Source organism: Cryptomeria japonica, chromosome 6 (assembly GCF_030272615.1).
Source record: "Cryptomeria japonica chromosome 6, Sugi_1.0, whole genome shotgun sequence".
Taxonomy (NCBI): Eukaryota; Viridiplantae; Streptophyta; class Pinopsida; order Cupressales; family Cupressaceae; genus Cryptomeria; species Cryptomeria japonica.
In genome coordinates, this window is record NC_081410.1 from 586403431 (window position 1) to 586475519 (window position 72089).

The 72089-nt window shown below is 37.3% G+C and overlaps 1 protein-coding gene and 1 long non-coding RNA gene across 2 annotated transcripts; both read right to left on the minus strand.

Annotated features, from left to right (window-relative positions):
* Positions 1 to 24626: 24626 nt before the first annotated feature.
* On the minus strand, positions 24627 to 25427 carry LOC131035703 (uncharacterized). The gene is made up of 2 exons (XR_009103996.1): positions 25255 to 25427; positions 24627 to 25173 (listed from the first exon to the last, which is right to left on the minus strand). It is a non-coding gene; the product is annotated as an uncharacterized LOC131035703 (long non-coding RNA).
* A 5950-nt stretch (positions 25428 to 31377) lies between these two features.
* Positions 31378 to 32964, minus strand: LOC131035681 (uncharacterized). The gene is made up of 2 exons (XM_057967412.2): positions 32209 to 32964; positions 31378 to 32102 (listed from the first exon to the last, which is right to left on the minus strand). Exons 1-2 carry the CDS (start codon positions 32246 to 32248, stop codon positions 31666 to 31668), a joined length of 477 nt encoding a protein of 158 aa, XP_057823395.2. The 5' UTR covers positions 32249 to 32964; the 3' UTR covers positions 31378 to 31665.
* Between the last annotated feature and the right edge of the window lie 39125 nt (positions 32965 to 72089).

A 72089-nucleotide genomic window follows, 5' to 3' on the forward strand; every position in this document is an offset into this window, starting at 1 on the left:
TTAACAAATAAGTTGATATAAACGCATTAGCTAATATTGTTGATCTATATCTACATTAACACTAACACATGTCTTGATTCCGGTGATTTTGAGAATGAATACGATTTTTTTGGACATTTGCACCAAAAAATTAAAAGCCACTTCACGCACGTGCAAAATCCAAGGGTTAAGCTGCATGCATAAGAGACATCACTCATGGCTAGGAGCCTAAGGGTATAAAATATTAGTATAACAATATTAACGCATTAGTTGATATTGTTGATCTGTATTTGCATTAGTCAAATCAAATAATCAGTCAACACAACTATAATATTGCGAAAGTGTAAATTGGGAACAACGTGTCACATAGCAAAGAATAAAGCAGTCATATCAAATAACACTATAGTCACATCACTAATTTGATTGAAATATGATCTGTGTAACATAGTTGCCAGTTGGCTTAAGGTTTTGAAATTAATACCACTTACTCATACGTCATAATTTAATAAATAGAAAATATTTTTCTTTAGATTACTCGCATGCTAACTTAATTGTTGTTATCTTGTTTCCTCTAAAACCTTTTGGATTTCAATTGCCAAATCAAGTAAAAATAGATAGTTATAGTGGTGATTGTTGTTGTAAGAAAAATGTTCGCCAACTTCTCCCTTCGCAGTTTTGTACAAATGGATCTGTTTTGGGGGAAGGTCAAAAATGACAGATTGAATAACATTTTATTCTTTAAGGATGACGACTTCATCCATAATTTTCCAATCGTCCTGGGTCATGACGATCTTGCAGCGAAGGGTTGTTATAGATTAAATGTGGAGATTTCAAAACTCTTCTTAGCATGGTGTCTATAATTAGGGACGGTGTTAGAGGCGAGGTAGGTCATAACTTCTTGTGTTCATGAAGAATGGAGAGGTGGTCTGGAAGATATCCTGGTCAGGGCACGGATGGGGATGGGTTTGCTGGCTCATGATGAGGATTGGTTCCAAATTTGTGAAGGCCAAGGGGACCCCTATGGCTCTATTCATCCTTTTATTCTTTGGAGTGTACATGACAATCCAGAAGTGTGCAGGGCGGCTGCAAGTAAAGGCTTCAGTGCCATTGAGGATTACCTCTGCAAAAAAAAGGCTAAATGTGGATGAGGTCGTCCGAAGGGAAGCAGAAAGGTGGTATAATGTAAAATAATGTAATGTAATATTTTTTCTTTTGGCTACAAAGGATGGTGGAGTGGTGGATTAAGGGAAGCAGTGGCATTTCCAAGCAAGGTGTGTCACGTGGTGGCAATTTTTTGGCGAAGGTGATCGATCGAGGTGATGTAACTTCTTGGTCTCCCCTTTTGTCTTGGACATGGGAGGTTTTGCTCTACGTTTTTCCATGTAGACCTCTGTATTTACGATTGGCGTATGTAATGGAGAAATGGATTAGTGGGATGGGGTCTAGTTCTGTTGCAGAGAAAGGCTCGACTTTGCATGTTGTGTACGGGTGGTTTTGTGGTATAGGACTATGGGAATTTTTGGAGGCCCCAATTTTGGCCAAAACTATGATAATTATGTAAACTTTATTGATATCAATAATAAAATACCCATTTACAAATAAAATAAAATATCGCTACTAAATGACATGCATTGGTTTTGTGTCGTAGTGTAAATTGCCAATAAAAACAACCTTTCGCATTAAAACATGTCTGAATTCGCCAGTAAAAAAAACCTTTCACATTAAAACATGTTTGAATTTGCCAGTAAAAATAACCTTTCGCATTAAAACATGTCTAAATTTGCCAATATATTTATTACATAAATTGAATTACAAGGCAAAATCGCCAGCACTAATACGTTTCTCTAACACATGGGAAAAAATGCTTCGCCAACAATTTTCCCCTAATTTTGGGTGATTGCCAACAATTCGCCAATAATAATTATATTTGATTTCCATGAGTGCCAAAAAATTAGCCAATAATCATTATATTTGATTTCTAGGGGTACCGAAAAATTCGTCGATATTTTGCTACTATTCCCGAGGGGGGCTCTCAAAGTTATTGTTGGCACCAACCTTTAGGAGACACCAATCCCCCAGATTTTATGAACACCAATCCAAAGGAGCACCAACCCCTACAGTTTAGTTCAAAATCTGGGACACCAATCCCTTTACAATCACTTGATTTGAAGGCACTAACCTTCAGGAGACACCAATCCCCTACACTAACATGCAAGACTACAATCTTGATGTAATACAATAAATTAATATGAACCTATTGTTGTATTGCTCTGCTTCTTCAAATATTTGGTTCACTCACTTTCAACTTTGCAACTCCCTCTCCTCAGTCTAGCATTCATCAACAACTTCTATACTTTGTCAACTTACATTCTCTTTATTTGTTCTGCATCCACCTTCATAAGGTCAGCCAAATTATAGTTCATCATAAATCAAACAAAAAAAATAGTTTGCATCATTGTCATGCAACATGATTTGCACATTTTTTTATGTTGCATTAGGATCGTTCATTCATTCGGTTTTGCAATTTGTTCTTATCATCTCATCATAGAGAATCTATCCCATGATGTAATAGTTCAATCACATTCACCAAATAGCTTTTTAAGTCAACTTATGCAATTTCCTAGAATGCTCTATTATCGCACCAAAATGAGTTCTTCAATATCTTTAAATGTGGATCCTTGATCTGCTTGATTTGACCAAAAAGACTTGGTCAATGTTGTCATCTTGGCGAATCAACATGCCACATCACCAAACAAGTCAACCATTCACCATTTCTTCTTTTATGTCAATATCATAGAGTGTTTGGTGGTCTTCATGGTCAAACATGCAAAATTGCGATGTCATTCACCTTTTATCACTATATCACAACTTTCTTTTGGTGGTCTATCCTAACCACTGCGATTCTACACTAAACATTTTTGTTAGTTCTCACGATATTTTCGCAATTTTGCAAAAGACTTGGCATCCTTTGACCTTGATTGGAAAAACTACGATGGTATTTTCTTCCTTTCAATGTATCTCAAGTGACCTAGCTGTGGTGGGGTCCATGCTTGCGAAATGGAAACAAACCCCTTTTCTTTTCTTCTCTTTCACAGTTTCGCAAGAACTTTGGTCAATGTATTCTATTGACCCATGAAATAGTGATGACACTCTTTGTGCATTATGTGCTTCTCTTCTCTTATCATGGTTTCACAATGACCTTAGTCAACGCAGTCTGTTGAGTCATGAAATAGAGAAAATGCTAAACACAATGTATTATGCATGCGACTAACATAGTGTATTATGTTGTACTCCAACAATACAATTTTTGAGTCAATCTTGTTCAACTTTCATACATACAATCAAATTTGCTCAACATGCCAACATGGGATGACACCATCTCTATCAATCTAACCTTGATTTGGGATACTCATCATCCAACAACTTTGTCCAATTTGATCTTCACAACTATTGACATCAGTGACAATCTAATGCCAACACATTGCACCTTCACAGTGTATGATTGGTTATGTTTTGAATAATTAAGAAAAATAGATTTTCAGGACCCGAAACCTTTAACAAAGGAGATTAAGATAAGACATAAAAAGGTCCAGAGCATAAAGCCCGCTTACAGAATGACTGGTAGAAAAGCCAACAAACCAAAAAGATAGCAAAAAAAGAAACAACACAGAAACTAGGAAAGCACTACACAACTATAGTCTTCAGAAGGTCCTCCGCCTTTTTCACCAACTGGTCATAGGTAGCCCCAACAGCTTTGAGATCATCCAAGTCCTTGTTAGGTTTCTTTTCTTTCTTTTTGCCTCTGGTTCTAGTCCTAGGACCTTGAGCATCTCCTGTGCCTTCAGTGTCAGGGTCAATATCCAGGGTCTCCTTCTCTTCATCCAGTTTGTTGATGAGAGTATTAGTGTTGCTAGCAGAAATATTCAGGATACTTAAACTCTATTCTGCAATACTCTTGAGGCAATCCTTAATTTTAAAGACTTTACTGGCAGTTCCCGAGATAGTTTGATCCATAGCATCAGCAAGAGTTTTCCTTTCTAGCGGGTCTTTCTCAATTTTCACAAATCTGGGGTTGAAGGAATCTCTTATATTTTCAACTTTTGCAATGGTATTTTTTTGGTCCTCAATGTAATCAGCCATAGTCTTCCCTTCCCCAGTGTTGATATTTTCTAGGATCTGAATTTTGTTGCTAAGCTTTTTGTTGTCATCCACAACTTTATTGTAACCAGTTATAAGCCACTCCATAGTGTTCAAAAAACCTTGCATACCCTCTGGAGGAGGGTTAGGGGGAAGATCAATCTTACTGGAGATGTCATGTTCCTTTTTAAGAGTGTCGCGAACTGTTGTTGTGTCGTCAACCCTAAAAGCCTTGCCAGTTGTGACCTGCTCCAGGTTCTGTTCGGCTTCTGAAGTCCTTTCCTACTTATGTGCCTCCAGCTCCTTCACATTCTCCTCCTTCCTCTTATGCTTGTTTCTAGTCTGTGTGTGGACTTTAATTTTCTTTTTCAGAGAACCCTAGGGTTTCTCCTTCTTTGAGTCTTCAGAGACCTCCTCCTCCAAGGAAGAGCTAATTTGGAGGATTCTGCCTTTAGGATTTTTACCCTTTGAGGTAGAAGCTCTTGTTTTCATATGTTTCCTCTTCTTACCAATTTCAAAATCTGAAACATCCAAGCTATTCTCAGAATCACTCGTTGGGTCACTGTCAAAACCCTCATCCACTGAAAAGATAGAGTCAAACCCATCCTCCTCAGACTCAATAGAGGGCTACAGGTGGGCTATTTGATTGGCCTTGAGATGGTCATAAATAAGGACCACTAAGCCTTGATGCATGGAAATGTCCCCCATAGGGTTCTCTTTGTAGGCCTTAATGGTGGCATTCATCGAGCATAACAGAAAATAAGGAAGGTTAACCTTCTCATCATGCCTAAAATGATTCAACAAAACAAAATGGTAGTCGTATACTTTAGTAAATCTACCATCCAATGTAATGTAGCACATTAAAATAAAGAGGACCTCCCACCATGGTTTAACAAAAGCCCTAGGGGTATAGTAAGTTTTACTTAACTTCACCAGGCATTTTTTTTTCTCCTTTTTGGTTTCAGGATATCTGTCAATGGCCTCCTTACTGACTTTTATGTCTCTATAGAAGTTGCATCCTTCCCTTCTAAGACTTGTAGCTTGGGCAATAAGGTCTTCATCAATAACAACAGTCTGGTCTCCCATTTTTAACACTCCCTTTCTCCATTTTTTGCAGAAAAAATTGGTAACCGTGTCATCCCGTCCATGGAGTCTCTCCATGAATTTCAAAAATCCACCCTTCTGCAAAATACTCCAGACCGCCTCCTTTTGTTTCCATTCCTTGCATCTGCTAGGTTCGTATCATCGTTTGTTCCCACCCATATTTTCGTTGTTCAAGGCTGGATTTTGAAACTTGCTGAGAGTTTTAGATAGAAAGTTTCTCGAAACTATCAATTTAACCCAAAAAATGTGGGAAGTGGTAGAATAGGTATTATAATAAATGAGGCTGACATTATTATAATAACTCAAAGTACTCCAATTACTCCTTTTCATTATTATTTTGTTCATCAAAAATCTTTGGAGTGCTACTATATCGGTCCTTGAAAATGATTAGTCTGACATCCTCAAGGAGTCATTGTTCTCCCGTCCATGTTATCATTTCATCTTTATTAACCACCGCATTGGCTGCCCAGTCAGCAGACCCATTGGCTTCATGGTAGATATGGGATATGTGACTTTTTTCAAAAGTGTCGATAAGGTCTGTGGCGGCTTTTATGATGTTGTTGATAGACCATGAGGGCTTAGAGGTCCCCTTGAGACATTTGATGATGTTGTTTGAATCCCCTTCAATCCATATGTTGGGGCAATTCCATTTTTTAGCGAGGAGAATACCTTGGAGAGCTGCCATTGCTTTTGTTTTGTGGTTTGTTTGACTCCCTATTGGGACAACAACCATTTCCTTGCAAATACCTTTATCATCTCTAAGAATAGCTCCACAACTTGCAGGGCCCGGGTTACCTTTTGCTGCACCATCAAAATTGACTTTGAACCAACCATGAGGGGGGGTTTGCCACCTTTCTTCAAGTCTTTTGTTTTGATTGGGGTCAAAACTACCATCAATCTTAAAATTCCAGGAGTTTAAAATGTTGGATTCCGGGGAGTTGGTCGAAAAACAAAGCCCCTCAATGATCCCAATATTCTCTACAATCGCCCATTGTATTTTCTGGAACATAATATCCTAGTTGAGGGATGTGTCCTTGAAGATACGATTGTTTCTTTCTTTCCATAATCCCCACAGGATGTGAGGAAGTGATAACTACCACAAAGATCTCAAAAAGGAGTTAGTACAATGAAAATTCCAAGAGGAGAACAGATCACTGATAGTGTTAGGAAACACCCAATCAATGCTAAAACTTTTAAGAAATATTTCCCAGATTGAGGTAGAATAGGAACAGTGGATGGCCAGGTGGTCCACTAACTCTTCCTCCTAAAGACACAAGGCACATCTATTAGGGAAGGCAAAACCTCTACTCTTGAGGTTTTCTAGGGTCAAGATCTTATTTTGAAGGATGGTCCAAAAGAAAAAGTTGATTTTGGGGGTCAGGCCCTTAATCCAGGCTTTAGACCAGAAAGGATTAATAGGAGGGGTGGAGGAGAGAACACCATATATTGAAGAAACAGTTATATTACCTTTGGGTTCATGTTTCCAAATAAGGGAATCTTCCTCTTTGTTCAACTAGACCGAAGACAGATGGGTCTTGAGCTTAATGAGGCTAGGGTGGATTCTTTCAATGTTCTACCATTTATTACTAGACCAATACTCAACAACTAGAAGGCCGAATATTCTAATTTGGGAGGGACCGGGCCCATTCAAGGATTTCAATCAAAGGTTTGTCAAAAAGCCAGGGGTCTTCCCAGAATTTAATTTTCTGGCCATTTCCTACTTTCCAAATTACTCCTTTAGTAATGCTTTCTCTGCACTTAGAGGCATGATTCCATATAAGAATAGGAATATATGAAATTAATGACAATCGTGATTCAAAAGTGGTGGAAATTGTTAGAAATTGGTGGAAGTTGGAAATTCTTAGAATAACATCTAATTACCATTCATGCACACACATTTATCCATAAATCAAAACAACATAAGATAATTTTTAAATAGTCTCATACAATTTATTGCATTATTAATGCAAGCAAAAGGTTGAGATGTGATAGAAACAACAATTTCCACCACTTTTGGATCACGATTGTCATTAATTTCATATTCCTACACATCCAACATAACTACCAGAATCATGCCAACCTTTCTATGGCATGATTTTCCTGCCATTTCCTACTTTCCAAATTAATGACAATCGTGATCCAAAAGTGGTGGAAATTGTTGTTTCTATCACATCTCAACCTTTTGCTTGCATTAATAATGTAATAAATTGTATGAGACTATTTAAAAATTATCTTATGTTGTTTTGATTTATGGATAAATGTGTGTGCATGAATGGTAATTAGATGTTATTTCTAAAATGCATAAATTTGAGATTAAATGATGATGAATTATTATGTTGCAAATACTCTCAATACTAATTATGATTTTATGGACTAACACATTGATGGAAAATTAAGTGCAATCAGTATAGGAATAAGTTGAAGGCAATAATATGGTTGAGGTAGAGATGACTTAGGTGCCCAACAATGTTTGGCATGATAGAAATCCTACACATACATAGTTGCATTCATCTTGTATTTTGAATGGTTATGATATGAATTTTGTCTTATAGAGATTAAAATGTGCCTCATTTCTTATGAATGGTTTAAATGATGATTATGTTGTATGGTTCTCTAAAATATTAAATTAGCATATGGATATGTAATCTTTCTTACAATATGTTTAGTTCAAAAAAAAGAAACAAAAAAAAAATCATTTCTTTTTATATATTAATGTTACGGTTTTCATGTGGCGCTGACGTATTTAATTTAATTAAAAATTGTTTCACAATTTTTTTTATTAGGGTAAATGAGGGGACCCAAAACCCCATACAATAGGTTTTAAAGGGACCCAAAACCCTCAGATTTTACCAAGATCCGAAACCCAAAATAGACAACTGCAAAGAATACATCAAAGATAATCAGCAGCCTAAAACCATCCTAGCAGCAAAGAGATATCAATGAAACCTAGCCAAAAAGGTATAATACCAAAGCCTTTCACTAGCACAAGGGTTTTATCAAGGCTCCCTTAACCTTCAACAAATACCAAGGGTTTTTCCAAGCACCCAAAACTTGATTAATGGGTTTTACAAGGCTCCCACAACCTAGGAACAAGGGGTTTTTCAGGCACCCTCGGCCAACAAGAAGGGTTTTCCCAGGCTCCCTCAACCTATAACAAAGACTTCAGGCCACATAAAGCCACATAACCCAACCCTAACCAAAAACCAATGGCCAAACAGGGCCCTTGAAAATTGCTAGCATACAGCTTGTTCCTGCAAGAGACAGAAAACATGGGGTTTTTTCGGGCTCCCCCAACCACCATGGGTTTTATCATGGCTCCCATAACCATAAGAAGACCATAAGAAACAAGGTTTTTCCATGCTCCCTCAACCTTTAGGGTGGGTTTGACAAGGAACTCACAACTCACAATAATGGGTTTTTGAAAGGCTCCCATAACCTTAACCTTGAGAGAAAACAGAGCTGCACAAAATATTCCCTCCAAAATCACCACCTCAATAGGTGAAAAAGAAGGAAGGTCAAGATAAAGATTGCCTTATGGTTAAATTCAGATACCTTTTAATGTTAATACCTTTTAGATAGATAGATAGATAGAGAGGTTTGAAAAATAAAATATGGTTAAATTTATTGCAAAAACCTATCAAATTGTTCATGCGCCCATGTTAGGGTCGATAGTGTGTAAAAGAGAACTTTCATTTTGTTGGGATTAGCAAGAATCTGAAAGCAAATGCTAAAACACAAACCATTAGAAAACAAAGCCAAATGAATAATATCAAAGAGTTAACTAAAATGTAAATAAGAAAATTACATATATACTTGGAGCAAGTGAAGTGCGAAGGTAGGGAAAAATTAGTGACTACCCCTAAATAGGTGTGGCACTTGTGAGAAAAGTTACATGTACTCATGAAAGTGGCAAGAAGATGCGATAGGTGTCTCCAAAAATGGAGTACACATGTCTCAACTAGATTAAGTGATATATAAGACCAAAATGCTTAAGTAAACTTAAGCTTATGTGTGAATTGATCAATCTAGAAAGTGCTAACAACTAATGAGTTAGGTGATGACACTATTTACACTAACACCCCACTTAAGTGCAACTTAGGGAGTAATGTATGCATAATGATGAGTTCCATCTACTAGGCCATGTTAGATGCTCATGTACAAGTTTTTCATAAAGAAATAAAAGATAAAATCTTATGCAAATAAAACACCTCTCCAAAAAGATAAATGATACAATATGTTTAACGCACGTGAGAGAGAGAAGAGAGACTATATAGCCCACCATAAGATGAAGCTAAAATGCTCCATTGTTTGCTTTGATAGAAATAACTTCTAGGTTCTCTCTGTGAAGTACCTTTGAATCGTGATGCAACAGATGATGATGAAGAAGATGATTATCCTTGCTAAATGTAGTTGCAATTTATAGATTTTTGTTTTTTGAAATTTCTACAAACTTTTTGAGTTGCAATCTTGATGATTTATTTTTCACGTTTTGACTTCTTAGATGTTCAACCTTCCCATAAAATTTTGCAAATGCTTGAATGGGTTTTTTTCAAGGTCGGACCTTCCCAATAGGTTTTTTTGAGGCCTAATTAGAAGCATTGGGAATAAATACATACACGTTGTGAATGTTGGTGTGTGATTGCAAACTTTGGAAGATAGAAGGAAATGATAAGCATTGATAACCCCTTTTATTGTAATATTTGGTGATCTCCCATTTTTTGGAACCTTATATCTTAGTGCTTTTTACAATGCATCAAGGTCCATTGCATAGAAAATATCAAAACATTAACTTATGCAAAAACAATGCTTAATTTCTAGCTATCATTTAAAAGTTATTTGATAATCAATTTTTTGCTAAATTACCTATTTTAAATTACATTTGCACTAAATGATTAAAAATTATCTAAAGTGAGATCAAACCTATATATCCAATTACTTGTTGGAATCAACAAGGAAAATGCTTTCAAATGATTGCATTTGTCAAATTTTACCTCTATGAGTGAAAACGATGACAAAAATGAAAAAAAATCCCCCTTTCCAAGATTTTTATGACTAAAAAGTATTAATTTTTTTAATTTGACACTTTCAAATGATCAATTGTAGTGATCTATTCGAATGGTTTGATGCCAAATAATGACATGAACTGATTGCCTTGCTTGTTTATTGGAGGAGATTTGAAAGTGAATTTTAACACTTGAATTTGACCAAGTCTTTTGTTTTTGTTGTTGACTGCAGATTTGGAGACGCTAATGTGGTGAAGACTCCTTGTTGCACAAGTACTTCTTTCATATCACCTCTTCATTTTCTTGTCAATTGATTTGGGGAAATAGCTATCCAGCCTCTAGAATACACCAAGACATCATTATGACTTATACTTTATAAATACATTCTAAAAATGGAATAACCATTTTTCCTAATTTGGAGCCATATTGGAGAGAATACAAAAGCCACATTGCAATCTTTGGACAGGATATTGTGCCTTAGCACAAGGAGTTGTATCTTTACATAGAATTGTGCCTTATATCAACCATATAGAGTGTCTTAAAACATGGAAAAATTTCTACAAAGAGCAAACCCACATTTGCTAGTAGCTTCACCACACCTCTGCTAAGGTTTTGAGAGCCAATCATGGGATGTAGCATCAATAACGGAAAAATTTTGTTTGTAGTACAGTTAGGTGTCTCTCTCTTACTAGAAATATGGGTAGTCTCATATTGTTGTGAGTCATATGTAGACCCATATACAAACTACTGACATCGTAGATTATAAAAGATTCTTATTGAAATTGTGCTACTGCTAAGAAATTAAGATGCCATGTTTGACTAGATCTATGTGCAGGTTATTAAAACGCCTCCTCTAAGTCTTGCTAGAGATGTTGATTACATGCACGTGAAACTACCAGGTGGTAAATTATATGTTGGATGGAGGGCTGATTTGATTTGACCTCTCCATTGGTTTGTAATGATAATTACAACCTAAAATGAGACACTGACCTTCCCTACAAATCTTTGAAGAAGAGACAACCGCATGACCATACAAATAATTCACAAGTCTATCAAACAAATGGATATAGATCATCCAAGTAAATAGCCAGAATGTGGGAAGTAAACCGCCAAAAAGAAGATTTTGACCTCTTTTTTTAAAACAATGTTGCTGTTGAAAACAAATCGGCCTCTCCACCTACAAAGAATGAGGCTCTAATTTGCCAAAAAAAAAAACTTTCGCTTGGCACAATACCAACATCTAAGATCGTGCATTGAAACAGAGATTAATATCAGTCACACAAGGACCTCACATATTATGCATGCAAGTAGCGTATATGAAAAACCATTCATAGAAAAATCCAACTAACATCCACATGCAAAAATGGCACTGTGAGGAACTCTTGATGGGCTAGGTGCAGGTTGGGAGGGTTTTGCTAGTATGGTTCTAATATCATTTCATTAGCCAGTATCTAAAAGCAAATATCAAACTACAAACCATTAACAAAAAAAGATAAATGAATAATATCAAAGAGTTAACTAAAATATACATTAGAGGCTTGCATATATGGGCAAGCAAGTGAAGTGAGAAGGTAGGTCCGAACAACTACTAACTACCCTTATATTGGTATGACACTTTTGATAAAAATTACATGTGCTCATGCAAATGACAAGACAAGATGTAATAGGTGTCTCCAAAAAGGAAATGTACATGTCTCAACTAGATTAAATGAGACAAAAAACTAAAATTCCTAAATAAACTTAAGCTAATGTGTAAATTGATCCATCTATAAAGTGCTAACAACTACACATTTGGACCCAAAAAAAAGAACAAATCAAGGAGTTGTCTTAGCCCAAAATCATGCAAGGCATTGCATGTCCAAAATAGAGCACAAAGAGACAAGAGAGACTTTTATTAAACCAAAGCAGTATCTAGGATAGATACAAAATTATTTCTAGGCAAAAGATCTGGTTCATGTTTCACAACGTTTTGAGGTGGATTGCTAGGGAGAGAGAACAACATATTCATTTGACAATTTGGACACTTAGTTGGGTGCCATTATAGTAGATACATAACATTTATTGGGCAACTCCTTCGCTAGTTACAATATATACAATTGTTTTGAGCATTTTTTTGCTAAAACTTCCATAAGGATATGACTCTATATACATGCATACATAAAAAGAGAGAAAAGTCCATCTCTGTTGTTACACCAAAATTATGGAATTGTTGTTACACTAAAATTATGGAATTGTGGCACATTTTTGTACCTCCATTTTGCTGATATAAACAATTTGTATGTGTGTGCACACACATATGTAAATATGTGTACAAGTATATTATTGATTGCCATGAATGATCTTGTTCAAATTTTAACTCAAATTTTATTGCAACTGCCACATGAAATTTGATTCTGTATAAAGTCATTAAATCGATTTAATTGACTTTCTTATTGATCAATTGCACATGTAAAATGACAATACACACATGTATATTCCAATATATATGTGCATGTATGTATGTATATACATTAGTAGATGCTTGTATCATTTTCTAAGTGACTGAAATCTCCATAGAGAGAAAAGAGAAAAATTGCATGGAAGATATAAGAAAACCACCCAAGTTCTTTAGGAATAAAATTAGAATAAAAAGGAACAAAAATAAATGACAAAGTTCATTAGTTTTGTGTCCATAAATAATAATCAATAAGATGATCAATTGTCTCTTCTCAACATATAAACAAATAAGAAAGTGATTGTATATTAAACATATGAATAACATACAATCAACATGTCCGACTCTGGGAAGCAGCACAAGGAGATGGAGAATAGTGAAGCGGAGGAAGAAATGGAAATGGAAGACTGGCTGAAGAAAGACTTGATAAAAGGAAACCTGAAACATCTGGAGGACGTCATCAAAATACTAAAGGAACAGGTGGAGGAGGATAAGGACAATGTCAATGCTCGGATGGCTAGAAATGAGAAAGCCTTGAAAAGCCTTATGGACCATAGCCTCCAGGTTCTAAAAGTCTCCTCCCAGAACATGAACGCGCTGGTGAATCATCTGGAAAAGAAAAACCAGGAGAAGAACTTGGTTGTTATTGAAGATGCTCCTACTTCCAGCCTAAGCCACCAGACCCCTAGGCACAGAACCAGGCAAACTGTGGTGGAGAAGGATATGAAGATGAAAGAAAGCCAGACTGCTCAAGAAAATACCGACTTGAGGGAAGCGGCCAAAGCAATGATGCTTTTGGTGCAAGATGTAGAAGAAACAATGAAGAATTTCTAATTTTATGTTTTTGCTGGGCTTGGGGCCAATTTCTTGCTGGCCTCTTGCTGTCCTTTCCTTTGTTGCTGGTCTTTTTGCTGGTTTTTTGCCGCTGTTGTATTTTGTTTCTATCCTGAATATCTTTCATGTGTAACTGGGTTTCGGGTCCCTTAAAACCTGTTTTTAATTAATCAAAAACATACAATCATTTAGAACAAAAAGTTAGTTCATGTTAGTTACTTCTTCCATTTTTTCTGCAATATCCCTTCAATGCTTCAATAACATGAAAGTGAGCAAATCTCCCTTATATCTATACAAAAAATTGTGTAAGCAAAGATGACCTTTGCAATTATAGACAAACATAAGTATGTGATTTCCCTCCTCCAAAAGCTCTCTCAAGAGAAGCCAGAAAAAGATTCCCCTAACATTAAAAAATATTAAATTTATAGCCTATCCTTCTCTCATAATTGATTCTTGAAATTCAAATATAAATGGTAAAAAAAGTGCCCTTTCACTTTCATGTATATTTAACATTTAAAACACTATAAAATGCACTTTTAAAATAAATAGCATGTTGCACTTTGAAATTGACTGGTAAATGGCTTATCATAGTGTATTCCAAGACCTATAGGTGTGTGTAATGACACTTATCTTTGAGAGTATTTTGGATGAATCTAATTTTCAAAGGTGCATATCCAGAGAGGCAATATGCTACTACCTTCATTTGTTATGTTGATTTCTCCCTCTCTATAGAGATATATTGTGTTTGTGGATGTGATATGTAGCTTTACAAAACACATGTACCAGTTTTGAGCCTTTGATCCAATTACATCCACATATCTTTTTAATTGATCTATAGTTCATCGATCTCCATGCTATTTGAATCGAACCTTCCATTTTGGGTCATTGCATTTGATTAAACAAATATATTTTATGTAGACCCTAAAATCAATATGTTCTAGTGATCATTGTGCACCATGAGATGAGATATCTTTTATGACATTCTTCCAAGTATTTCACATGTCTTATGCTTCAATGTTTTGTATACTAGTTTACTGTGAGGGTATATGACCGATAATAGGGCAAAAATTCAAAAAAAACTAGGGCTTGAAAAATTGTCGACAACACAAGTTTGAAGGGATGAAAGTAAAATGAGAATTCAAGGAGATGATATCAGAAATCAACATAGGATTGAAAAAGTTTTAAGAAGTGTAGCGTCCTAAAATTGTGACACTTGCAATTTCGACTGCATTTGGGTCTTCACGATGGCGATGCAACACAAAACCTGAATGGAGACCCCAAAACTTGTTCATGACACCAAAAACTGCATTTCTCAGCACCCTGGCCTGATCCTCCTTGCACCACGTTGTCCCTGGAGGTGGGACCATGGCGCCCAGCGCCCTGGTCCCTGGCCCTATTTTGGGCCCGGTCTCTTATGGGGCTTCGGGTCTTTATGTTTGCAAATTGGAAAATAACATTTCCTGGTCGGCCTAAGGTCGGGAAAATCAGTCTATCAGCCCTAATTGACAAGTATATAAACTACATTTCCTCTCCCATTTTGGTAAGAGGGAAAAGGCGTGAAAACGATATTCAAACATTCAAGCATTCAAGCATTCAAGCATTCCTTCAAGCAATCGATCATTCTAAGTCTCCATTCAAGGCTAAGTGTTGCATTCAAGACAAGGATTCAACCATTGAAGAGGAGATCACATACTACAACATACAACATACAACATACAACAACATCTATACCTTCGCATATAAGGATACAAACATCCTTACAACAAGGTATTAGTACTTGTTTTACATTACATTTACAGCATTTCTCATTTCTTGGTTAATTCCAAAACTGGGGTTTGACCTAAAGGCAAACCCCTCATCCCTAACCCCCCAACCGTCCTCTCTTTTCTGTGTGTAGGTTGCAGGTACGCGGCTGTAATTGAAGATCTGGAATCCTTGTGCAAAGACGAATAGATCCCCCTTCGTTTCGCAGATTTTTCGGAGGACCGTGTGCACGCCGGGCGCCATCATCCCATCAAATTTCGCTCAAATTTGCAGAACAACACCGTCTCGACATTTTACTGCTAATTCCAGGTCTGCAGCTTCATATCATATTCCTATCTCTGTTTATAAGCGAATATTTCCCACTTTACATGCATTCCTAGTTCAATCATTCTTTCCACATTTCTTTACAAAAGAGGGTATCCTTGATGTCTTGACCCTTGAAACTCATATAGAATCCAATCTTGCATTGTGTGGGATTGGATCTTGTGGGTTTCAACCCCTCTTTTGAATGTAAAGTCTCCCCTAAGTGAAAACCATCAACCCTAGTGACTCTCCCTTTCTCTCTCTTTGGAGTTGGGGAGGGGAGAATGACTAGGGTTTGATTTTTCCGCTTTACAAGAAGGTTTCCTCCAATATATATATATATATGATCAATAAAGTCTAGTATTATAGTCTAGTATTATATTGATTATAATAAGAAAGTTACATAAGCAACTTGCAACATAGATCTAATATCCCACAATATGATTTTGTTTAAAAAAATAACTTCTTCCCCTTCAAAATGAGAGCCACAACTTCATACCCAATTCAAAGATAACCCTTCACCGGGCTATTACATTGCCATAAAAGTATAGATCCCAAACTTCCATTCTTCCCTCACACACTCTTGCATTACACATTTCACACCTTCCTTATTCCCCAACTCCATACACCAAGCAAAAAACATTGAGGCAACATCTGCATTCGTGCAATATCTGAATTTTGAGTTCATATAATCCTCTCCCAAGAACACATCCACTATCCTTAGAAAACGTGGGTCTTCAATCTTAAAAATATTCATCATTCTCTCTTTCGAGATCTTCCTCAGATCATCCCCACCAATGTGAGTTGTTTCTTGTCCATCAGGAGTGAAAATTTCACTTCCATGATCGGTCTAAAAGCACCTATCAATACCAAACTCTCCTTATAAATACCATCACCCTTTCAAACTGCACCACTTTTATTAAACAATTGCTTCGAATACCTTGGTTTGTGATCATCTAAACCTATTTCATCATTGCTTAGTCACCTCACACCAATTCACATGGATATGTCACCTCCATTAGTAAATGGATTTATTTCATCATCCATATTCTTCCCAGCGACAGTGTACTACATGTCGATCTATTTCAACATGATTCAATATTTCTCCCTTTGCCCTCACACACTTGAGGAAACACCCATCCCATTAGTCCTTTCTCCACTCTTACACTTCTTCATCAAGTTGCACTTCTTTAAAATATTCCCACCATTCAAGTGTATTGTCTTCTCTATTTACATAGCCCCAGTTCGATAGCTTATCTGCCACCCTGTTGCCTTATCGCTTGATATGAGAAATTTTAAAATCTTGAAAGGGATTCAATTTGGAATTAATAATCTTAATAAACTTATTTGATTTCCAAAATTGTGATTCTCCTTTCATAATTGAGTTTACTATAATCTGAGAGTCGCCCTCCAGCTGAAGTTTTGGTACTGAAAGTTGAATAGCTAGATTGATTGCAAGAAGTACTGCTTGAGTTTTCGTCTCATGTTAGTTACTTCTTCTATTTTTTGAGCACCAATTGCTAGTATGTTTCCAAATTCATCCTTGGCTACAGAACCCACATCCGAGGGGCTAGGATTTCCTTTTGATGTCCCATCAAAGTTAATTTTAATCTATCCTTCCTTTGGGCTTTGCCACACAATTTCTTTTGATTGTTGAAGTGGATCAACCCATTGAGGCCCATTAACGGGTTTGAAATTTCAAAATATTCTGCCTCCATGAAAAATGATGAATTTATTGGCTTTCTATTAATATCAAAAGAACGAACGAAAAGTAGTGAAGAATCTTTAGAACATGTATTTTCTTCTAAGGTGAAAATTAGAGGTAAAAAACATAATTTTTCTAAGGGTTACTAGAAATCTGAATATACAAGTGTCCAAAATTGACCATAGAGCTAAGTATAGTCATAACTATAGAGGTAGGGGATATGATTGTGTAATAGGTTTTAGCATTCAATGATGGAGTAACAATTATAGAGGTAGAAGCATGGATAGTAATAGATTCAAAAGACATATTCAATGTTGTTATTGTCATTAATTGGGCATTATGAGTTTGAATGTTGGCATAAACAATCTACTCATTGTACTATAGAAGATTCTCAAATTTTGTTTATTGTTTTGAATACAAGTTCTAATGAAGGGACTTTGTGGTATATTATATATAGTTGTTCCTCGCATATGACTAAAATATATTTATTAAAATTTGGCTAAGAAACATAATTTAGTAATATTGTGTTGGGGAATAATGAATCACATGGGACTTTAAAAATAAATAAAAATTGAAGTAACATACGAAAATGATGAAATTAAGCATAAATTTGATATTTAGTTAGTTATTATTTTAAAAAATCATTTTCTATCAGTTGGTCAAATGCTTGAATAGAATTATCAAGTTGCTTTTCATGGGAATTGGTTTACAATTAAAGATAAGTCACAAAGGTATGTAGTGGTTTCAAAAGCATAGATGACAAGTGATTGTATGTTTACCCTTCACTTTTCTTCAAGAAAGCAAGTCTTGGGTACATAGAGGTGCATGACAGTCCATTGTTGCATCAAAGGTATGTGCATCTAGATTTTGGTTGTTTACTTTTACTTGAGAAGATTTACATGTGGTTGAAGGATTATCATTTCTTAAGAATAAATAGGTCATTTTTTAAGAATATTTATTTGAAAAATGATGAAATAATTTTTTGATTGGTTTTTCTAGAAGGACAAGAAAACCTCTTGAAGTTATTCATATTGATTTATGTGGTCCTATATTCTTATTTTGTGTAGCTTCAGGAGAATAGAGTTCTATTTTCTTCGTTGTGTTCATCGACAATTAGTTGTAGTTTTGCGTCTTCTTCCTTTACCGTCTTTGATCTATATGTGAGCTAGCAGCAATTACTTCTTGGTGGATTTCTTTCGTTTCAAGTTCATCATTTATGTGTGTTCGAGGATTCTCTTGGTGTCGATTGTGTAACTTACAATTCATTTGATGCTTGATCTTCCATCTTCCTCCTTCGAGAGTTATATATGGACGTGCTATTCTATTTTTTGAGTTTGATAGATGTTGAAGTGTATGAAGTTTGAGACATTCAATATTCTTATGTTTTGTTGATCATTATATGTTGTTGTTATCTTCAATCAATCTGATTCTACTTTTATATTTCATAAGTTGAAAGAAGTCTCAGTAAAAGATATTGGTATTGATGGTCAGTCATGATTATCGTTAGATGATTGACTGTTCATTTTTCAGAGCTATGTATTCAATTTGAGCATTCAATAAATAATTTCTTTGTGTGGCTAGGTTTTTCACCCTCGAGTGGAGGGTTTTCCTAGGATAATTATTGTGTATCTTGTTCTTATAAGTTTTCCTAGTTGTAGTTATCTAATTTTTTAGCTTTTTGGTTCTAATTTTAACATGGTTTTAGAGTGGGTCTAAAGAAAAGATCCAGAACGAGAGTGCTTAGTTTTAAAATTTTCTTTGTTTGAAGCTCTAGTTTGTTTATTTAAAGTTTTTCCATCATGGTGAATGGAGTCAAAGTTGAAGATAGATTGGATGGTGCAGCCAATTACACTTCATGAAAAATCATGATTATTATTGTGCTAGAAGAGAATGGTCTTCTTAACTATGTGAAGTATGTTGTAGTGAACCTTCAGATGATACCGAGAAAGCTCAATGGAGGGTAAATAATATAATAGCTAGAAAGATACTGATTGATTTTATTAAGGATCATCTAGTACCTATTATATCCAACTTGGATTCAACCAAAGAGATGTCCAAGTGTGTTCAAAGTTTGTTTGAATTCAACAGAACTAGTAGAGCTCTAGCATTGATACGTCAACTCCTTCGTATCAAAATAGCTAGAGGTGAATATGGTGTTTCTTTCTTTATGAAGATTACATAAATGAAGGATCAACTCAATGCTATTGGAGATTCCATTGAGGATAAAGACCTGGTTATGATGGCCATGAATGGCCTTCCTCACTCTTGAGAATCTTTCATTCAAGATATTAGTGGAAGAAACGAGTTACCCAAGTTTGATTGAGTGAGAGACGATTGCATTCAAGAGGAATGTAGATTGGAGGCAAGAGGGATTGGTCGTAAATCTCATCATGAAGAAGATCATGTTCTTGTTGCCCATGCATCTAAAAGAAAAGGAAGGAAAGGAAACTTCAAAAGGAATAGAGAGAGAAATTTTGATTCGGCTCCTGAACTAAGAGAAGAAAGGACCTCTCTAGAGTACAATGCTTCAAATATGACAAGTTTGGTCACTTTGCTAGGGAATGTCCTTTTAGACCCAAACAACAACCTGCAACAACAAATGTTGAAAATGTTTCTCCTCATAGAGAGTCTAGTGAAAATTCAGAGGGGTTCTTATTTATTTTTGCTCTCTCTAGTAATATTCCTATTGATAGTGATACATGGCTTATTGATAATGGAGTCTCCTGCCATATTACTGGTTATCATGAACATCTCTCCAACTTGAAGGAAAAATATTTTCATCTCCAAGTTATGATTGGTGATGATGCATGTTATTATGTGAAGGGTGTTGATTCTACTTCCTTTCAGTTGGATTCTACTATTCCTCTTCTTCTAAGTGATTTTCTCCTTGTTCTTGGTATTAAGAGGAATCTGATTTCTATTTCAGTGTTGGAAGATAAGGGTTATCATGTTGCTTTTGTTGATGGAAAATTTCTTGCATGGAAGAAGAACACCAACATTCAGTCAGCTCGTGAGATTGGTGTTCATCATGGCATTCTTTACAAGCTTTCAGCATGTCCTATCCAAGTATTAGCTCATGATTCTACAAGTTCAAGTGAGTTGTGGCATAAAAGATTTGGTCGCCTAAATTTCAGAACTTTGTCTTCAATGGAGAAGGTAATTGTTGGTCTTCCAAAGTTGAATCAAAACCATGAAGGTGTCTACAAAGGATGTGCTCTAGGTAAGAATGTTAAGAGTACTTTCATAGTAGTGAAAATAGAGCAAAGGATATTCTAGAGTTAATTCGCTCTGATTTGTGTGGCCCTATATCAGTTGCTTCCCTTAGTGGTTTTTGGTATTATGTTACCTTCATTGATGACTTTTCTTGTAAGTGTTGGATTTATTTTCTTAAGTCTAAAGAATCTGATGATGTGTTGTCCAGATTTAAAGAATTTAAAGCACTTGTTGAAAATCTATCTAACAAGAAGATAAAGGTTCTAAGATCTGATAATGGAGGAGAATATGTTTCTGGTTTATTTCATAACTTTTGTGTTGAAGCTAGGATTAAGATGGAGTTATGTGTCCCTTATAATCCTCAACAAAATGGTGTAGCTGAAAGAAAGAACGGGACAATTGTTGAGGTAACAAAGGCTATGATCCATGATCAAAGTCTTCAAACATTTTAATGGGCGGAGGCTTGAAGGACAGTAGTATACATTCAGAATCATAGTCCTCATCAAATCCTAGACAACATGACTCCGGAAGAATCTTTTTTGAGTATCAAACCAAACATTAGTCACCTCAGAATTTTTGGATGTTCTGTCTATATTCATGTTCCAAAAGAGAAAAGAACTAAGTTAGAACCTTCGAGAAAGAAAAGCATCTTTGTTGGTTATAGTGAATCTTCAAAAGCATACAAAATCTACATTCCAGATCAAAAGCAAATTGAAATCAGCAGGGATGTCTCTTTTGATGAAGATGTAGCTTGCAAAAAATCCAAAGAGTCTAACATGGAATCTGACAGAGAAGACTTTGAGCCTCCTCAAGACATAGATATGGTTGATCCGGATTCACCTTTAGAGATTCTAAGGGAGAATACAGATTTAGAAGATTATGTTGATCTTGTTGATCCAAGTAATTCTATAGATACTTCTGTAGGTCCCAGTAATATTTCAGCTAATAAGAAAAGACCATTGTGGGCTTGACACACTATGGAAGAGGCTGAAAATAATGGAGCCCCTCGTGGAACCCTTGGAGAGAGTAAAAGGCCTCATAAGTTTGCAGGATATGTAGCTTTGATGAGTCACTTTATAGCATCTGAGCCTTCTAATTTTAAAGAAGCTTCAAATCAGCAAGTGTGGAATGATGCCATGATGGAGGAGTATCAATCCATTATCAAAAATGGTGTGGGATATTGTTCCTAGGCCCAAAGGTAAATCTGTTGTTTCTTCTAAGTGGTTGTTCAAAATTAAACATGTAACCAATGGGAGTGTAGAAAAATATAAAGCTAGATTTGTAGCTAGAGGTTTTTCACAAAAGGAAGGCATGGACTATAAAGAGACTTTTGCACCTATAGCACGTTATACTTCTATCGGAACTATTATTGCTATTGCAACTGTTAAAGGGTGGAAATTGCATCAGATGGATGTAAAGACAACATTCTTGAATGGTGTAATTGAAGAAGAAGTTTTTATTGAGCAGCCAGATGGATTTGTGATCCATGAGAAAGAATCACATGTATGCAGATTGAAAAAGGCCTTGTATGGTCTTAAGCAAGCTCCACGTGCTTGGTATGAAAGAATTGATCAATATTTGTTGAGCTTGGGTTTTCTCAAAAATGATGCAGATCCAAATATCTACTTCAAGGTAATTGATGATAAAGCCTTAATTTTAGTTCTATATGTTGATGATTTATTTCTTATTGGAGAGGATGATCTCATTGCAAGATGTAAGAAAGAGTTAGCTTTTGAATTTTAGATGAAAGATCTGGTTTGATGCATTATTTTCTTGGTTTAGAAGTGTGGCAAAGATCAAATGAAGTCATATTGAGTCAAGGGAAATATGTCATTGATCTTTTGAAAAGATTTGGTATGTTAGATTGCAAGTCTATGTCAACTCCCATGGAAGCAAATCTGAAAAAGTTACATGAGGTTGCAGCTGGTTTAGACTTTATTGATCCAACTATGTATAGACAATTGATTGGATCTTTGATCTATTTAGTTAATACTAGGCCTGACATATGTTATGTTGTTAACACTCTCAGTCAACTTATGAGTGAGCTTAGACAGATTCATTTTGTTGCAGCTAAACATATATTGAGATATGTGTGTGGTATAGTGGGATATGGTCTAAAATATACTTCTTGTGAAGGTCTGAAATTGCAAGGTTTTTCTAATTCAAACTGGGCAGGATGTGTACCTGACAGGAAGAGCACTTTCGGTTGTTGTTTTCACTTAGGTTCAGCTCTAATTTCCTGGTGCAGTAAGAAGCAATCATGTGTGGCCCAAAGTACAAGAGAAGTTGAATATGTGTGGCCCAAAGTTACTTCTTCATGGATTTCTTTTTTTCAAGTTCATCATTTCCATGTGTTTGAGGCTTCTCTTGGTGTCGGTTGTGTAACTAACAATTCATTTGATGCTTGATCTTCCATCTTCCTCCTTTGAGAGTTATATCTGGACGTGTTATTCTATTTTGTGAGTTTGATAGATGCCGAAGTGTGTGAAGTTAGAGACATTCAATATTCTTATGTTTTGTTGATCTTCCATGATAGAGTTGTGGATGTTGTTGATCATTATATGTTGTTGTTATCTTCAGTCAATCCGATCCTACTTTTATATTTCAGAAGTTGAACGAAGTGTCAGTAAAAGATATTAGTGTTCATGTTCAATCATGGTTATCGTTAGATGATTGACTGTTCATTTTGAAAGCTATGTATTCAATTTGAGCATTCAATAAATAATTTCTTTGTGTGGTTGGGTTTTTCACCCACAAGTAGAGGGTTTTCCCAGGATAATTATTGTGTATCTTGTTCTCATAAGTTTTCCTAGTTGTAGTTATCTGATTTTTTAGCTTTCTGGTTCTAATTTTAACATATATAAACTCTCATTAAATAAATCCAAGTGTTTTCTCATTTTTACTAATGATTTTTCTCATAAAAGTTGGATCTACTATTTGATTGATAAATCAAAAGTTTATGATAAGTTTGTTGAGTTCAAACAATTATTTGAAAAATAATGTGATAAATTTATTTAGTTCATCAAATCAATAATGGGGGAGAGCATAGGTCAAATATATCTTTAAATTTTTGTAGAGAACATGGTATTCAAAAAGAGTTTACCACTTCCTACCATCCATGACAGAATAAAATTGTTGAGAGGAAAAACTGCATATTTTTTAATAGGTCAATTAAAATAACCTAGATAAAAATAATTGGATAGAGATAGTCAATATTATAGTTTATTTGTTAAATACGAGCCCAACAAGCAATTCATGAAATTACTCTTGAATAAGCTTGGTCTAGTTTTATACCATCTATTGTTCATCTAAAGGTGTTTAGTTATGTTTCTTATGCACATATTCTCTAGGGAAAAAGAACAAGGTTGAATGAAAAGAAAAATTAAATGCATTTTTATTGGTTATGGTTCTAAAAATATAGCTTATAGATTATATGATCCTATCAATAAGAAATTAATCACAGGTAGAGATGTCATATTTGATGAAAGAGCATACTATACTCTTGATGAAAAGGCTAAAAACGTTGAAATTGATTTGAATAAATCTAACCTGCATTTGAATTATAGAGGCAAAGAGGACTCTCATCAACTTGCGTTTGGTGAATCAGAGTCATCGATAATGCAAAATCGTTATCCTCAAATGTAGAGACTTGAAGATCAAAAATTTAAAAAAAAAAACTAAAAAAAATCATCCCTTATCACTCATGTTGGATACTAATTTTAATCAAATGATTCTCATGTTATGCAAAATGACGAGCCAAAATATTTTCCAAAAGTTAGTGCAAAGGAAGAATGAGTTGCAACCATGATAAATGAAATTGTGTCAAAATCGAGTGAAATGACACTTGGGAGTTGGCCAAATTGCCCCCTTGGAAAGGATGTTACCGGTAGAAAGTAGATTTATAAAATTAAATATAAATATTATGGGACTATTGACAAATATAAGGCTAGGTCGGTTGCAAATGGATACACTCAATCATAAGCAGCCAGGAAAAAAGGCTCTATACCAAAGTGGTAACCCCTAGGGCTTACTGATCTGATTTACCAAATTCACTTGGGTTTGTAGGTCTAATTTACTTGTTTCAATCAAGTGATGTTCAAAAAAGTTCACCACATTAACAAAGTTTACCAATAAACAACACTACGCGATATACTCAAAATCTTCTAGAATGGTTCAAAATTCAAATTAGCTTAGAGTACTGGACCACACAATCAATGAGGGAACAACTATGATAATTTAGATCTGTTCAAGCCTACAAATTCAATGATGGATCGATCACACAAAGCTGGAATCTTCTATCAACCGTCTAGATGATACTGAGGCATTAAGCCCTCTGTACATCTCAATGATATCGCTCAGCTCCTATAGAATACTAACCCACGCACCTATAAACCCATTGGCCTGCATGTGGATTAAAAATCCCATGAAGATATGCCAGCATTTCTGAGATCGCTCAAAAACAAACTTAGGCCTGACATATTCACACCTTCCTGTATTGGATTCAGCTGCGACTCTCTTGGCAAATCTGGGCTAAGAATCGCCCTTGTGATGATCAATTGCAGACAACTGGGGCTTCACTCTAAAGCTGGTCCAACCAATTGGAAGCTTGCCCAACAACTGGAGGCACTCAGGAGGCGGGACTAGATGAATCACTAGCCTGGTATGGCTCGTTGCAGACGCAAGATATGGCAGCAAACCTATAGAGAGGTGTGAAATACATTAACACAGAGGAAGTAGGATTAAAAATTGATTAAAGAGAGGGTTTTCCCATCCCAAACCTTAAAGAGAAGCTGGGGGTTTCGTCTGTCTCCCAATCAAGTACACACCCAATTTCTCAATCAATCTTTCCATGTATTTTCACCTAGCCAACAAAAGAGAACATTTATACCTATTTGTTGGAAAAAAATTCAAAATATGTCAGCCAAGAGTAGAAGGAAAAAAGGGTTGACCTGAACAGAAGTTTATTTATTTATTATTAATTATTTATATTTATTTGCTTTATTTCATTTTTATATATATACATATTAAATAATTGGCACCAAAAAGCACTATTTAAATTTTTGCTAGCCAACCAGCTAAAAGAAGGATATGACAAAATGTGTACCAAGTTGGCTCATGGTGGAAATTAAATGGACAAAATAGACAAAATTATTTGAATTTTTAAATTTCATTGTCCAATTTTGCACGAAACAAGATTCATTTAAGGAAAACAAATGATAATTTTGATATGGGGAATGAATGTTTGGACGCAGGGGACTGTTAATAGGCATAATAAATGTATAATGTATGGCGAATATGTGTGGATATAGATAAGATATGGTCAGATGTATGGGAAGATTGTAAATGGAGTGGGAAATGATCCCAACTTTGCATAAGAGAGCACTATTTGTCAATGTATAATTGCATTAAGCCACTCCCTCAAAATGAGCCCAAAACAAAATAGGAACTAGAGTGGGTCTACAAATTTTACCATTACAATTATATAGCTTTGTTAGGTTCCTCATCTATTCATGTTGGGCAGTCAATACAGTATTGATATTTCAATTCAAACTTGGCAAAGTACAGTTTGAATTGGAACTCAGACTTAACAAACAAAGTCAGAACGAGTCAAGAGATTATAAAAACACGAAGAAAATGAATGTATATATCATATTATGCTGTAAAATTTAACACACATAAATTTCAAATACCTCACACAAATTTCCTTTTCCCACCAAATTAACAGAAATTTTAAATACCTACCACAACCTTCTTTTTCCCACCAAACTGAATAACCCAAAACACAAATAAACTTGAGGGGTACAAATTAATGTAATCTTCGCTAAATTTTGTAGTTATTTGAAGTCCACAAACTCGGATTTCCTTTAAATTTGCAGTGATTTCAGTTGACGTGAATAAACTTTTGAAGATAACCTAAATGCTGAAACAGTTTTGAGTTGTAGAGGGGTGGGGAACATTATCACAGAAATCAGAACTGATATGTGTGAAAAAATGTTGCCTTGTACTGAATGACACGCTACTTTTCCTATACAAAATTTGAACTCCTACAGAAATATTTCTAAGGCAAGTCGCACAAGCCCCCACAACAAAAATGGCAGTCAAGGCTGGCTCAAAGCTTTGTGGGTCTTGCAAGACACAAAATCTCAATACAATGGTGAAAAACTTGCAGTATCAATGTAATTGTGATCACGAGTAAACTTACATCATATATTTTATTACTAGATATTATTTTAATTTGATAATAACATCGATCTCATATGAAAATGTACACTTAATGACATAGATGAATCAAATCATGCCCAAGTCATGTAAACAAGGAAGTCCATACCTCATTTTTTTATTGCATAATATATTCAATTCTTTCATACTGTATTAGACATTCTAATGCTGGATTCATGTTTGGTAATGTTAGATTCAAGTGAAGGTGCAAGATTCTGATGGCACTTATTTTATCCCCCGAGTATCATCAAGCATAGATTGTTCTCGCTATGAAATCAGTAGTCTCATGCACATACTTCCACTGGCATTCTTAGACTGTCTTATGCACATTATTAAAATAGCAAAAGCGTCATTCTTCTAATATATTGGTGAATGACCAACATTGAATTGTACACTTAGTTATTTTGGGATGTTTCACTATGCTATTGGGTGAGAAATTTTTTCTTTTTCTTTTATTAGATCATTCAACATGTGTACTATTAAAGCCTCATCGACCTGCATAGCCATTATGATCACGAACATAATTTCTTCTTTCTTTTTTTAAAAAAGATATTGCATAAAATATTAAAATTTTTGACATCAACTAGCACTCTGATTTTTTTTGTTTTAGCCATTGTGACCTTTAGTAATTGGCAATTGCTTATATTTCAATGCTTGATATAGTCGATGACTGATTAACTTACAATATTATGCAGCAATTTACTGCTTCATGTATCCTGCCTACTCTTCAATATCTAAAGACGATATTGACTTCTATTATTTTTTCATATCAAATTTTAGCACCCAATAATGAAGGTACTGAAATATGGAAAGGTATTTTCATATGGACTTCTCTCCTGCCCAGAAAGATACACAGGTACTCCATATTCATATTAACAAAATCCACAAGATATCAACAAGTGACAAAGATCAGGACATATCCAGATGCATGTCATCCTAGGAGAAAAGGTATGTTGGCCATAATAAGGCAGGGAATCATAAACACTGCTAAAGTAAACCAAAAACACATCCATCAACATGATAGTGTCTATAGATGCATCGTAGCACAGTCCTTAACATTATACATTGTATATTTACATCCAAGAAAATGTGGAAAGATCTCTCTCAACAAGGATCCCTAAGATATCCACTGTGGGGGTTGCTTAATAACTAGGTTGAAAGCACCTATTATGTATATTTATTGTAACCCTACATCCTTACTGTGACGAATTGTATTCCTTCTTATATATTTATTTTACATATGGAGTTCACTTGCATTAATAAACACATGTTCCTATATATTCAATTTCAATTTATGGTTTGTCAGTAATATAACTTCAAATTCAATTTACTCGTAACAGTTGATCATTTCAGCTATCCAATGATGTTTGTTTAATTTTTATTATTTCAAAACTAAAAATCACCCATTCATCCAAATTAAATAGTATGATTTCATTGTTCGAATATCATGGAGAGAAGGTGATCATACTCATATCAACATAATCGAATGGTTGCTTCATACACTACAATGTCAAATGAAGCATGAATTCTCATTGCATTATAAATTTATAATTGAAGTCTACATAAATGCAAAATTATTGCCATAATTGAAGTCTACATAAATGCAAAATTATTGCCATACATCAGGCAGGAGAAGCCTTCCCTGCAGTGTAAGTTGCATGTGAGAGATCTGCAGCAAAGATTGTTACCGGTGCCGACAATTGAAAACATGTGTGAATTTCATCAATGTCGGAGGCTGACATCTTTTTCTCTCTCCAGTTCTCTAAAAGTATTCCTTGAGACAATGATTTCTCAATATTTTGTTATAGTAAAGTAAATCCTCCATTAGTGCAATCTTGCAAATAGCCACTGATACTTTTAAAATTTACTTTTATATAGTTGTGAAGGCGGGCTGTGATATATAATCTTGAAGCTGAGCATGCTTATAGGTTCATTCTAAGGCAGGAATTTACTTAGGGATTATATGAATTTTAGATCAATCACATTTACAGGGAGATATTTTCCAAAGCTCTGTTGATAACATGCATATGAGCAGCAGTGAACTACTACAAATTTTGTCTCTGGGTGCTGCCATCTAGAAAAAAAATTCTATTTCATATTGTTTTGCATTAATATGTCCATTTTCAAGTATAGCAATTTATTTTGTAATTGCTATTTATATAAGTCATACAACGTAACTTTGAATACACCATGCTTGCCAAAATGTAAAGAACTATTAGATAACAGAAAATGAAAAAGGACTTCACTGTTACATGCATGTGAGACTACATTAAATACTTTTACATAGGCTGGAGAGTTCGCAGAATCCAACCACGGGACATATAAAAAGTGGCAATAGATTGCATGATCAGTATAGCAATAGAGGTATAAACCATGAAAATTGTAGCATGCTTAGAAATATGTACAGCTTGGGCACATCTCTGGGGCTTGTAGTTCATTTCCCAGGATGAGCATATGGGGTGTGGTGATATGCATCATCTTGGTATGGTACAATTTCCATTGAATATGCTCAAGATAGGGATGAAGAAATATAAAGATTTGCTGTCTTCGATACAAAATGCCATACAGCAGTGCAACTCTTTTATTCATATTCTTTACATAAATGATAAATTGCAGCTTATAAAAGTTTTTTATACTTAAATTTACAAATATTAATTTTCATATTATATTTTGATTGCCATACACAAAATCTGAAAAAGAAAATTGTCCTATCTGAAATCTATCCTCCCATCCTCAAAACTCAAAGAAACACCATTAAAATACATTGAGAGACCGTCATCTGTGAAATACATTGAGAGACCGTCATCTGTGATAGACTTCCAAAGCCCTGAGCTGAGCCAGCAGCAGCAGGTTTTGCTGCCTCCACTCAGTCAAATGACATTTTTTTACAGAAACCTGGAGAGCCTTCTACATTTGTGTGTTCTAAATCAATCAATCTCGGGACCGCCTTGTTTCAAAAAGTCATAACATTATTAAAAATCTTAAAAACTAAGCTTAAAACAGTCATATTCATTTTCGTTATTCATTTGTTTAGCAGCAGCTTCTTTAAACCCTCAACAATTTGTTTAATTTATGAACGATCTCAAATTCATTGAATCATTAGCAGTTTCTCCAGTTGGGCTAGCACAGCAACTAATCCATTGAAATTTAAAAGTTTGCAGCTTGCTCCAAAATTTTGAGAGAGTTTGCAGTTTTGATCCATATGCCATTGATGTTATTGATTATTCTGAGTTGGAAATGATAAAAATCCATTGTGACGTCCCCAACTCAAGCCATGGCGCTTAACAGTGTATTGGCTGTCTTTTCCTTGGATTACCCAAGAGGAAGAGGACATAGGACATTATTGGGTAAGTGTGGAGTCTTTGGCTTGTAATCTATTCTATTCTTCAGTTGTGGGCATGTCTTTTTGTGCAACTTAAGTGACTCCTAGCCTAAACATATACTTTAAGTCATTTTAATAAGCATGTGATAAAAAAGGCCAAGGGAGCATGGGTTTTCAAAGAGCCTATTGTCTCATATTTAGGGTTTTGATGTGGAGCATTGAATTGAGTTGCTACCAAGGGCTAAGGTTGAATCATATTTTTGGGAGTTATTATGTCACATTCTAGGGTTCTTTTAGGGCCCATCATGTTACTGTCTTTTATCTATTGCTACTGCAATCTTTGGCTTAAGGTCTGAAACTCTTGAGTATCCCTGGTTTTGGAAAGACATATGGGCTCCACCTTGTCAGAAGGGTGTGTGTTGGTGGCAAGGCTTTAGTCTGTGATGCCCTACCAAATCATTTTTAGAGCTACAATTTCCTTATCAAGTTTGGAGACCATTTCCTGAAGGTGAAATTCAAGGATCAACTTCAGATTCGGGTTAACTACAGCAAGGTGTCTTCATATTACTGAATTTCATTGAAGATAGCAACAAGATGGGCAAGTGTAAACGAGTTGAACAGACCTAGCTCTGACTTTCTACGTGGTTTGGCAAATGATAGCTAGGGTTCGACAGCATTTTGAAGTATTTGTGTCTAAATCTGTATACTGTTAAGTGTTAACTACCCTCATCTCATAAAAATAAAAGTAAGTTAATGTGAATTATTTCTGAAGTTTCTAGGCAGATTTAGAATGATTTTCTGTACTTTTTCTATACTCAGAAAACTATTTGTATTAGCAGAAAAATCACTTCAATAATCTAGATGTAAATCTAAGTTTGTTGAATTATTTCTTATATGCAAATAAAGCTCCAGAATTTTTTGTGACCTATTTTTGGAAATATTATTGTCTTTCTATTATCCCTATTTGAAGATATTACCTCGATTTTATCTTCAAATAGAAGTTTTAAATTTGTCAAGCATGAGCCTGAAATGGACCTGGTGACTCAGTTCCAAAACTCAGCTTAAAACCATTTATTAATTAATTTCCAACTAAATTTTTTCTGAATTTGTGTAATTAATTGCTGATGAACTTCCACTGTAAATTGAAAAGCCTGCTGTTCTGGTTTAATGATTTCATGTATTCTTTTAAGGACCTATATGGCATCTTAACACAAACCGACTCCGGTGTTCTAAATATTACCATATCAAAAATATTATTTCATTTTCTGCAAACATTTGTGGGCTCCGAAACTTGTTTGCTGAGCATTCTGTATAATTAGTTTATTCACTTCTTGCTCTAGCATAATTCCCATTTGGAAGATGATGCAATTTCTGAGATTCTATTGAATATTCACCAATTAATTCACACTTCGTGGTTGATAGCAATTAGCTCTCTTCAAAAATTGAAAAACTACAATGCCTACCTGTTGTTGAAGAGCAACTACAAGGAGGACACAGGGAAGAGGAAATATCGTGATAGCTCCAGTTGTCGAATACCTCCAAGAATGTAAAATGCTCACAGCCAACACCCGGACGTGGAGGACTTGCCTATCTTCTACCATAGAGTAAATCAATAAGTTTGCCTGAGTCTCACTTTCTCCATCCAAATTTATGATTTTGCTGAGCTCTTTGTACGATTGGAGGCATTAGAAATGGCGTTTTCATAAATTGTCCACAGTGTTTTAGACTCAGGGTGCCCTTTCATAATCTTGCTAACAAACCTTGCCTCTGGCATCCTCAATACCGTCACAAGGGGGAGATCGATGTCATTAATGGATTTCATTTTCTGCCATACCAGACACCTGGGTCTCATGATCTTGTCCAAATTGAGATGCAACAAGCTAGCGTGCTTCACTACATAATTTGCAGGGAGCTCCATGTTATTAACGAGAAAGTTAATCTTTTCACTAACATTTTCCTTGGAGAGATTAAAGACTATAGGGGCAGCTCCAAGTACTTGCCAGGTTTCTTCAGCCGAGAGCCCGCAGAGTTTGAGATTCTCTATCTTCGCCTCTAAAGTTTTTGTGAGGTTCGTAGCAACTATACCTACAATATATTTGAACAGTTTGCTTTCTTTATCAGCACGAATCTTGTGAATGAGATTCACATGTGTGGGCGTTAGAGACGTGCGTGAGAGAACTGCCGGAAATACCTTTAAGAAGCTTGCGAGCTCCGTCCCAGAAGAAAACCATCCTTCCCAGTAAGCAAGCGAGGGCTTCAAAGTCTTCTCCAAGTTATAACATAGAAGTCTTGGTGCTTTTAACAGGGCTTTAACGAGCACATCATGGGACTGAAAAACATTCTTCAGAAACTCCATCCTGGGAAGAAGGCTGTCCTTGAGGCTAATGCGCAAAATGGATGAACTGCTCGTCAAAAGCTTGGTCAGATTTCGATCCACAAAACCGAAATCTTCCAGCAGTTTGATCTTAGGTTCCAATATTCTATCTGCAAATCCGATGAATCCGGGTTGACTCCTCATTATTTTAGCAATATGGACTTCATTGCAGCCATGCTGCTTCAACATATTAACAAACTGCTCAACCTTGTGGAGGGTTCGAAGCTTCTGCAACTGGGGGACCCTCTTGAGCATCCGAGTGATGTCGGCCTCAGACAGGTTAAGTTTGGAGGAGGCAAACTGTGAAAAGAGGTTCTGCGAATGAGCTTCCGTTGAGAAGACATTGCGAAAATGGAATGGTTGTACAACAAACAATTTGGAAAATAAATTGGAGTTCACGGAAGCTGCGGCAACAACAGATAATTTAGGGTATAACATGGCGTTCATCATCGAAGCTGCGGCAAAAGTTTCCACCAAGAAAATTTGTATGGTAAGATAAATAACGAATGGGTTAGGGTTTGTGTTGTAAAATAAATAACGAATGGGTTAGGGTTTGTGTTTTTTCAATCATGTATTAACCCTGCACAATCGGCTGGGCTTAATCAGCACGCATTAAGCTTGTGTATATGTGTGTGCTGTGGGGCCCTCCTCTTCTTGTTCAAGTTTTTGTTTTTTTGTTTTTAAAGAATCTATAATATACTAGCAGTTGCACGCTGTGTGAGCATAAGAAGAAATCGATAGGAGAGGCTGCAAAATTGGTTGAAGAAGAGATCATATGAGGACAACATTTGTAAACTGTACCATTAGCAATGGAGGCAAAGGAATGTAGCATAAAAGAAGAAACATGTTTAAGAGGAGATTGTAGATAGCTTGTTTGAAATAAAGTAGCATAGCAAAGCAATTTTAAGGCAAAATGTGTGGCATTGATTAATGGTGAAAAAATAATGAGACTGTGTGTTGTAATTTGATTCTAAATCATCGAAATGAAATGAGTGAAATTCGATCTAGTATCAAAATATTAAAGCGAGTGAATGGAATTTTTGCGACGAGAATTGTTCTGTATGATTGAAACCATGGGTTGCAACTGTGAGTTGAAGATCCTACAATCAAATTATAAGGGTGACCAAAATATTTTCCAGACATAATGACCATTTATAACGAGACAAGATTATGCAAACCTTAGAAGCAAATTATGGGTTCGGTAAAATTTTATTATCTTAAACTTCAGCAGATGATTGAGAATAATAGCTTTCCAAACAATAAAGGTGTCAAACACTAGGTTTAAATTTGCAGAACCTAGATCCTAATATTCAAGACAATGAAATTGAAAAATATGGATCAACTGCTTAAGGAGAACTAATTAGAAAATTTCATGGATTCTTCAAATAATTGACTTGATTGACTAGGTTTCTTTCTTTTGTTTGTTATGACTACCAGTCATGGCAGGAGTTTATTAAACCAAAGACATTATATTATGTTTCATGACACTTTATTATTTCCCATTACAACATTGCTAATAGTTTTGATGGAAGTGTAGAGCATACACCTCTTCATTAGGATTATTGTTTGCTTCACCAATAGGAATAATAACTATAGCTAAAGTCTCAACCTGAAGTTTGGACATTCACTCTTCGAAGTTATTATCTCCATAACTAAAGTTCATTTGTTTATCAACCCAGGGACGTATTACTTGAAATGGGTCTGCACTATATATGCAATAAGTTCCTGCGATAACTATTTTGCATTACTGCAGCAACTAAACCTATTTGAAATAAGCAAGCAAGATTTATAACAACTGAATGGCTATAAGAAAACGTTGTATTAACATAAAACCCAATTAAAGAACTGTTAACTAAGTCCAAAGCTGACAAACAGGAATTACTATGTCTGCTTTGGCTGCAGGAACAGTCACATGATCTATTTCCAGTGGTTGCAGGAACAGTCAATTGCCAAAACGACTACTGCAGCAGAAAGGGAAACTAAGTTAACAAATGCACGGGAATACTCACCAAGTGGGGCCCCTTGGATGAGTGTATCCAGGCTTCCAAAGATAACTCTAAATACATAGATAAGCATCATTTTATTCATTGTCTTTCAAAGGTCGATACAACATACAGAATGAAAGAAAGCTAAAAATACTCTAAAACTTTATTTCTAAATCTTTTGTCTCTCTTCCCCTTCTCTCTCTAACCTCTGAGAAGAGGTGCAGACTCTTATTTAAAAGAAAACTACAACAACTCCCTACAATCTAGGTCATGTTGATGAAATAAGTCGGAGAATATTTATGAAAGAGAACAAACAAAGTTAAGCCACTGAAAACGTGGATCTCTACTAAACCGCAGCCAGGAATATAGCATGGCGGTATTACAAGATTTGATGTTTACTGAAGACAGACATAAATGAGTCTTGTGTGCCCTGTTATTCCTTTGTCGCTCCTTACGCCCATTATTCTCTTTGTTGTTTTGAACTTTTAACCACCCCTTGAATAACTCTAACTGCCTTCATGACGTGACACAATAACCGCCTCTGCAGCATCTTATTTACCCTGCAATTAAAAAGATAGAACATACAAGCATACACATATATCTATTTTAATTAATCAAAACACTAATACATTTGACACATGATATCACCTATGATAATCCACATGGCAACAGGAATAATTGGTCAAGACAAAACAGGATTTAATGGGCTCAACTAACATATGGAATGCATATAATAAAACTCTAATACATCATTACTATCCCATTATACGAAATAAAACATGGTAAAAACTTATGAGTTTTAAGAATAAAAGGAGTTAATATCATAGCTCATCATGCCCCCCAACTTAGTGTCTTGTTGATACTCCAGCAAGAGGAAAAATTTGTATTCGAGCACTTACAAGTCACCAATAGTTCCCTGTCTTGTCCCTCCTATAGCCAAATTCCATTAAAATCCCTTCATTTTTTCTAGTCTGGCCCATCTCGCTTCTTCGGTGGCCTCCTCATATGGCTTATCTGCAACCGTGCATCCCATTAATGGCCACATAAGGATAGGTGGCTGAAATATCAAGAGTAGCCAATTATTGCTCTTCGCCCTACCCAAATAGATGTACTTAGGAGCTCCTTGTATAGTTGCATGGAAATTAGGCAGTGAATGAGGTTCACCCTATTTTAGGTCTTCTGGAAGATAATTCCAACGCTGAACCAGACATTCCATTGCAACTGCATTTTCATTTTTAATCAAATGTTCATATTCCTAGTATGTTTTCTCTCTTATTGGTAACACGTGGCTCCTTACATCAGGTCTTGCTAACAATTTATGCCAATCATAATAAAGAAGTTGTGGATTCTTGGCTTCAGCTCTGAGTGGTAATGGACAGTCAAATTCTAAATTTCTATATGTTTTGGCCTGAGTCCCCATACTGATTTCATTTTGCACCCATGATATTAATGTTTTTATGTGAATGTCACCAATGTATAACAAGGGATTTCACTCACTGTCAGAAGTTACAGCATAGTTATGCAAATGGAATTCACATAAAAAATTCTTAACAGTTGTTGGAGAGGTTTGATAAACACTATAAAATTCTTCTGGGGTATCTAAAGAAGGACTAAGGTCTCTAACAATGTGTTTAGCTTAAAACTTAAATACTGCTCTTTTAGATGCAAAGCATAAACCCTTGGAGGAGCCCTACATTGTATCAACTTAGGAACCATACTAGCAATTGTGTTAACAATATCTTTCAATTCCTCAATCTAATTATCCCTCTTTTCAATTTCTTTATGGTGTTTATCAATAATTCCATGTAACCTAGCCCTTTCAATCTCCCACTGCCTATAAAATGTAAGTACAATAGACAAACTAGTGAGAGATGAAGGAGGTCTATTAGTTGTTACCTGAGGGCATGAGATTTCTTCAACAGGTTCTCCAAATTGTTCTGCTACATGTGCCAGATTTGAAAGTTTGTCGGCACCATGTTCTTCCTATGATTTAATCTTTGTTTGACTCACATGCCCTTCTTCTGATGTTTCTACTGAAATGACTTCCATTGCATCCCCTGCTGCTTGAACTTTCTATTTCCTCCGTCAAGTCCTTCTTGTACGAAGTGGCTGCAAGAACAGTTTCTGCAAGAGGTATTGTTGCAGGAGAACTTTCTTTTAGCCTGCATTTTTTAGCTGCAAGAGAAGCATGCGTTGCTTGAGGCTGCACTATGGTTTCTCCGTTTGCGTCAATTGTCTCTACTTCTTTCCCTTTCCCTTTAGAATATGTCGCTCCACTTTGAAAATGAGTGGAGGGCTGCTCAATATTTGTTTCAATCACCATTTCTTCTGTAATAGTCAAAGCTTCATTGGCAACAGGAGGTTCATCCTCTGCAAGAACCCTAGGAGATGAGGGCTCTCCAATATCCTCTTCTTGGGTTGTTAATTCTTCTGCAGCAGGATCATTTTCCTTCCTAAATTGCAGTATATCTTCGAATACCCCCATGCCATTTGAGAAACATCCCTAAGAGAATGTTCTACTAATAATTTTAGCAGGCCATGATGACTGACAGAATGATTTCCACCTTTTCGTGTTTCTTTTGCACTTATGGAAATAAGGTGATATAGAAAATTGGGAACATTTACCCTTCAGCCATACTGTAAATGACTAAGCAGTTTAAAATGGACCGAATGCAAATTTGAGTGTACCTTCCATCACAAGTAATGTATTTCATCACATACAATGCCACCTCGGGTCATTCCACTAGAAGAGATATCCACCTGGTTCCCTATTTGTCCACCCTTAGGGGTCCATATGCTAGGTGTGTAAATTTTGCCCTAGCGCTTCTTGCATCCTTAGATTCAGAAAACAGTTCCCCTTCTTGCAACAACCCAGTAACTTCAATTATTCGTTGCTCTATGGCAATGACTCTCAATCCCTTGACAAAGGGCTCTCCTTCATTGAATGTACGCATGAATTCAGAAGCAATTTCTTCATTGTAATTCGTTATTTTCATAAAATATTCAATCCACCCATGTATACGGAAGTAATGCTCACACTGGACATCTTGCAACAACATGTCATGAATTACAAGCTCATGGTGGATAGGATCTCCACCCATGACTATTTCAGCTCTCAAAATAATTTCCACAATAGAGAATGAGGGACCGAAATAACCTACAGAACTGAAAATATTTTGCTCGAAAATACCTTACTTTCGATTTCTTTCAATGATTTCAGCAGCAGGATGAACTGATCACTCATGCCAAAGAATATCTTATTCAAAAATGATGTTACGCAAATCAAAGCAAATTACTGACAAGGACGGATAATTACTCGACTTGGAAATCAGACCATAAAACACCCTCCCCCAACTTATGATGACATGTGTCCACACATGCAGAAAGGACAAAGGGAAGGGTATGCGGATTTAAAAAAGGCAATAATCATAGCAAAATAATAAATGCATAATTAATAAAAAATAAACAATATACATACCTGCAGTCATACCAATAAATGTTGCATGAAATGATTAGCTAATAAAAAGGGGTGAAATGAGATGATGTGACATGAATATAATGATAGACAGAGAGATGAAATGGGATGACGTGGAAGAAGAAAATTATTATCGGAGAATAATATTTTCATAAGACATGGAAATATTTTTATGAAAGCATGCTTGAAGAATTTATTGAATGCTAAGAACGCTCCCTGCAGAAGATGCAGGAACCGCACCCTTAATGTCTTCTCCAGTTACTACAGGAACTTCTTCAGATGTTGAAGGAACTTCTTCAGTTGCTACATGAACTGATTTTTTATCTTGGCTGGTGAATTGTTACAGGAACTATTCTTTGGTTTCGGGCTTATGATACAGGCGTAGTCGATGACCATTGACTAGAAGCTTGAATCTGACTGGATCTATAGTGGTCAAACGAATTGCTCCATTTGTAAAAACTTCATCTATTTCATATGGGTCTAACCATCTTGTCTGTAGCTTTCCCATAGTATCTTTATATCATTATATAATAGTGCCCAATCACCTATTTTAAATTTTCTCTCCTTTATGTACTTATCATGCCATTTAGCTCTTTGATTTTGAATAAGTTTTCTATGTTGGACGACCATCTTCCTCAACCCATCCAAAGCATTTAATTACAGAATGTGGGATGTTTATGCTTCAGAGATAGTCATATTCAATTGTAGAGTTGTTCTAAGAGTTTTGTGCTCAAACTCAATGGGCATCATTGTTGTTTTTCCATACACCATTTCAAAAGGTGTAAAACCAATTGGTGTCTTCCATGGTGATCTGTATGCCCAAATGGCTTCAAGAAGTCTATGTGACCAATCTTTCTTATGAAGAGCTATTGTCTTGGTAAGAATGGCTTCTAAATCCATGTTTGTGACTTCTACTTGACCATTTGCTTGAGGATGATATGGGGTAGACTTTGTGTGCCTGATATTGTATTCATTAACAGATGCTACAGTCAATGTAGAAGTAAATTGTGGTCCTTGGTTTGAAACAATCTCTCTTGGAACTCCATACCTGGTAAATATTTCTTCATAGAGAAATTCAACAACTTTATTATCTCTTGCATGTGTCATAGCTCGTGCTTCCACCCATTTGGTGACATAATCAGTGCATACTAGAATATAAGATTTCTCATTTGAAGGAGGATCAATCAGCCCAACAAAATCTAATCCCCATTTATCAATTAGTGCAACTAATATCTGAGGATATAATGGCATTTCATCATATCTGGTAGGCTTACCCATGCGTTGGCATCTATTACATTTTCAAGTATATTGTGTTGCATCCTTATATAATGTTGGCCAATAATATCCTATGCTAAGTATTTTAAGTGTTGTTCTTTTAGCAACAAAATGTCCTCCACATGGTTCATCATGATATGCATGAAGGATATCATATGTTTCATCCTCTCTTATACATATTCTCATGACTTGGCCAGGTCACATATAAAATAAAGAATCAACAATCCATGAGAAATTTAAAGCTTTTCTCAACTAACAGTCTTCTTTCTTTAGGAGAAAAATGAATTGGCATCTTATTAGCAGCTAAATAATTTGAAATATCAGCATACTAGGGAGTGTGTTCTTTAATAAGGAACAAATGTTCATCTGGAAAAGCATTGTCTATGGCTACAAGATCATCCTGCAATTGAAGCCTAGAAAGATAATATGCAACTACATTGGATTTACCTGGTTTATCAACACTTGTAATGTCAAATTCCTACATCAATAGTAACCAGTGAGCCAATCTTCCTGTAATTGAAGGTTTGTTCATGAGATATCTGATTGTTGTATGATCAGTGTGTACAAATATCAGATATCCTGTTATATAATGCCTGAATTTGTTGAGTGCATATATAACTGCTAACGTCTCCTTTTCAGTGACAGTGTGATTAAGCTCAGGCCCCTACATGTTCTTGCTGATGAAATAAATTGCATTCTCCAAATTATCAATTTTATGTCCCAAAGCTGCTCCTATGGCATAATCTGATGCACCTATATGAATATGAAAAGGTAGGGACCAGTTCGAACCCTTGAGCACTAGTGCTTGAGTCAATGCATGTTTGAGCTTCAAGAAAGCTTCATTGCATGAGGAAGTCCAATTAAATTCCATATCCTTGGTCAAAAGAGAATATAAAGGGCCTGCAATTTTGTTGAAATCCTTGATAAACCTCCTATAATATCCAGCATGACCAAGGAAACTTCTAACATCCTTTTGCTTTACAGGTGCAGGGAGATTTTGAATGACTTCTATTTTTGTTGGGTCAACTTGTATTCCTTTGATAAAGATATGATGACCAAAAACTATACCTTCCTGCATCATCATGAAGCACTTTTCACTATTTAATGATAAATTGTAGTCTTCACACCGTTGCAAAATTTTCTTTAGATTCTTCAATGCCTCTTCAAATTCTGAACCATAGGTGGTAAAATAATTCATATAGATCTCCATGTTGTCCTGAGAGATATCTGAAAAATATGTTTATCACTGCTCTTTGAAAAGTAGTTGGAGCATTACATAATCCAAAAGGAAGAACCGAATATGCATATGTTCCCCAAGGACAAGTAAATGTAGTCTTTTCCTAATCCTCGAGAGCAATTTGAATCTGGTTGTAGCCACTGAATCCATCCAAGAATGAGAAGTACCGCTTCCCTGCCAAGGAGTCTAATACCTGATCCACAAATGGTAATGGAAAATGATCCTTCCTAGTTGCTAAGTTCAAATCTTTGTAATCCACACATACCCGCCATTTACCTCCCTTTTTTGGAACTATCACTAGAGGTGACACCCATTGACTATCTGAGATAGGATAGATAAATCCAACATTTAATAATTTATGCAATTCCTCTTTAACTATTTCTCTTAATGTAGGATTAATTCTTCTTTGTGGCTGTCTAAGTGGTCTACAATCCTCTTTTATGTAGATATGGTGGGTACAAACTATAGGATCAATGCCATGCATGTCTTTCTAATCACATGCAAAAGCGTGTTGATGACATTTAAGCAAGTCAACCAGTGTTATTCTTTGAGTCCCTGTGAGTTGATTGTTGATATTCAAATATTTGTTTAGATCAACTTTCACTTTGACAATAAGATCAACCTGAGATGCTTCAGAAAGATGAGAAGTACAGACTTCCTGCGACAACAGGATATGCAGAATATCAGTGGTTGTAGGAAAATCTAATGTTGGAATATTTGATACTAACTCCTGCGACTGCTTCCCTTGCCTTAACTGATTTGTCAGAATTTTATAGAGAATTGAATCATCATCATGAATTTGTATGAATGGTTCTCTATTAATCATCATAAGATGATTGACAGAGTCAACTCCTTCCTCAAATTATTCTCCCACGCTATGGCAAACGACTTGTTGTTGATCAAGTTGGGGCTGAGCAGGAGAATATAGAGCCAAAGCTTTGGTTGTATTTCCATATGAAATAGTCACATCTCCTAACCGACATCCAATATATGCATCAGTTGTAGCAAGCCAAGGTCTTCCCAAGATAAGTGGATATCCTCCCAATGTAGCTTTAGGAGACAAGATCATAAAATATACAGGATACTCCCAAGAATCCAAAGTAACAACCACATCTTCAATCATACCATCAGGCCGAACTGTGGAACTGTCAGCAAGATGCAAGACTATAGGTGTAGGTCTAAGACTGGTTATGTCAAGTTTCTGCATAACATCTCTTGTCATTACATTGATGGTTGCTCCCAAATCTATTAAATATTTCTTTATCTAAGTGTCATTGATGACTATTTTTACAACATGGCTACCAGGATCAGTATATTTAGGAATTGAAACCTTTCCTAACATGATATCAGCTAAGTGACCCATTACATGCACTATTTGTGGATCCTTTTTCTTTCCACCAGGCTTCTTTAAACATGTCTCCTCAAGTGCCTTACCATAAATAGGGACATCCTTAATAGCTTGTAACAATGGAATTTTAAAACATACATGTTTCAGTTGATCTATGATATCAAAACTTAGTTCCTCTTCCTGTAGAATATCTTTAGCTTGCAACCTCTAAGGAAATGGGGGTATTTGCTGATTTTGAGGTATTTAGGCTGCTGGACTAGAGATTTCGTGTTCGTTTTTTATCTCAGTTATGACTAGTGGAGACGAGTTGGGTAAATTTGTCCCAGACCTGAGGTGAATGTCACTTGTAGAAAGAGAATAAGTCGGGTATTGATTAGGATCAGCTGAATAAACTTGTTGTTGTTGTTGTTGAGGCTTGTTATTAGGATTTGGTATTAGTTGAGTGAGAAATTGTGTAGGTTTAGGTGGAACAGTATTGGCTACAGGAGGAGGCATTATTGCAGGTGGTTGTGGTTGCGGCATAGGTTGTTGATAACCAGATGATTGATTTTCCCATGGTTGATCTCCTCTCCATTGAGGAGTAGGTTGTCGATTCCCTTGGAATTGTTACCATGGTCCCTGAGGTTGAGACCAATTTCCTTGTGGTTGTTGCCACTGTGGAGTTTGATTGGCAAAATGTTTCCCTTAGCCTTGAGGATTATCCCAATTTTGATAATTTCCAAAATTTTGAGCATATGGAGATTGCCATTGATTATTTTGTGCATAGGAATTTTCACTATAACCAAAAAAATAAAGTGGATCAGGAGGCATACCTTGTTTTGGAAAATTTGGCCTTCTCTCAGCAACATAGAAAAGTTGTTCATCATCACCTTGTATTGTCTTGAAATTAGGAACTTCAAGATTTGCAACCATTTTACATCTGCAGTCTCTTTTCCTCTGTTTACAATGTGGGCAGAATTCTGCAAGAACTGCATCAACTTCCTCATGTTTTTTCTTAGCTGAAAGTGTGTCCAATTGAGTAGCCATATTATATATGAAATTCTCCTTAAAATACTTCAACAAATGGCTAAGCTCCATTCGAGAAACTCCATTACTGGATGTTGATGAAGAAACCCCCGGCTTGAAACGCCTACTCTTCTTAGAAGAAGATCTGGAATACTTCTAGAAAAAAATTTCAATGTCATTCCATGTTGATTGTGTTATATCACCTCCTCCCATTAGATCCAAAGCATTTGTCCATTCATCATTGATTCCTCTTAAAAATATTAACTTAAGAGACTCTTCATTTAGAGTACTATGCTTAGACTTCTTGACACTGAATAGAAATCTCTCCAGATAATCTTCTAGACTCTCATCTTCTTTCTGTGTCATTCTAAAAATATCATTCACATGGCAGACAGTCCCTCTACAATAATCCTTACATTTCACAAGAAACAATCATTTCATCTCATCCCATGTAGTGACTGTGCTACTCCCTAGACTCATAAACCATCTCAAAGTTGACTCTTTCAAAGTGGCAGGGAATATTTTGAGTCTATGGGCATCTGTAGTATAATAAAAAATCCTACAAACGACATCAAACTCACACAAGAAAGTGGCGGGGTCTTATGTCACTAATCCATAGAATTCAGGAAGGGAAGAAGCTGGAATGTTCTTGAGATTAGCATTATCATGTTGATCAGAAATATGAAACTCAAACATTGGAGTCACAGGTGGAGGTGGGTTATTCCCATTAGGGGGTGGATTTCCTTGCATTGAGCTTTGAGGAGGAGTTACTAAATGAATTTCCTCTTTAGGAGGTCCAAAGAGGAAATGGAGGTTGTTCTCAAGAAGTTCAAATTCAAGAGGATTCAAATTATTTGGGGTTTGGTATAGTACAACAAAAGGATTTACATCTGGGGGGTCATATGGATTGAGTATTGTATGGTTAGGACGGCTGGGAAGGAATCTACCTTGAGCATCTCTTCTTTGTCTATGCATGCAGATTCATGAGAACTACTTTAAACAAACTAAGTTATCAAAAACAACTATACTGAAAGCTAAAAATTAATAACCATGGCAGGTTCTTAGTTTGACACCATCCCCAGCAACGACACCAAAAATGTTTGCTTCACCAATAGGAACAATAACTATAGCTAAAGTATCAACCCAAAGTTTGGGCATTCACTCTGTGAAGTTATTATCTCCATAACTGAAGTTCATTTGTTTATCAACCTAGGGATGTATTACTTGAAATGGGTTTGTACTATATATGCACTAAGTTCCTGCGATTGCTATTTTGCATTACTGCAGCAACTAAACCTATTTGAAATAAGCAAGCAAGAATTATAACAACTGAATGGCTACGGGAAAACTTTGCATTAACATAAAACCCAATTAAAGAATTGTTAACTAAATCCAAAGCTAAAAAACAAGAATTTCTCTATCTACTTTGGCTACAGGAACAGTCATAGGATTTGTTTCCAGTGGCTGCAGGAACAATCAATTTCCAGAATGACTACTGCAGCATAAAGGGAAACTAAGTTAAAAAATGCACAAAAATACTCACCAAGTGGCCCCCCTTGGATGAGTGTATCCAGGCTTCCAAAGATAACTCTAAATACTTAGAATAGCATCACTTTTTTATTATCTTTCAAAGGTCGATACAACATACAGAATGAAAGAAAGCTAAAAATACTCTAAAACTTTATTTATAAATCTTTTGTCTCTCTTCCCCTTCTCTCTCTCTAACCTCTGAGAAGAGACACAAACTCTTATTTAAAAGAAAACTACAACAACTCCCTACAATATAGGTCACGTTAATGAAATAAGGCGGAGAATATTTATGAAAGAGAACAAACGGAGTTAAGCCACTAAAAATGTGGATCTCTACTAAATCGTAGCCAGGAATATAGCATGGCAGTATTTCATGATTTGATGTTTACTGAAGACAAACATAAATGAGTCTTGTGCGCCTTGCTATTCCTTTGTCGCTCCTTACGCCCATTATTCTCTTTATTGTTTTGAACTTTTAACCGCCCCTTGAATAACTCTAACTGCCTTCATGGCATGACACAATAACCGCCTCTGCAACATCTTATTTACCCTGCAATTAAAAAAATAGAACATACAAGCATACACATATATCTATTTTAATTAATCAAAACACTTATACATTTCACACATGATATCACCTATGATAATCCACATGGCAACAAGAATAATTGGTCAAGACAAAATAGGATTTAATGGGTTCAGTTAACATATGGAATGCATATAGTCAAACTCTAATACATCATTACTATCCCATTATACGAATTACAACATGGTAAAAACTTATGAGTTTTAAGAATAAAAGGAGCTAATATCTCAGGTCATCAATTATGAAACTCATATTTCCTGTTAATTGGACCAGGTCAAATAAAACACATCTCCTATAATTTACTTGACCAAAAAATGCTCAGCACTCACACAGTAGAGGATAACATATGTAAATTGTCATTAAACAAAATTAGTTGTTGACAATTTAAAATAGAAAATACGTAAATGACTAATATAATTTTAATAAACAAGTGCATTATGTAGAGGACATGTGTTAATAAAAAAGCATGCATTATGATATCATTTTCATTCTAAAAGGTGAAGTGTTGTAACCAAATTTATATTAAATAGACAGAAGCAAATACTCACAACTACCCCTAATAGACATGTAAGAAAAATGTGAAAGCATGGACAAGTCACTGATCTATTTGATAAAATAACTCAAAGAAATGTTGACTCATGGAATGCAATGATTGTAGGATAGATACAAGTTTGATTTGTTAAAAAGGGTTTAGAAACTTTTAAGCAAATGTGATTGGTAGGTGTAGATCCAGGTCGTGCAACCTTTCTAAGTGTACTTTCTACCTGTGCAAAATGGGAGTTCTAGAACATGATAGTGACATCGATCAAAGCATAAATAATAGAAGAATTATTTGAGAATTGATTGGTTCCTCTTAAATCAAAACCCACAACTCTCTTCCACTCAAGTGGTTTCCGATTGAATATATCCTCACAAAATTTCATCGTCTCTACATGAGTATTGTGCATGTCTACTAGATTGCCAATTACCTGCAATGATAATAAAAAATAAAAAATTTGGTATTGATGTCCATTGAGAGCAAAAGACTTATTTTGGTAGAGAAGTAAAGACACAAATATCCATTAAAAATATTTGATATCTAAGGATTATTTTCAATTAGCGATGTTTGCTTTCATCTTAAAAAATTTTGGAGTGGAAATTGATTTGGAAATTTCCCATGTTGACTAAAGAGTCTACTAGTTTTAAATTTCTATTATGTATTGGAGTTGTATTTTAGCATTTGGCATTTATGGTGGAGCTCACTTTTGACGTGGTGTAAAGTAAAGAAGGCATCTATTATTGGTCATAGTAATTTCTTTATTGTAATTACATTGTATTTGGCAAGATGGTCATTATGGATGAGATAGGTGTTGCCTTGGAAGTTGCTATGACCAACATGTCATGGGATTAGCAAGATGTTTTTTATGACACAACTTACCCCTTAGGCATTGAAGATGGTTTTTGAAACCATCGACGCCTACCTCTTTGTGTTGAGCTCTATATGTATGTTGATGCCTTAGTTGAATTTTGTGAGGAGAGGAGTTCATTTCGCAAGGGTTACACTGTCAAATTTTCTCTAGGATGGAACAAGATGTAAATCTCCATGTAAAGGTTCAGAGCCTAAAAAATATATTGTAACTTGTTGAATAATACATTAAATCGATGTTTTGGAGTGTGGGGTTTTTTCCCTAAAAGGATTTTCCCCACGTATATTTGTGTCTCTCTTCTGCCTCATTCTTCTTGTTTCATGATTTTGAAGTATTACATTTGTATGTCGTAATCCTGTTGAAATTTTCTTAAATTTGTAAATCTCATCATCTTTCCTTTAAAGTTAAATGTATGGGAAATGAACTGTCTTTTCCACTTTTATAGCATGGTAGTATGTTCTTGTATCAGCATGTTGTAATTTGTTTTCAAGAAAAATATGATACTATAGTTGTATATTGATCTCAGAGGTTTTACAAGGATGCCTGATTTCCCTTCAATTGGTATTAGAGCTCTATTCCATGATTTGCATGGTGCTTACATGTGAGGATTCATGGTGTTTCTCTGTAGTGTCCTAAAATGCGCATAGTGAATTTATGACACTTACACATGATGCCTAGTGCATTTATGACAAATCCATGATCAAAATTATGTTATTTTGGCATCATGGGCTCGAAAGACAACGAGCCTTGAAATGCCTTGAAAGCCCCTTTGGGCCTACTTTTTGATGGACGTCAGCACAACGAAGTGGACGTTTGCATGCCACGCTAACGTTCTGAAAAGCTGGCCGAATCTCGAATCTGGTAGAGAGTCAAATGCTAGCCGACGCATGTCCTTTGGCTCACGTTTCACCATAATGGCTCTCTATGCCTCTTCCAAGTTTAAGAACCCTTTCAAGCTCATTTTGAAGGGTTCTCAATTTGGGTTCTTAGCTCTTGGCTCCTATTGTGCTCTTGATATCTTACCACTCTCTTCACACTCTTGGACATACACTCTACCAGTATCAAGCTACGATCATCTTGTGGTGGCTTCTTACCAACAAAGCGATCAAGTGGGCTTCATCACACTCATGAATCCAAATATGAGGGGTCTGGATCCATTCTCATTCTCTCTCTCTCTTACCAATTTCTTTTACATACAATGAGTCCTTTGCATTGTTAAATATTTATTTCCAATATTCCATTATTCCATTATTCCAATATCTTCCAATATTTATTGCATGCAATAGAAGTTATCTTCTTTTAAACGAAGTTTAGTTTCCATTTTCATTTACTTTCCAATTTACTAAGTTACAATTTATTTTTTTAATCTATCTACCTGGTTATCTATGGCAGTGGAAACACCTAAACGAGGGTCTGATTGAGGCAGGCCCCTATACAACCCCAACAATTTCCTTGTCTCAGTGTGTGCAGATGACATACAAATTTTGCGCATAAAGAACTACCGCAGACCTGTTTCTGGGACTATCTTTGTTCACAGGCCATACAGACTATAGCGCGTCAAACACGTGTCTGCACCCCGCACTAGTGTCCAGAAACTGAGAGCTCCCTAGTTGGAAGGTATAACATGTTTCTAGTGTTGCATCATTCTGTAAATTTGGTTTTTGTGTATTTATTATTTCTGCATTATAATTTTGTTATTTATCTCTTGTAAGTGTAGTTAGTATAGTTATTTGTTATCCCCTGGATCATCTTAGCACCTGTTCGAAGAGGTAGAGGTGGATAGATTTTCCTTCTAAGATTCGTCATCTTAGAGGGGGAAAATCTCCTCCCCTACATTTTGGTGAGCCCGACGTGAATGCCTAATGTTGGATCTTTTCCTTTTGGAGTTCGATGCCTTTGATAAGGCATTCTTGAAGGATGATTTTGATATGTTGGATGAAGTCTTGGGTGACTTCCTTCAAGCACCTTCTCCTAAAAGAGATGTAAAGGGTGAGACATGTTCCACGACATCCTCATGCAAAAATCAAGGGTTTGTGAATGTCATTGTTGTCTCTACATCCCCACTAAGGCCTAAGAGACCTTACATCCATGTGATGGTGGCAAGTCCTTCTCCTAAGAGAGTTAAGACCATTAATGGAAAACCTTTCAAAGGAGAAGCTTGTGATTTATACACCATATTTATGCAATCCAAGCAACCATCCTATAATACAATTTCTCACACATATCACTCAGAATATCAAACAAGTTCTTGAACCACCTCGAACTTCTCCACCTCCTTCTCAACATGTCCTTCCTAAGGCACCTTGGTCGGCAAACAAGTGACCAAGTGATTATGATCTTATCAAGCAACTTAAGGTTACTCCGGCTAAGATCTCACTTTGGGATTTTCTTCAAACTACCCCAATGTATCAAGGTATGCTATAGGAATTAGCTTTGCAAAAGATTTTGCTACCTTCCTCTGCAAGACCAACTGATGTGAATGTGCTAATGGATCATATTCATGTGGATTCGCCGAATATTACCTTTTATCTGCATGAACTCTCACCTCTTGAAGTAAGGAATTTAGTAGATTCGGTAATGATCATTGTTTATGTGAATGGCATTGGTATTAGACGAACGCTTGTTGATACAAGTTCAACACTGAATTTTTGTGGTTTAGACTTGTTACCAAAGATCAAGGTGGACCCAAATTCTTTGGCAACCTCCTCCTTGTTCATCTGAGGTTTCGATAATAGTGGTAAGATCATTGTCGGGACTGTCATATTGTCCTTGAAGGTTGGACCAGTCACTATTCTAACCCTTGTGCACGTTATGCCAGGCCCTTTATCATACAATCTTCTTTTAGGCAGACCATGGCTACACACTTTGGGAGTTGTTTCATCTACACTTCATGGATCCGCATAGTTCGTGGCTAATAATTAGGTTGTCACAGTTAAGGCTAATCTTGAGGCTATGCAATTATGTCAAATAGTCGTAGTCGGTCAGGCTTCTATTACACCTTCATTCCAAAATTATGTACCCACTTTGTCTTGTTCGATCATAACTTTTGCTTTTGTCTCATACCCTAAAAAGGAAGAGTGTAAGAAGGAAGAAGTTGCTAAGGAAGTTGTTAAAAAGGAGAGATCACCTGAAAAGCAGGATTCTTCAAAAGAAAAATCCCCAAATTAAGATACTCCTAAGGTGAAGACGTTGGAGTCTACACTTGTAAAACCTTCCCAACTAAATTACCTTCAAAAGTGAATGCATGCTTGGGTGACGATTGGGGTTCTTTTGATTTCACTGACTCTCATGTTGGTGAGTACAAAGTACATCCCGTCCACTTAAACTTTCCTAAGTTTTTGTTCACCTCGGCTACGAAAGATGATTATGCATCTATAAATCAAGGTGATGCTTATCATGTTGATCACCTTTTCTATACGAAACCATCATCATTCAAAGAATTACAAAACATCTATGGTCCTAGATACAAGCTTGTGTCTCAGCTTGGGTATGATGAAAAGTGTTATGGACCTCATGAACAGGTATTCAGATTCCTTTGGAGCCCAATCCTCATCACCACAACACTAGACTAGGATACCATCATACGGGTCGAAAGGCAAATCCCGATCCCCTTCCTTTAAAGCTTGTTCATCTGGAACTCATTGACGTTGGTGTATCACCTAATGAGATTCCCTTGGATCTTTTCCCTTTGGAAGAATCCTTGAAGGAATTTTTGGGTGCATACGATAGGTTGCCCTCTTATCATCACAAGAATCGATTCTCGTATTGTTTGAATACCCAAGGCATATTTTGGGGAATTTTTTTCACAAGGAGAACCTCTATCTCACAATGGAGTACAAATGTCTATTCCTCATCTAGAAGACTGTAGTGCGTTCCTTAGTGGAGAAACTACTGATGTCATCATGAACAATAAGGCTCCCGACAAAGTCATAAGAGTGGGAAAATGCTTATCCTCTAAAGAATTCAAAGAATATTTCAATTTGCTACATCAATTCCCTGACATCTTTGCCTAGTCTTACAAGGAGATGCCTGGCATTGACGAGTCCATTGTGGTACACAACATTGTGATTAGTCCTAATGCTAAGCCGATGAAGCAAAATATTCGAAAGATGAATCCTAAGGTGGCTTTATTAGTCAAGGTCGAGATAGAGAAGCTCCTAAAAGTTGGATTTATCCACCCCATTGACTATTCACCTTGGATCTCAAACATTGTCTTGGTAAGCAAACCCAATGGTCACATTCATATTTGCATTGATTTTCAAGATGTGAACAAAGCCTCCCTCAAGGATGACTTTCCTCTCTCGAATATCGATATTATTGTGGATTCAACTGCAAGGTATGCTTTACTCTCATTCATGGATGGCTTCTCGAGTTATAACCAGATCTATATTAAGCTAGAAGATCAATATAAAACCGCTTTCACAACCCCTTGGGGAACCTTTTTCTATGTCGTTTGGGTTGAAGAATGCAGGAGCGACCTATCAACAAGCCATGACCTTGATATTCCATGATTTTATCCATAAGGTTTTAGAAGACTATGTCGATGATATCTTGTTAAAATCCTTAGCGCGAGAAATGCATATTGAAAATATTTGTTTGGTCTTTGGAAGACTCTGGTTATATAAAATGAGACTGAATCCTCTTAAGTGTGTCTTCGGTGTTGACATCGGGAAGCTCCTAGGGTTTGTTGTCTCTCACCGAGGAATCAAAATAGACACAGATAAGATCAATGCAATTGTGAACATGCCTCCACCTAAGAGTATCTCTCAGCTTCATAGTTTGCAGGAAAAAATCCAAGCCATTTGTCGGTTCATGGCACAACTGGTTGATCGTACCCTCCCTTTTACACGACTGTTGAAGGAAGATACCCATTTCAAATGGAATGGAATGAAGAATGTCAAAAATCATTTGATTCCATCAAAGATTACTTAGCTAATCCTCCTATCCTCATGTCGACTATGTCTGGTAGGCCTTTCTTCTTATATATTCAGCCTCATCTCACGCTTTGGTGGCATTATTGGTCCAACGCGATGATGAAGGGCGAGAAAGAGCAGTCTATTACATTAGCTACACTTTAATAGGATACAAAACTTGATATTTTGCTATGGAAAAACAATGCTTAGCTCTTGTCTTCACGACTCAGAAGCTGAGACACTACATCCTCCATGCAAAAACACGGGTCATTGCTATGAATGATATCCTCAAACACCTCTTTGCAAAGTTTGATCTCTTAGGAAGGTTGGCCAAGTGGGTGATTTTTCTCTCTGAATTTGACCTGCACTTCATAACTCAGAAGTCAATCAAAGGGCATGTCATTGTCGATCAGTTAGCCGACACTCCCTCATATAAGTCTTTTCCCACCTTAGAAATCTTCCCTAATGAGGATGTTATGATCATTGATTAGGACTCCATATGGGACATGTATTTTAATGGTTGAAGGTATCAAACTAGCTCAGGCACAGGTGTGGTTTTTGTCTCACTCGAAGGAAAGCCAATTCCTCTCTCTTTCCATTTAGAATTCCATTGTACCAATAATATCGCCGAGTATGAGGCCCTGATAGCAAGACTTTGTGTCGTGATTGCAATGGTAGTAAAGAACATCCACATCCATGGAGATTCTGGACTTATTGTAAACCAAGTGACAGGTGCCTATCGTGTTAAATAGTTGAAGTTGTCTCAGTATAAGGATTTGGTATTGACCATACTGAAGCAATTTGCTACTTACACGATTGATAGCATCTCGTAGAGGGAAAATCGTCATGAGGATGCAATGGCAAGTGTTGCTTCCCTTATAGGCCTTGATTTTGATCAGGACGAATACCACTTTGTGGTACAAGTCCTCCACTTTCTAGCTATATCTAATCAAACTCAATTTGATGCTCTTATGTGTGACCATGTCGATTCGAGAGAATGGTTTAACACATTTTTAATTATTTGAAAACCAGAAGTTTTCCTGATGACACCAGCAAAAGTTCGCGTGTGCGGATTCAAAAGTTGGCCAACCATTACATTCTCCTATCTAACGTTCTTTATAGGAGATCATACAACGGTCTTCTTTTGTGGTGTTTAACAAAAGCTGAGATCCCCCTTGCCCTGCAGGAAGCCCATTCAGGATTTGGAGGTGGGAATTTTGGAGGAAAGTATTTGGTACACAAACTGATTCACATGGGGTACCATTGGCAAATGATGGAACAATATTCCTTTGCCTTTGTCAAAAAGTGCCCCCAATGTCAACATCATAGTAACTTGATTTGAGCCCCTACGTAGGAGCTCCACAGTCAGGTATCTCCATAGCCTTTCCAGACTTGGGGATTAGACATAATTGGCAAGATATCTCCCCCTTCATCTAAAGTCACAACTTTATTATCACTGCTACAGATTACTTCACAAAGTGGGTTGAGGCAGTTCCGCTAAGATCAACTATCGCTGATATGATTTGTGGCTTCATCATGGATAACATCATTTCTCGCATTGGCTTGCCTACTACCCTTGTTTCTGATAATGGTACATCTTTTAAGAACAAGGAGGTTAAGCAGTTTCTTGAAAAAATTCACATTCAACGCCGCTTTTCTACACCTTACTACCCATAATCTAACAGTCAAGCAGAAGCATCTAAAAAATCCATTGAACAAATCTTAGGCAAGACCGTCAGTAAACATGGTAAAGATTGGAATTTGCAGTTAATATACGCATTATGGGCCTATCACATGATTGTTCGTACGGCTACAAGAACGACGTCCTACAACCTCGTGTATGGTGCTGACACTATTATGCCTCTTGAATTGGAGATTCCCTCTTTGTGGGTCTCCTTAAAACGGGTTATTGATGATGATTCTTATTGCACTCTTCGTTTAAATAAACTTGAATTGTTGGATGAGCACCACTTAATGGCCCTTCAATATCTTCAAGCTTATCAAAAGTCTCTATCCAAACAATATAACCAAAGTCTGTTACCTCAGACCTTTAAGAAAGGTGACCTAGTTCTTTATGAGAACTAGAGAAATGGTAATGTGCCGCTTGATCAAAAAGGGAAATTTATCCTAAATTGGTTAGGTCCATACATCGTCACCTTTGTTTATGGTTCTGGTGCCTATGGCCTATCCTCTGTGGATGACACTCCTCTTAAAGAGTTGATCAATGTTGTACACCTACGTAGATACTATGCATAGAAGATGTGTAGTATGTGTCTCGCACCTAATACCCCAATGACTATGGGGGGGTAAGGGATCACATCCTGACACATATCCTTCATCGGCATGACATTCCTTTTTGTGTTATAAAGTGACTATGCATTGTTACATCCATGTGTGTGTGTGTGTGCATGTACATGTGTCATATATATAGATCATCATAAGATTTAAATCATGCATACAACCATATGTAAATTAAATCATGATAAGCATTTAAATCTACATCATCCATCACATATTCATGTAAAACACTAACATCCATCAATGGAAACACAAGATAGAACCACAATGTCGAATCTCATATATATACATTTTTCAATGTACATGTATTGCATCACTACAAAAACATGTGATGTTGTCATATGTGTCTCTGATATACATGAATACATCTGTGTATATATACCAAAAAAAATGTGGTCATGGAATGAATAAAAAATATGTCACGACTGGTCTCAAGGCCATGTCACTGAGGTCGCTAGCGTTGGAGGATCCTGGTCTCGGCAAGGAGGTTGTCTGACTAAGGTCGACAACAATCCCGTAGTTGTAGTGCTCCATGATCACAGGCCCCTCAGCTCTCCTCGTATCTCAGCAACAGTCTCTCATTGAGTCATCAACTCCTCTCGTGTTGCCATCTCTCGTTGGTGCAATGCCTCAAGGTCTGCCATCAGTTGGTGCACTTGGGGGTGGTCTAGGTGACCTGTGGTGCCCTATCACCTATTGTCAGAGGTCATCGACCTGGCTGTGCAGAGCATCACGTGCCCTCTCGATAGTGGCTAGTTGTGTTGCTCCCTGCACCATCTCCACTTGACCCTCCTCATATGTTGTTTGTATCTATGCTACAGGCTCAAACAACTACACATGTCTCCCTACTGCCTAGTGGGGTCGGTAGACGTCCAACACAGGACCTCGAGTCTGCACATCAGGGATGACCTCTGCAAGTGCCTAGTGGATGAAGCTCAACCACTCGGCTACGCTCTTTGTAGATACAAAATATGTCACATCAGTATCCATCATGTCTTAAAATATCTAAATCTATGCATATACACAAAAAATAGTAAATTACATCAACTAAAACTACAAGTGAATACCAAGATCACCTCTGCCAGTCTGGATCCTACAGAGGCATCATGTTGGAGGATCCCTCTGTAGCCGTCATTGCTGTTGGTCATGCTCGTGGCGCGGCTGGTGGTGCAACTGGCGATGGTGGAAGAGCCCTAGCAGTCGGTACAAATCAGCCTGGACTGGGACTCCTCATCCACTGTCTCTGTTGTGGCCTCTTGCCCTCATCGCTTGTGGAGCCCTGGTCATCGTTGTCTCCCCCAAGAGCTCCGATGTCTCCTCCCTCTATATTTGGCGGGAAGATCAATGTTGGACCTACCCTTCCCCACCAACCTACGAACCCTAGTGTGACTCTGACATCATCTAGTTCAAGTTGTGGAGTGATGTTCTCATCATCACTCCCCTACGGACTACCTTGTACATCTTTGAGGGTGGGATGGGGCAGGTCATGTGGTTGTAAGAGACTCCTGACTGATCATGCGTAGGTCGGAGAAATAGGTGGAATAGTCTCTACCTGCTCAAATTGTTGCATGCATCGTCGCTAGTAGTATGACATCACCACATGGTCCTGGTGGCCGAGTAGGAAGCGATCTCTCTACATTCGCGGAAGCTAAGTGTGGTATGTGTCCTAGACCCTCATGTCGTGGTATGGTTAATAGATCACATCTCTGATCCCGAGATGGTCGATGGTCACCCTTAGGTAGGTGAGGTCTCCCATCTTCCATCCTCTGCGTTGTAGTGGATATGCATGTGCTCGTGGCATGGCTCACGATAATGGCATTGGGAATCCAACTGGTCGCGTGCAGGTGATGTGCTCGAAGGCCCAAACCAGTAAGAGAGTGAATGTTGTGAGGTTGCAGTACTCATGGTGCACGTACTGAGAGATCTCATAATATAAATGAGCCAACATGTTGTGACCTCATGCGTACATCGTTTGCCTCTCCTCCATCTCCCAGATCAAAGGAACAAAACTTGCAGCTAGCTCTAAACTACAATTGTCTATCAACACCCATTGTGCAACGGTCACGATCATGATGCGTCGTACCAAGGGAATAAATACTCGTCCCTGGCCTAGCACTCGTAGGTACATGTGTCCTATGGTGTCTATCCTCCGCCCCAAGGCCTGCTCCTATTGTCTGCCCAACTCCACTGCAGAAAGGATTATTGGTGACACTCACTCCCCCCGAATAGGAAGCCATAGGATGCGATAGACGTCGATCAATGTCACTGTCATCTTTCCTATGGGTAGCTGAAAAGACATGGTGTGTGCGTCCCACTTCTCCATCAATGTTCGTAGCATGGGGGCATGGAACTGGAACTCCAACAACATATATGTCCATCGTAAACCAACCCTATGAAGGAGTCATCTATCGATAGCTGATAACTCATTTGCCCGACTCCACAACATCTGCAGCTGGTGCCCCAATGTATGCTCCCACATCTCGGGTAATGTTTGCACATAAACAATTTTGCCTTAGTTTCAATTCCATTTCCCAAATAGATGACTGTGCGCCCAGAAGATGGCATCGTGTCTTCTAAACACCATTGCTCCTTTAGGACAACAATGTGTCGTCCAAACAAACGTGCCCGTCTAAGACACAAGTGCGCAAATCGAATGATAGCACATCCTAGGAACGCCTGTGCAGTCGTCTGACCAAAATACTCTAAAAATGCACTAAAATTACAAAACAAGAGATATTTCGAGTCGTACCTAGTCGGGCTCACTGCCTTGCTCATTGCCCTACTCAACCGTGGTCTGTAATACCTATATCTTATTGTCATGTAGTGACACACTTATTAGCTTAATAGAGGTTATAGAAGTAGGTTATTCCTTGGCCAAGTGACAACTTTTGCGTTTTTGAATGCACTAGGAATTTAAAATAATTTATTTATCTATTTTTAGTTGTGTTTAATTGTATTCAAGATACTTCTATGGAAGTTCTTTGGGTCTATCAAAACCAAAAATCAAAGGAGGTCTTGCCCACATTAGCAAATTGGTCCAAAGGTACCTCACCTAATAATAATTTATAGTCTATTTCTATAGGTTTGACACCCCTAGTGATCAAAGAACAACCTAGCTTTAGAGATTTGAGACCTATAACTTTGAGCACCAACAAGTACATGATAATGCCTCAAGATAATAGCCATAATATATTACAATAAAAGATTCTTACTAATGCAAGAACCAATTTTTTTTTCCACAAGAACTGAAGTAGAAAATTTGTTAAAATGATAACAAGTTTTACTCACAAATTCTAGCTAAAATTTATAATTGAAATCAACTCCATAATTACGAGGAGTTACAAATTCATGCTATCCCTAAGCTCTCATTTGTGTGGCATTTTTTCTTAGACTCTATGCAAATCTCAGTTCGAACGCCTGCAATGAATAGTAATAATGACCCTTCTTGGGGTCCACTTTCAAGTATATGCCCTAATTTTTGCCCGAAATGGCTTTTGCCCATTTTTGGACAAATTTTGGCTTGCTTTCCTTCCTGTTTTCCCCGCCTTACTGGGGGAAAAATACGAGGGGGGATATACTTGCCTTCATCTGATTTTTCTCTTCTATCTGTACTAACACTCCTTAAGCAATCTTCTCCCCGAAGTAGCTTTCTCTACTTTTTCGTGCTGACAACTTTTCCAATCTTGCAATATGGAATTCGTCATACCAAACATTGGATTTCCTTGTGGGTACTTGGGGGCATTGTTCATGATCGTTGACTTGACCTCTATGACTTCTACAGTATCCTTTTTGGCTAGGTAGTTATTGCATCTATCACATTTATTGCATTGCATGAGCTTAATGAACATATCTTTCCAAACTACATTAGTGTGACTGATCCCTACAACCGATTAGTCCACTAAACTGGGGGAAAAATGTAGTGTCTTAAAATGCGCCTAGTGCATTTATGACACTTGCACATGATACCTAGTGCATTTATGATGAATCCATGATCAAAATTATGTTATTTTGGCATCATGGGCTCGAAAGACAAGGGGCCTTGAAATGCCTTGAAAGCCCCTTTGGACCTACTTTTTTATGGACGTTAATGTGACGCAGGGACATCTGCACGCTGCACTAACGTCCCAAAAAGCTGGCCAAATCTCGAATCTGGTAGAGAGTCAGACGTTGGCCGACGTGTGTCCTTTGGCTTGCATTTCATTGTAACGACTCTTCGCGCCTCTTCCGAGTTTAAGAACCCTTCCTAGCTCATTTTGAAGGGTTCCCGATTTTGGGTTCTTGGCTCTTGGCACTTATTGTTCTCTTGATATCTTATTGCTCTCTTCATCTTAGAGTATTCGGGTATTTACTTGATTAATTAAACAATATTTGTTTAATTATTTAAGTTCCCTTTATCTCTTTTACACTTAAGCTAACTTTAGGTGCATAATAATTAATTCTTTTATTAATTATTATGTGCAAGCCTAGGTTTTCCTTTTTAGGGTTTCTTGACCTATTAGAGGATTATTCTTTTCATTTTATTGTAAAGAAGGGATTATCACATTACACATTTTTGTGAATATTGAGCTCTCATCTTTTAGAGCATATTTCCTGTGTATTTGTTTTATCTGTTATTTGATTCCTTGCTTCTCCTTGTAACAGGTTTTTCAATTTGCAGAGATAATTTGGGCTCCTGTGGTGTTGTATTTTCTCAACTCTAATATGGTATCAGAGCTTCAGATCTGCAACTATCTGTTCTTGTTTTGAGAATTTTTGCATTGGAAGCAGATCTGGGATTTTAGGAAGTTTTTTTATGTACTTAGGGAGAGGCCTTTTTTTGAGCACTTTGGGCCTAAACGAACCTCACCATTGTGCTCAGAGGCTCAAAAACCCTTATAATCATATAAAAATTGACCTTTTTTGGCTCTTGAGCCTTTGGGAGTATTTTTTCTCTAGTACCAGGTCGTACAACCTTGACACGTAGTTCGAAGAAAAAATTCAATTTTTTTTTTTTGCCTCTTTACGGCATGCAGGCCGATTTTTTGATTTTGTGAAAAAAAAGAGAAAAATAAAAAATCAAACAAAATATTAGGGAAAAACGAAAAAGTTTTTTTGGCACAATCAAAAAAAATTTTGTGTTTTTTTTTTTTTTTGGGGGGGGGGGGGTTCCCCATGGTACGCAAGGGCCCCCTGCCAACATGCAAGACCTCGTCAGCTCTGGCTCCCACCGGCCTCCCTGCATCCCTCGCCGGCTCTGGCCCCCATTGCCGCAGCACCCGTCGGCCCTTGCCTCCCGGCCCCCATCGACGCTCTGGCCACCTATCGGCCATGTCGGCTCTCGCTGCTACTGCCCGGCCCTTGCCGCCGCCGCCTCAGGCCCCACTTGACGGTCTAACCGCCATCGAAAACTGCCCCGACCACTGCTGCACCACTGCCCGACCACCGGGGCTCCCCCCGCCCGCCACTAGAGTGTTGCCCACGGGCCACCTTTGCCTGGGCCTGCCACCAAACTACCCCTCCCTCTTGTTTTGAAGGGGGGTTTGGTTTTTTCCTCATATCTTGAGCATACGAAGTCATTTTTTTGAAAACGAATAGGCATCGGAAAGATAGTTCTGAGGCGGACCTCATGATGTTAGAATTTTTTTCCAATTTTTCTGTTTGACTTTTTTTTTTCCAGTCAAAGTGGGGTCTCTTTTTTGCACTCCAGGAGACATAGAATGAGCATCTGAACTCCGTTTTTTGAAAAAAAAATATTTTTGGAAAGAGTGTTTTGTGTAATTTCGAGCCATATGTGTTTTATTTCCAGATTCTACTCCATACATTTTTTTTATTTTTTTTCTTTTCAGCACTCTAGTGGATATCTTGGTTGTTTTAGGTCTTGGGATCTCTTCTCCGAGTAGGATGTCTTGATTTTTGTTGCTCTTTCTGTTTCTAGTCTTATTATCATTGTAGCATTGTATTTATGCAAACGCACTGAGATAAAGTTCCATAATTCATTGTTTACTTGGGCTCTTGCACATCTTGTGCCTTGTTGTATATGCACTACTTATAAAGTGCCATGGGGGGGGAGGGGAGGGGGTTGATGTTTGCCTTTTGTTTGCCATCTGCCTTTGTCCAGTGAGTGTTCCTTCCATGACATTCACCTCATGTTGTGTGTCAAATGAGTGTTCCTTCCATGACACCATGTACTTTTCTCAGCACCTTTGATGTTCCTGGTTCTTCGTCATGCAGTTCTTCTTGGTCGTTCTTTTCAGTGTTCCTATCCCTCTCCCTTTTTCAACATTATGGGGAGGTTTGTCCTATTGTTTCTAATGCTTCTGTGGTTTGATTGATTAGATCTTCAGGCTTTGGTTTCTCATGCCATTTGTATCTTTGATTTCAGTGTTTGCCTTGTTTGCTATCTGATTCGAGTAGTGTCATTTGAGGGCACTCATGCAGATTACAGTCTTCTCTACCTGGTCATGTTCTATTTTAGTGGAGGTTCTTTAGATCAGCAGTTTATCTTCGACAGTGTTTACATCTATTTCATGCTTCAGTGGTGTTTTTTCCATCTCTTTTTGGAGTAGATTTTTTTCCCACGTGGTTTTCTCCATTTCTCCGGTTCATAGAGATTTGGTTGTATTTGGGTACCTGATCAGTTCTTGTTGTTGGGACCCATCTTTCTTGCTTTCAGTAGTTGTTCTAGATTTTAGCTTCTCCCTAAATCTAGCTTAAGGGGGGTGTTAGAGTATTCAGGTATTTACTTGATTAATTAAACAATATTTTTTTAATTATTTAAGTTCCCTTTATCTCTTTTACACTTAAGCTAACTTTAGGTGCATAATAATTAATTTTTTTTATTAATTATTATGTGCAAGCCTAGGTTTTCCTTTTTAGGGTTTATTAACCCATTAGAATATTATTCTTTTCATTGTATTGTAAAGAATGGATTATCACATTACACATTTTTGTGAATATTGAGCTCTCATCTTTTTGAGTATATTTTCTCAAGAGACAATAGGCATTTTGAAGGATGGTGAAGATGGAGTTTTGTGGAGTTGATCATGTTCTTTCATTTAATATGATATTGATTTGGAGCTCCTATTTGATAGTATTATAAAACTAATGCATGGTGGTTATGTTGCATTTCATGGTTGTGGGCAACAAATTTTTCATGTTGGGTGTTTGTTTTAGGCTCCCTAGCAATATGGAGAAACTTGGGTTGTGTAATCTATGGTGTGAATGTGCTTATATTAGGTGTTTATTTTAGTCTTAATATTGCAAGGAATTGATTCATTATTCTCGAATGCATGGAGGCTATGGAGTTGATCATCGGATGATTTGGAAGCTTCTGGAATAGCCTACCTCCATTAGATGCATGTACTAGTGGTGATTGTGGAGTTGGCCTACAAATTGGCTTAGAGTTCTTGAACTACTTTTTTTTTTCATATGGATGGTTGTTTTTTCATATGGATGGATCTAAAGGTTTTATATATTTTGTTGTCGGGTAATTGAGCATTAAGGTAAATTGTGTTAGCATCGGCAATTAACCCGTCGGTTGTCGGCAGTTGGCACCAGGTAACTGACCGACTCCTTTATATTGTATCTGTTCCCAGTCTTTGGACATGCTATTGTAGTTGAACATATTGCGATCATTGTATGTACTGGCTTATTATGAATCAATAAAACACTTATGAGTTCCATATATTTTGTGTACAGTACTTCTATCATTTATGCAATGTCTTAACCTGACAACCTATGGGGAAAACATTTGGCATTATTGCCTAAGTAAAAACCTGGGAGCAAGAGGAAAAGGACATACTACATGGCACACGAATAATGGGACAACCATTACCAAAAGGAATGAGTGACCCTGACAGAGAACCCAATGAATTGTTGGAGGGGGAAAAGACACTCACGAAGGATTTCTCCTGCATCCTACAAGCGGCAATCGAAACACACGTACGGAGGGAAGCCACCGCCGAAGATGTCCCAGAAGATGTTGTGTGGAGTTTGCTCAGAGTAAGCCCCGCTATGAATCAGTTGATGAGCCAACTGCCTAACCTTTCGGCACAAGGATTTTTGGCTCTCTAGAACCAAAGGGAAGACATCTACCGAGAGAACTGACGGAAGCAAATTCTACAAGAATTTAGGGAGCGCCAAGAAGAGGAGCGCAATACATGAACTTTGACGGTCAACGAGAATAAATAAGAACACCCCCATTGTAATGAGTATGCCAGTGACATACATTATGTACGAGGGATGAAGTAATAAAAGTTTTTTTTTATTGGTTGTGTACATGGTATGTGCTTGTTGTGTACGAAAGTGATTTATGCCCAATATACTAAATAAAGATAAAAATAAAAAGATACAAAGGGACGAATGGGAAGTGGCACAAAGAGCATTGAATCTCAGACAACAGATAGAATGAAGGCATGGACGACCGACCGAGGGGTTGCTTGAAGGGAACCCAGGAGGTGTCACGGAGGTTGCGGAGGCAGAGATAGACAGAGAGAATTACACTCTCTACACTGTTGTAGGGTTGCCTGAAGGGAACCTAGAAGAAGTCATAGAGGGTGCTGAAGGAGAACTCTACTGTACACCAGAATACCACCATAGGATAAGAAGTCATGAAGACTTGGTGGAACAAACAAGGCGAAATCTAAACTTGATCAACGCTACTAGAGACCTACTAAAGAACTTGTCCATTTCGGAGGACAACCAGAGGGAGACAACCAACCGGAGGGAGACGACCAAAGGTGACGGTACGACCGAAGGTGCCGAGGGAACACAAGGGTACCGTACGAGAGGCAATTTGTTCGGTTCGGGGTCACCAACCTTCTCCGAAGAACCCATGAGAGGAGGGTCAGGTGCAAGAGGTAGAGGCAGAGGATCACTAGGTACAAGCACACAAGGCATCAAAGGAGCGAGACCCAGTGGTGGGATGGCAAGTAAATAGAAATAGCCAAAGTTCACAGGGGATGGCAAGGAAGACCCCGTACAATACTGTTGCACATGTGAAACTATTTGGTCCACCAATGGAGTGACAGACTAGGATAAGTGGGTACATCAGTTCCCAACCATGTTACGCAGAGTTGCCATAGATTGGTACTCTGATGTTGACAAGCAAAAAGTGGCCACATGGGCCAATTTATAGAAGGAATTCAAGGAGGAGTTTCAGTTGCTCCATGATGACAATGAAATCATAGTCGAGATATACAATACCAAACAAGGTCCCAAGGAGATAGTACGGGCATACAACCGAAGGCTGCAAGAATTGCTAAGTAAAATGGAAAGCCAACCTACAGATGGGTTGAAGAAACGATGGTTCATTGAAGGGTTGAAATCTTCCCTACGGAAGAAGATGAAAATTGTACCCTCAACGTCATATGACGACGCCTATAATAGGGTGATGGACCTCAAGAGCGAGCAAAAAATGTCAAAGAAGAAGAAAAGTAATAAATACTTATCCGACGATGATGAGGACTCTGATAGGGAAAGCAACAGTGGTGGCGAATCGAGTAAAAAGGTGCACGCGCTACAAAAGGATATGGAACGAATGTTGAAAGAATTCAAAGCCATTAAGGGGAGTACAAGTAAGACTGAAGAAAATGACGTGTGGTGTACAGACTATAGGAGTGACAAACACACCAAGGGGTCCTACCCCAAGAAGGTTTTCTACGACATTTGTCAGATTGTCGGACATTTGACAAAGGAATGTCCCTACAATATGAAAATGAGGAGCCAACAAGTTCTCTTCATGCAAGAGCAGCCGACCGCCAGAACTTCTCAATCCGCCAACAATAATGCATCATCTGGCAGATATCGGAATAATCGGCGAGGGGGGAAGACCAATAATAACAATAATAATAGGAGCCAGATCCAATATGATGTGAAGGGACAACCAATGATTTAGTGTCGAGCCTACAATCAATGGGGCCACTTTTCCAGGGAATGCACCTCAGAAGAAACTCCACAAAAACTATGCAAATGGTGTGGGCCTGGAGACCACGATGATGGAACGTGCCGAAAGTTTGGAGTGAACCTTCTCAACATTGATAGGACAGAGGAATGGGTATTGGAAATCACATGGCTACAAGCAAAGAAGGCCACATACCCGAACCCTCATACGGAGAAGCAGCGGGCACTAGAGGCGAAGGCTGAAGTGGCGAACGAAATGTTGGCACAAGGGAACACTCAAGGAGCGGCAAGTACTTACTGCTCTGAGGCTCAGGAAAATATCCTGAATCAAATGTTGCAGATTGAAGTACCTGTGAAGATGAAGGACCTCCTGTAAATGATGCCGAAACTACGTACGACACTCCTACATACGGTGCAAGTAACTCCATAGAGTCAGGTGACCCGGAATACGGATGTTCCTGGCGGAACACCAATAGACCCATTGGTCCTGACACTATATAGTGGTCGGCACCTGACAGTGGTAGAAATGGGAATACTTGGCATCATTTTGACTGACACCATTGTCGACGGTGGGTCGAGAGTGAATGTGCTTCCGGAAGAAACCTGGAAGAAGCTCGGCAAGCCGACATTGTGGCCGTCAACCTTCAACTTACTAGGAGCGGATCAACATGGTATCAAACCTCTTGGAATGCTCATGGAACAACAAGTGACCATCGAGACACAAATACTTGTCCTTGACTTCATGGTGATTCTGCTCGCCAAGAAAGGATACAACGCCATTCTTGGCAGAGGGTGGTTGGTGGCGACCAGAGCAAATCACAACTGGAAGCGTAACACGCTGTACTTGGAGAAAGTTGGGTGAAAATTTATTATCGACATGAAAACACAACTCGTGAGTGAAGAAATTACGTCAAAATCAGAATCGAATGGCGAGAGCAGAGTTGACGAAGGAAAGTATGGAAGGGAACCAAATGAGGAAGGCGTCCTGGGAATCCAAGGATGTTCGGAAGATGAGATTGATTCCCTTAATGGGATCTTCCATTGGAAAATGGAAGACTACTAGCTTTTTTATGGGTGCAACATGTTGCAGGTTGATGAGGAGCTGAACGAAAATGAATTTCCGCCAACGTACAGGAAATACAAGGAAGGGGATGCTCCTATCAATGAGACACCAACACATAGGTTTGACATGACGAAACCAATCCGGTACAAAGAGTCCGTAAAACCTACAAACCTCGGCATGGAAGTAGAGTCAAGGAACATCCTAGTTGGCAATGACTAGAATCTAGTCCTAAAAGCCGCCATGTTTAAAATATTCATGGAATACAAGGATGTATTCGCCTGGAAGTAAAAGGATGGTGCAGGAGAACCTAGTTGAGTAAAAACTCTCCTTTTTGAGTATTTCATGCTTTCATGTTTGTAATGTCTTGTGGTAGGTTTGTGATATTGTTTTAGGTTGTTGTGTGTCTTGTCAAGTGGTTTTGATCTCATTTTGTGTTTGAGAGATCAAGTTTTGTCTTTCTAGCCTTGTGTTGTCAAGTTTTGCCTCCTAGGCCAAAAATGGGTAAGTTTGTGAGAATTGCCTTATAGGATTAAGAATGTTTGTGAAAGCATTGAGACATGTTGTTAAAGTGATTTCAAGTATGTTTAAGTGTTTAAGAGAGTTGGTGTAGTAAAGGGGAGCAAAAGTGTCATTTTGTGCAACAAAAGTTGCTCACCTTGTTAAAAAGTTGTCATTTTTATAGTAAAAAATGAATAAAAGCAATCCTACAACTATATGTCCATACAGGACATCATAACTAACTCAAAAAACCTTTAAATAGACCACCCTCTTCCTTGTATAGGGTTGGCAGATGTGAAAACAAGTTATTCTCAATAAAAGAAGTACAAAATTTTGGTTTCTATGGCAATTTGAACTTGTTTGGATGTATCAGTCCGTACTAATCTGACTTCTTCCATACTGTACTTTCTAGGAAGTGTTTTTGATGTGAATTCAAATTAATTAATGTAATTGGTTCTTTGTTCTTGCATTGAGAAGAGAGTTGAATTAATTTACTTCAGTTTTGCTACTCCTCTGCCCTGTCAAGGGTTTGTGCTTCATAATGGGTCAACTTGACTAAAAACCTAATTGGGCTCCCATGGATGGACTTGGTCAAGTTGATAAGAGTCTATACAATGTATATATTTTCTTATTTGGCCAGGGTTATGCACAAAGAGTTTGTGTGAGATCATATTAGACAAGTTGAGTGAGTAACTTGACTAGTAGATTGAAAATATAAGTAAAATGTTGTTCTCAAAGTATATTTGAGCTAACAACATTGAGGAAAAGGTATGTACCTTTACTATGAATGATTTGAAATAATTTGAGGCTCCAAGAGAAACTACCTTGCCCTTGAAAATTGAATCAAACTGTTAGGATAGCGAGTTCCCTATTTTTGGAGATTTAAGTGGTTTTTGGCATCAAAATTGTCTTTGAAACTTTCCATGCATAGAGACTTAGCCATATTTGTTCAATGCAGAGTTAACTTGTTGTTGGAAGGCTTATTTATGCTATGGTGTAGGCATTTTGGAAGTCCCAACCCACTGTTATGCAGCAAAGACAGTGGAAAGCAGTGAAAATATTGAAAATGATTGTTTTTGTCACCTTCTACAGCTAGTATGCCAAGTGTTTGGAAAAATGACAAGTGGTAACTATTTGGACAATGTTCTCCAAGGTGTGGCAAGGTCTATCTATCAATTTAGGGCCTTGTTTTGTGAAGGATTTATGTTCTAACATTGCAAGCTTGAAAACCCTCTTGAAACCCTACAAAAGTGCCATAAATGGTGGACAACCCCTATTTTGCCTTGGCAGTGGCCTAAACCATGAAAATAAACTAGTTTGGAGGTTGTTTAAATGTTCCAAGCCAACTTCCATGGTGGGGTAAAGCATCGTTTCCTCCTACAAGCAATTTTCATCCAATTAGCCCTCCACGGGCTAGTAGCCCTTTTTAGGCCTCACACACACAAATCATGGAACCCGATTACCTTGAGCTCGTTGGGTTTGGAAAGATCTTTGAAGGAAAGTCCAAAATAGTGAAGAAACCCTAAGAAACCTCTATGACATCCTTGTGAAGCCATTTTGGGTTTTGAAACCTAGGAAGTTGGGTTTGAGCAAGTGAATCAAGGAAGCCAAAACAACAAAATGAAGCAAGCTTTTGAACAAAACCTTTACCTAGTTTCCTAAACCATTTGGAGGAGCTTACAATGTCAGAGAATAGTCAGAGCAATGCCCAAAGGACAGAGGAATGTGTTGGAAAGAATGTATTGGTTAAACATATTGAATAGTGGATGAGTAAGGGTATGAGCTCACTCGAAAAGGGAGTTTGTTTGGGAAGATATGCATGAGGTGCTTAGCATTATAACCTCAAATTGATTTTTCAAACATATATGACAGTCACAAACAAGTCTTTTGGAAATCAATTGAACCATTAGACCTAATTCACCTTGTTGAGTACTTTTCTAACAATCTCCCTATCATAGTGGTATCAGAGCCATCAAAAGATTCAGGAGAAAAGGATCATTAAAAGCAAACATGGTGACTAACGCTGAGTTAGCCAAGAAGGTCGAATACCAAGAAGAAGAAAATAGAGCACTCAGAGAGAAGTTGGAGCAACTGGTAGTGAAATTAGCTGAAGTAGAAGTTAAAACTGAAGAAGTCCATGATAAGGTTGGAGATCAAGGCAAAATGGTGGCAATAGAAGATGAGGTTCCCATACCTGACCCTGTTATTGAGAAAGAACCATTCTTGAAGGCTTTGAGAGATATGAGTGGTAAAACCTTAGAGGGAGTGGCTCTTTTCAGTGGAAAGATGGATCCATATGCTCTTATAGAATGGATTGAAGACCTAGAAAACCATTTTGAATGTGATGGAATAACTGAAGCACAAAAGGTTAAAGTAGCAAAATCAAGGTTGAGAGGGGCAACCTTAACTTGGTGGAAGTTCATCCAAGAGGAAAGGGTGAAAGAAGGTAAGCAACCAATAGCTACCTAGAAAGCAATGGTATCCAAAATTAGAGAAACCTATCTTCTTGAAGACTATGAAATTCAACTACATAGGAAAAGACAAAACTTGAGGCAAAAAGATTTAGATGTCAGTAGCTACACTGAGGAGTTTCAAAAACTATAGATCCAAGGTAGTAGAGGATGAGAGTATAAAAGTGGAAAGGTACTTGAATGGATTGAGATGGAACATCCAGGAAGAGATGAGTTTGTTATGTCCACAAACAGTATGCAAGTGTTATCAACTAGCACTTAAAGTGGAAGAGAAGAGTAAAAGAAAGCAAAAACAAAGCAACAGGGGAAGAGGTAGGGGTAGAGATGGTAGAGGCCATAGAGGAGGTTTTGGTGGAAGAGGAGATCAAAGATCCCAAGGAGAATCCAAACTTATTGAGCAAAGTGGGGATTCATATAGCAAGAGCAACTATAGAGGAAGAGGATCTAGCAACCCCAGTAGAGGTAGATATAGTGGACCAGGAAGAGGGTCCTACTTCTCCACCATGAAATGCTACAACTATCAAAAGTTGGGGCACCCTGCCTATAGATGTCTAGAGAAACCCACCTCATCACAGGGGGGTGAAGGAAGAGTGAATTATGTGCAAGAAAATTCAGCAAGTATTAAGGCTCATGAAGTGAGCTTAGCATCAGAAGATGGGAAAAGTTTGATGATGAGAAGAGTCTTGATAAAAGAACCAATCAAGGGGGAACTTGCTCAAAGGAGGTCATTGTTCAGAATTAAGTGCAAGATCATGGGAAAGGTATGCAAGGTGGTCATAGATTTTGGATCCACAGATAATATAATCTCAGAAGAAGCAATTGGTAAACTCAAACTTGAGAGAATCCCACACACACATCCCTATAGAGTCACATGGTTGAATAGGGAGTAGAATGTCCTTGTAAATGAACAAACATGCGTAGAATTCACCATAGGAGGGTATCAAGATAAGATCCTATGTGACACTCTTCCAATGGATGCTTGCCATCTACTTCTTGGTAGACCTTGGAAATTTGATAGGAAAGCCATCCACAGTGGGGAAAATAACTCCTACTCTTTTCAGAAGAATGAAGTTACGTACAAAATTCAGTCCATAAATGATGAGAAAGAGGGCAGCAAGACAACAAATCAGAATGTTTTAATTGTAAATGAGAAAGAGTTTATAAGTACACTTGAAGAAGGTGAAGGAGTGGGACTTTCCCTCATAGTGAAACCCAAGGAAGAAAAGACAGAAAAGAAAGTTGAGATACCATATGAGGTGCAGTAGATCCTTGATAAATTCAAAGCAATAATCAGTGATGGTACACCTGCAACCTTACCACCTCTTAGAGCCATTGGCCATCAGATTGACTTCATACCTTGAGCCTATTTACCCAATAAGGCAGCCTATAAGATGACCCCTGAACAAAATGAAGAAGTAGCAAGACAAATACAAGAACTCTTAGACCAAGGGTTGATTAATAAAAACATTGGTCCTTGTGCAGTACCTATAGTGTTGGCATCTAAGAAGGGTGGAACATGGAGACTTTGCACAGATTCTAGAGCCATAAACAAGATCACCATCAGATACATATTTCCCATACCTAGGATAGACGATTTGATGGATTGCTTGGGGGGTGCATAGTATTTCAGTAAGATTGACTTGAAGAGTGGTTACCATCAGATAAGAATCAAAGAGGGTGATGAATGGAAGACAACTTTCAAAATGAATGAGGGTCTCTATGAGTGGCTTGTCATGCCATTTGGACTCTCCAATACTCCTAGCACATTCATGAGACTCATGAATGAAGTTTTACATGATTTCATTGGCAAGTTTGTTGTTGTGTATTTAGATGATATTCTTATTTTTAGTAAAACTAAGGAAGAGCATTTGAAGCATTTAGATATTGTTTTGAGAAAGTTATCTGATGAATAGCTAACCATTAATCTAGAAAAGTGTGATTTCTTGAAGAAAGAATTGGTCTATCTTGGTTTTTTTGTATCAGGAGGCAATTTGAAAATGGATCAATCTAAAGTTGCAGCAATAACTAGTTGGCCAACTCCTAAAATAGCCAGTGATGTTAGAAGCTTTCATGGTTTAGCACAATTTTACAAGAAATTCATCAGGGGATTCAGTGAGATTTGTGTCCCTATGTTAGACACAATCAAAGGGGGTGTAAAGGTAAACTTTCAGTGGACAGATGCAGCCAATAAAGGGTTTGAATTATTGAAAACTAAAGTAGCTTCTCAACCAGTGCTCATTTTACCTAGTTTTGATAAACTTTTTACTATTGAATGTGATGCTAGCAATATTGTTGTAGGAGTTGCTTTAAGTCAGGACAATAGACCAGTTGCATTCTTTAGTGAGAAGTTAAATTATGCCAAGAAAAAGTACTCTTCCTATGATTTAGAACTTTATGCATTAGTACAGGCACTTAGGAAATGGAGGCATTATCTTCTTCCTAAAGAGTTTGTTGTATGCACAGATAATCAGGCATTAAGTTTCTTGAACTCACAGGATAAACTGAATCATAGGCATGTTAAATGGGTAGAGTACTTGCAAGCTTACACTTTTACTCTTAAGCATAAGAAGGGTTAGTTGAATAAAGTAGCAGATGCTTTGAGTAGGAGGTTGTTAACTGTTCATGAGATTCAAGTACAGAGCATTGATATTGATAGTTTTAAAGATATGTATCCTATTGATGCTGATTTTGCTGAAGTTTATAAAGTTTGTCACGATTTTGAGAATCATTTCCATGGTGTATATGCTGATTTCACTTTGTAGGATGGTTTGTTATTCAGGGGTGGACAATTATGTGTTCCAAAAGGTTCTATGAGAGAGAACCTCATTCAGGAGAAGCACAATGGGTGCTTAAGTGGACATTTTGGTCTCAACAAGATCTTAGAGTTGGTTCAAAGATTCTACTATTGGCCCAAGATGCAGAGAGACATCAGAAGGTATGTTGAGCAGTGTTTGGTATGTCAGAAAGAAAAAGGCAATTCCTCCAATGCTGGTTTATATCAGCCTCTTCCCATTCCACATAGGCCTTGGGATTGCATTAGTATAGATTTTGTGGTAGGATTACCTCGAACCCAAGCAGGATTTGATAGCATCTTTGTAGTAGTTGACTGATTTAGCAAGATGGCTCATTTTATTCCTTGTAAGACAACACATGATGCAAGTCATATTGCTTACTTGTTTTTCAAAGAAGTTGTTAGAATACATGGTTTTCCTACTAGCATTGTTTCAGATAGAGATGTGAAATTTCTTGGTCATTTCTGGAAAACATTGTGGAAGAGATTGGGTACTAATCTCTCTTTTGGTTCAACTTATCATCCACAAAATGATGGCCAAACTGAGGTTGTGAACAGGTCTCTTGGAAACTTGCTTAGGTGTTTGACAAAGGAATATGGACAGAGTTGGGATCAGCTCATTCATCAACCAGAATAGGTCTACAGGTAAAATTCCTTTTGAAGTTGTTTATGGTATGCATCCAAGAGCTATAATGGAGTTGAGAGACATAGCTAACTTGAAGCCTAAGAGTGGAACAACGGATGACATGACTCAATCCATGAAGGAGGTTCATGAGCAAGTGAGGAAGGCTCTTCAGGATACCTCCCAAAAAGTCAAGGCAGGAGTGGATGCTACAAAGAGAGCTATTCAGTTTTTTGTAGGAGATTATGTGATGGTTCATTTGAACAAGGCAAGGCCACAAAAAGGAGTTCTGAGCAAACTTCAGATGAGGAGAATAGGCCCTTGCAAAATCTTGGCTAAGTATGGGTCTAATTCTTACAAAGTTGATTTGCCTACTGATATTTCTTTGTCTCCCATTTTTAATGTTGCAGATTTGATTGCTTTCAAGGGGCAACCACCTGAGGAGATTCAAAGGGTTTTAGATGTTACACAGCCCCTTTCCGATCTTTCTTTACCTCCTCTCTCTATTCCTCAAGTGGAACAAGTTCTAGACTCCAGGGTTCTCAAGAAGACAAGGAATCACACCTATATGGAGCACCTACTTAAATGGAAGGATAAGCCTATCTCAGAGGCCACATGGATACCTAAAGCTGACTTTCAAAAAAATGGAATACCTTCTTCTTTTCTGCCTCAAGGAGTCACATGACTTCTTTGTCTTTGGGGGAGTATGGTGCAGAAGCATCTAGTTGAGTAAAAACTCTCCTTTTTGAGTATTTCATGCTTTCATGTTTGTAATGTCTTGTGGTAGATTTGTGATATTGTTTTAGGTTTTTGTGTGTCTTTTCAAGTGGTTTTGATCTCATTTTGTGTTTGAGAGATCAAGTTTTGTCTTTCTAGCCTTCTGTTGTCAAGTTTTGCCTCCTAGGCCACAAATGGGTAAATTTGTGAGAAATGCCTTATAGGCTTAAGAATGTTTGTGAAAGCATTGAGACATGTTGTTAAAGCGATTTCAAGCATGTTTAAGTGTTTAAGAGAGTTGGTGTAGTAAAGGGGAGCAAAAGTGTCATTTTGTGCAACAAAGGTTGCTCACCTTGTTAAAAAGTTGTCATTTTTAAAGTAAAAAATGTACAAAAGCAATCCTACAGCTATATGTTCATACAAGACATCATAAATAACTCACAAAACCTTTCAAGAGACCACCCTCTTCCTTGTATAGGGTTGGAAGATGTGAAAACAAGTTATTCTCAATAAAAGAAGTGCAAAATTCTAGTTTCTATGGCAATTTGAACTTGTTTGGATGTATCAGTCTGTACTAATCTGACTTCTTTCGTACTATG

Excerpts from the sequence above, each read along its gene's own strand:
- LOC131035681 (XM_057967412.2), bottom strand. The coding sequence starts at position 32,248 with ATGGTTTTCTTCTGGGACGGAGCTCGCAAGCTTCTTAAAG. Across the intron at positions 32,103-32,208 it reads AGCTCGCAAGCTTCTTAAAG|GTATAGTTGCTACGAACCTC; the intron begins GTATTTCCGGCA and ends AATATATTGTAG.